The sequence below is a fragment of the Amblyomma americanum genome, chromosome 2 (assembly GCF_052857255.1).
Source record: "Amblyomma americanum isolate KBUSLIRL-KWMA chromosome 2, ASM5285725v1, whole genome shotgun sequence".
Lineage (NCBI taxonomy): Eukaryota > Metazoa > Arthropoda > Arachnida > Ixodida > Ixodidae > Amblyomma > Amblyomma americanum.
Window position 1 is genome coordinate 152,794,960 of NC_135498.1, and position 72,089 is coordinate 152,867,048.

At 46.1% G+C, this 72,089-nt stretch overlaps 1 protein-coding gene and 1 long non-coding RNA gene across 2 annotated transcripts; both read left to right on the forward strand.

Annotated features, from left to right (window-relative positions):
- The first annotated feature begins 23,752 nt into the window (after positions 1–23,752).
- Positions 23,753–37,903, forward strand: LOC144120160 (uncharacterized). Its single transcript, XM_077652588.1, has 4 exons — positions 23,753–23,803; positions 23,947–24,270; positions 32,537–32,728; positions 37,721–37,903. Exons 1-4 carry the CDS (start codon positions 23,753–23,755, stop codon positions 37,901–37,903), a joined length of 750 nt encoding a protein of 249 aa, XP_077508714.1.
- A 12,665-nt stretch (positions 37,904–50,568) lies between these two features.
- Positions 50,569–67,982, forward strand: LOC144119182 (uncharacterized). Its single transcript, XR_013312285.1, has 3 exons — positions 50,569–50,639; positions 54,636–55,024; positions 67,401–67,982. It is a non-coding gene; the product is annotated as an uncharacterized LOC144119182 (long non-coding RNA).
- The last annotated feature ends 4,107 nt before the right edge of the window (positions 67,983–72,089 follow it).

The following is a 72,089-nucleotide window of genomic DNA, read 5'->3' on the forward strand; positions in this document are numbered from 1 at the left end:
GTAGCGATCAGCTTCCTATGCTGATCACTTTAACATCTCAACCGGAAATAATATCAACAAATACGCGACGCTGGAAGCTGCATCTAGCAGACTGGCAACTTTTTAGAGCAAAATCTACTTTAACAAAATATAGATTTAGAAAATCTGAGCATCGATGAAATAAACGAAAAGTTCACCAGCTCTAACGTAACTGCTGTAGAATTGGCTATTCCGCAGTCTTCTGGAGTAGTGCGACAAAACCACAAAGTGTGGTGGACAAAAGACTGCAAGGAAGCAAAAAAACAACAAAATAGAGCTTGGGGTAAATTTCTCTGGTATCCGACACATGAAAATCTCGTAAATTTTAAAAAGGCAAGAACTAAATCTCGGTACATCTGCCGTACTGCTGAGAATGCTTCATGGCAGAGTTATGTTTCATCTATAAACAGACAAATCACACCTAAAAAATGTGAGAGCAGGTTCAAAAGTTAAACGGCACTTCTCGCCGTTCACAATTCCTCTTCTGACAACACCTAGCACAGAAACAAGCATAAGGGAACAGGCAGACATTTTGGGTGAACACTTCGCTGAAGTTTACAGTTCATCGCAATATACGCAGTCGTTTATAAAACACAAAAATATAACCGAAAAACAAAGACTTCCAATAAATAGGGGTGGAAAAGAACAATACACAATTTAATTACTCTCCAATAAATAGAGTACTGTCTGGCGGAAAAACCTGCTCCAGGACCCCACCAAATACACTACGAAATATTTGCCCATCTTTCCGAGCCTGCTGTAGAGGCACTTTTAGAATCCTTTTACACAGTTTGGATATCAGGGAAAATACCTCAAGCCTGGTAAAAAGCTATTATTATACCGTTTCTTAAACCTAATAAACCCCCAACCTCTCCTAGCAGTTATAGATCCATAGCCATTACCAGTTGTCTCGCCAAATCCTTTGAAAGTGTCCTGAATATAATATTGACTTTTGTCCTTCATTCCTGCGAGCTTCTAGATATCCATCAATCTGGTTTTAAGAAAGGATGCTCCACAACAGATCACCTAGTCCGTCTAGAGAATATTGTCAGAGATGCTTTTATCCACAAACAGTGCTGTCTTGCAGTCTTTTTCGATTTAGAAAAAGCTTATGATAGAACATGGAGGTTCGGAATTTTCCAGGACTTAGCTGAGCTGGGCATCCGTGGCAGAATGCTGAACTCCCTTAAAGAATTTTTGTCCAACCGTTCATTTAATGCCCGCCTAGGCTCAACCTTTTCCAGAAATTTTATTCAAGAAAATAGTGTACCTCAAGGGTGTATTTTAAGCACAACTCTCTTTATTGTTAAAATGAATTCTCTTAGCAAAATAATGCCGAGGTCTGTTATGTATTCACTTTATAAATGACCTCCAGATAGCTTGCACATCCTCTAACATATCAACATGCGAAAGACAAACACAATTAACAATAAACAAACTGGCATCATGGGCAGACAGAAATGGCTTCCGGTTTTCTCCACAGAAAACAGTAGCCATTACTTTCTGACTCAAACGAGGATTACAGGCAGATCTGACCCTACATCTGAAAGAAACCGAGTTGCCCCTGAAAAATGAACAGAAATTTTTAAGTAAAACTTTTGACTAACTCAATTTCCTGCCTCATAGTAATGCGTTAAAAAAAGAAAACTTCCCGATCAATGAACATACTCAAAGCCCATTCATATAAAAACTGAGGTTCTGACAGGGCAAGCCTTGTAAAAATTTACCGCTCTGTGGCACGATGCTGCTTAGACTCTGGCAGTATACTATATGGTTCAGCAAGGCCATCGTACTTGAAACGACTCGACCCAGTGCACAATTTAGGTTCACGCCTTTCAACTGGTACTTACAGGACGTCGCCTATAAACAGTCTATGTTGAAACTAACGAACCGTCGTTTACAGACAGAAGAGCCATGCTCACATGCTCGTACATTTTAAAAATCTGTTTATTGCACAAACATATTTCTTACCCCATCGCTGCAAAGTGCTCATCTAGAGTACTCTAACAATAAACCACAAGCTACCGGTCCACTGCTCTTGCGATTTAAAGACACGTGCCAGAACCTCGGCGTACTAGACATATTGCCAAGCATTGCTCGAAGGCGAGGTCCACTTCCGCCAAGGTACAATTTTCCTGAAATGTGTGATCTCACTCTTACACACTTCCGTAAAAAACAAATTCCGCAACAACATATAATACAAGAACTGGCACTTGAAGAAAAGTACAGTAATTTCGCAGCATTTTATACAGACGGTTCAAAAACAGACGCTTACGTTGGAAGCGCAGTGGTACAGGGGAATTGGAATAAAATAGTACGACTTCTACAGTGTGCGCCCATCTTCACTGCGGAATGTTACGCTCTCTGTGTAGCCATAGAAAAAATAGTAAATGAGAACCTCGGCAACAGTATTATCTACACAGACTCGCTAAGTGTGCTCACAGCTCTTCATTCTAGAAATGCAATAACTCCGCTGCTCGACGACCTCATACACAACATCACAACAGCCATAGTTGAAGGACAAAACATAAAACTGTGTTGGGTACCAAGTCATGTCGGCATAAAAGGCAACGAAAGAGCAGATTTGTGCGCTTCTGAAGCGTGTGGCAAGCAAATAAAATATGTAAATGTGCTCCATAAAGATTGCATGCAATTACCATTGTAAGGCAAGGAAATTTTGTCAGTCCACTTGGAGTCGCGAAGTAAATAACAAGCTACACCTAATAAAACCAGTTCTAGGTGAATGAAAGTCATATGTGCACCAGAAACGTTTCAAGGATGTCATTATCTACCATCTCCGTATAGGCCACAGACACATTACACACAACTTCCTGCTCACAAAAGAAGACAAAGCAGTTTGTACATGTGGAGATGAACTTATTTACAGTCAGTCACATTTTAATTTCAAGTTCGAAACTGGAAAAGCTATGGAAAAAGTGCTTCTCTCTGTTTTATAACTAATGCATCCCTTTTCGTCCTGTTAGCATCGAGACGGCCGGTGGGAACAGATTCATTACCGACGGCTTGTCGGTACACACACAGAACATGAACAACACGCCCCCCTACCAGGGCAGCTTATTTATGCCATTATGGTGGCGCTGAGGTACAGACGACCGCGGCCCCCTGCTGGTTATATTATACAACACATCCATCACTGCTCGTAGGTGAAAATGCAATTGTGGACTTGCCTGAGTTTTTGGATTTTTAATAGAAGGTGGTGTTTTTGCAAAGATGTAAAACATGACCCAGTGCTTTGCCTGATGCACCTTAGCCACTTTCTCATCCCTGAGAAAAGGGCTATGGTTTTTTTATTTTGATTCGTTGGGGGCCTTCAGTTCTTGCCCTGCCAAGAACGGCTGATAAGGTTACCCAGCCTCCTTTGAAACCTTAATTATTGGCCATTTGTGAATCTTGTTTTTGTCTCAATACTGGGCCGAAGGAAGTAACCTTTTAGGCTTTCTACACCGCCATATTTTTTATACTTTTGTAAAATTCTACAGAAAAGAATTTCTTATACCTTGGGCTTCGAGCATGATAGCCTTAGTTGCTTATGCGCCATTAAACTCAACGCAACACAACACAAATATTGTCAATGTGTAAATTCCTTGATAAATTGTTAGCAATTGTGACACCCAAATACTTATATTTGGTTTCTTCTTGCAAAGGCGACGAACCTAACATGTAAGTAAAGGATAGTGGAGCTCTTTAACCAGAGAAGCGAAGAAAGACCGTCTTTTCAGTGTTAAGCCGCTTTCCCCAGATTTTGCACCAATGCCAGCAAGAGAAGCATTTAAATCGATCTGATCATTTGTTGAAGTGATTTCTTGAAAAAGTACACAATCGTCCACAAACAGCCTGGTTTGCACAGTGGAATTAATTGCAGTAGTAATATCATTTATGTAAACTAAAAAAATTGGCGGTGGTTTAGCTCTGGTTAAACCTGGTGTGACGCGATAGCTACAGCTGCCCGGGTGGAACTTGCTCAGTTGAATTGCAAAGTCAGTCTTTCGCCGCTCCGTTTCGCTAGGCGTTCCTTCATCTTCATCTCACCTGACACGGCGCATGCGCACAGCTGTGGCAACTCGGTTTCGCCGGCGCGCCGCACCGCCGGCAGCAGCAGCTGCTCCGCACCACGTGATCAGCCACGGCGCCGCGCCACACCACGTGACCAATCACGTGACCGGCATGGCAGCGCAGCCACGCTGAAGGCTCGAAATGCTACAGTAATGTAGCTATCGCTACAAAAGCATTGTCTTAGGACACTTCCTTGAGGGACTCATGAGTTGACCGGAAGACAGCCAGATTGTTGCTCAGTAATTGCTGCGAACTGGCAGCGGTTTGTTAGTTCTTTATTCATGCCGTCAATATTTCTGGAAGCTCAAGAAGTCTAAGTTTTAATATTAGCTTGTCATGTGGAACTGTATCAAAAGCTTTGCTGAAATCGGGAAATACAGCGTCAAGTTGACCATTTTTATCAAGACATGAGGCGAATGAATGTATTACTGTGACTAGCTGTGTTACTGTTGAATAGCCTTTACTAAATCTGTGTTGAACATTAGGCAGTATTGAATATTTATCTAGAAATTGGTTAATCTGATTGGCAACGACATGTTCAATTAGTTTACAACATGAAGAAGTCAGTGATATTGGACGGTAGTTTTCTTACAAAGAACGGTCGCCCTTCTTGAACAAGGGCACAACTGGCTATCCTCCATTCATCCGGCAATTTTTCAGCCAGTAATGACGCACGAAATATAGTTACAAAGAACATAGCAACACATTCAGCATGTCGTTTCAAAAAAATTGTTTGCAAGGCTGTCGGGATCACATCAAGATTTAGTTTCTAGGTTTAATAGCATCGAAACTATGCCAGGGTACGAAATAAAATTCACTTCAGATGTGTGAAAAGTTTTTTGCTTGGATGAACAAATGCAAGATTTAGAAAATACACTACGGAAGTAATCATTGAAATTAACCGCAATATCCCGGTGGTCGATAATGATTGATGCGTCAATGAAAATTTGTGATACTGGTTTCTTTTTTTCGCTCAGATAGTTCCAGAACTTTTCGGTCTCTTCTACAATAAATTTTGGTAACATTGTATTGAAGTATCATTCCTTCAAAGTCCATACTTAACGCGCAAGGTTTTCTTTCATTTCTTTTTAGTATCTTGCGTGTCATGTGGATAATTTCGCGTCATCCACGGGGTTTCTTTGTGAACTAGTTGGTATTTATCTGGCCCAAAGTTATTTATTTTATCTTTTTATTCTCTATACTCCTAAAGGTCCTCTTTAAGGGGTATTACATGGGGGGGGGGGGGTGTTGAGTATAAAAATGTACAAGGAGCATCATCAACAAGCAAAGGAACAATGGACAGTCTAGGTCTAACATGGAAAAATTATTAGGCACCAGACAGTATGTAAAAAGCAGGCGATAAAAAACAATATAATACAAATTATATGTTTAAAAAAAAAGATAACGGAAATGAAAAATACTACACTGTACGTATTATTAGGCACGAAAAGCACAGCAGTAATCAGAAAAGTACAGCAACGCGAAAAAAAACATTCAGAAATTTCGAACACTTCAAACATACGAAATGCCAACGTCGCTGCGGATGAGAGCATGAAATGTGGAGGCGTTAGATTCAATAGCTATGTGCGCTGGTAATTTTTTTCATTCTAAGATAGTGCGTGGTATGAATGACTTCGCAAATGCAGATGAATGACACAGTATGCGTGTAACTTTGTGCGGATGGTCGACCCGCGGAAAGAAGGTTGATGGTGATTGAAAAAAATGGAAAAAAATCGTGGTGAAGCGAAAGATGATGATACAGTTCGTGGAAAAGTGCTAGTCGTGACAGTTTACGGCGGTAAGATAAGTCTTCTAATTCGGCGCGATTCTTTAAGGCAGTGACGCTGGTAGTATGTGACTAGTCTGAAAAAATAAAACGCGCAGCACGGTTCTGCAAGGACTCAATGTTAGCTATGAGATAGGCTTGATTAGGATCCCAGATGGCTGATGCTTATTCAATCTTCTGACGCATGAGTGTAATAGAACGCAAGTTTTTTTCAGGTGCAGGGGAGCCAGTCTGAGCTTATGCTTTAGTAGGCCGAGGGAGCGTTGACGGATGCTAAAGTTAGATTAATATGGTTAAGCCATGTTAAGTCTGGTTGCAGGTGAACTCCGAGGTACTTGTAAGTAGTTGTAAGTTCGACAGGTTTGTTATTTAGGAAATAAGCTGTTAAAATGCGAGAACTGCGAGTGAAAGATAAAAGCACAGCTTTAGGAGTATTAAGTGGCATAAGCCAAGGTGTGTACCATGCCGTTACTGCATCCAGGTCAGTTCGCAAACATAGTTGGTCAGTAATAGAAACAATATTACGCCACATTACGCAGTCATCGGCAAAGAGCCTAACACGAAAAGACACGTTAGCGTTAGGTAAATCATTAATATACATTTAAAAGAGGAGGGGACCAAGAACGCTGCCCTGTGGTACCCCAGAAATGACTTTAGAATAAGTGGAGTTGTAGTTTTAATGAAGGTAAATTGAAGTATAGGGTTGAGGAAGTCCGCAATCCAAGTAATAACAGCGGGATGAATATTCAAGTGATTTTGAGCATAAGCGTATGATGAAGAAAAGGATCAAATGATTTCGAAAAATCGAGAAAATGGCATCAATGAAACCGCCAGCATCGATGGATGAAAGCAAATCATGAACGAATCCGGCAAGCTGTGTGTCACAAGAGAAGCCCTTGTGAAAGCCGTGCTGGTATTTGAAAATAAGATTGTTGTTTTCCAGGTACATAGAAGTTTGACTATTAAGGACCTGTTCGAGAAGTTTTCACAAAGTATTCGTTAGTGAGATAGGGCGATAATTACGCAGAGAAGAGCGATTACCTGATTTTAAAATGGGTACCACTTTAGCAAAATGCCAGTCATCAGGTATGAGACCAGAGTGATTGAGTGAACAGGGAAGGCGGTTATTGTTGAACTAATGGAGTGTTATGTGTTTTTAAGTATCTTATTATTGAAGCCATGTTGGTCAGAACTGGAATAAATCTTAAGGTTTCTTAGTAGGCATAATATACAAGTTTGACGGACTAATATTTCGGACATTGATATGTTAGGAAGCTTATTTAAGCCGTTAAGCCGGGCGCTCACGATACGTCCTCGTTAGTGAATACGGAACAGAAAGCGTCGTTAAATAGTTAGGCACACTGGGTTTCAGGAACTAGGATCCCATCATTGACGGTAAGAATTATCTCGGGACAGTTCTTTGGTTTTATCACTTTCCAGAATGTGCGAGAGTTATTTGCTAGCATAGATGATAAGCCCTTGTTGAAAAAGTGGCGTATGGTTGACGACGGACAATTGGTAAAGCTTGTCGCATTCCTTGCACGTTGTCCACGCGCTTAAAAAATCCTTCTTAGCAGCTTGTCTGTAGAGGCGCTTCTTTTTATTATTCAGTCTACGAAGCTGGTTATTGAACCAAGGCGCAGATTTATTCTCTTTGATTGAAAATACTTGAATGAAGGTATTGATAAGATTAGTGAAGGTATCTGTGAAAAATGTCCGGTTATCTTCGACAGAACAAGATAAATAATCATCCAGGAACTCCAGAGAAAAAAAGCTGCGGTTTGTTACTAATAGTTACATAGAGGCCTTTGTTGTATCATCAGATTTTTTTTGTTCTTATCTCCTTTCCATTAGAAGAGCAAGAAAAATTGCTGGTTATAATAATATGATCAGAAAGTCTGTCCAGTTGATTTAGGTAGGAGCAGACGTCTGGATTGGTTTTCAACACAAGGTCCAAAGATTTAGCGGTAATAGCTGTGGATCGCGTATGCAGATGAACGAGCTGCGTTAATGAAAAATCAAGACAGGAGTGGAGAAAGGCTTGAGCTTCAGTGTCACTGAGAGGGATGGCTAATTAGAGCCAGTTAATGCTTGGAAAGTTAAAATCGCCGACTATGATCAACTTTCTGTTCTGAAAGGCGTGTACACCTGACATAGAATTCGAGAAAATTCTTCCGAGAAGCCAAATACTGGGTCAGGGGGGCGATAAAAAACACCAGTTATTATGTTAGTTGCTCCACACCGCACTGAGACTAAAACGCACTTGAGAAATGAATTAACAGAGACTGGTAGAATCATAATTCTTTTTTTTTTCTGATAGCGAGAAGAACGCCGCCTCCTCTTCGAGAGTTTCTATCACACCTAAAAAAACTAAAGAATGACCCCTGTGCTAAAATACAATCATCATGAACGGTATCATTAAGCCACGTTTCTTTAAGAGCTACCAGTAATGCTGAGCATGAATCAATGAGTGATGAATGCGCGACGCTTTTTCGGCAAGACACTTCGAATGTTGGTGTACAGAAAGCAAACATTATTCACACGGGCAGATGGACGTTGGCATGACGAATAATGCAGACAACTGCCGAGCGAATGGCCGCGTAAGCGATGTCATTGCTCACTGCGCCGTGTGACGCATACAGCCTTATTAGCAGTAGTATCCCACTCATACTTTTCATCATTGATGAAAAGCATGTTGAAAACCAGACGCACACGGTCGCCTTCTTTTTTATTCGTCTTGCCAAAATGCAGAAGCTTGCGTCGTTTGACACGGATGGCCTCGGAATAGTCCCGCGAAATGCTGTAACTTTTGTTTTTTTAGCTTGAAGCCCATACTCATCACTGCCTCTACATCCTTGTCGTTAAAAAATTGGCAATTATAGGACGGCATTTGTCAGACGAAAAGCGACCTAGCCTATAAACTCTGGCAATGGAAGAAGCAGTGGCACCAAGCTTCTCAGTACAAAAGTCGCTAACGAGACGTTCCTAGGTCTCCCAGTTTTTAGACTCGTCAGCATCCTCGATAGCAAAGAAGAGTACATTAGACCTTCGAGCGCGGTTTTCAAGGCCGTCAATTTTGTCCTGCCTTTTACAAATTCCTTGATCAACATTCAGGGTGGCTGGGAAATTTGACAACGCTCCGACCTTTGACTCAAGCTCCTGGACACGCTTGCTTAGGACTTCCAAGTCAGTTTTAAGCGCAATGTGAATACTTAGAACTTTGTTAACAGCTTCGAGGATATTAGTATGTCCATCGTCTAGACGCGCAACTACCTCAGCCAGATAGTCAAGCTCGTCTTCCTGAGCCTCGGTCATAGGTCCAGGATTAGCTTCAATATCGCCGCCAAGTAGCAAGAGACGCCGAAGGTACTCCAGTACAGCATGGCAGCGCTTTCAAGAATGCGGGGGCCACGACACCGCCACAAGACAAACGTCGTCATCACGATAACACTGGGCACCATTGTTAACCTGGAAGTACATGATGGTTGAGCGTTGTGTCATGAAGGCGGTGCCGTGACCACTTTTAATGCACAACTGACAGATGTCTTTAAAACGGCGCCAAAGTTTTATCACATCATTGTCGTTAAAGTCTGTGAGGCATGTTCCTATAAGTTTTCTTATAGCTGCATCGCATGCATGTGAGTAGTCCTTCAAGGAACGCTTCACAGGTTTCTCAGATGGAGTACAAGCGACTATATGTACATTGATACTTACAAGTCGGTGATCAGATGCACCTTCTACAACCGCAATAGTATATTCAGTTAGCATTCTGAGCATAAATACCATATAAAGCGCAGATTGACAATGTCCTTATACACGTGTTCGCTCCTGAGCTATTTGAACCAGGTCATGCGTTAGCATTATGTTAAGCATGTTATTTAAATGTTTGCTATTCCTTGAAAGTGCTTGCAAATGCTCCCATTTAATGTCAGGTAAGTTCAGGTCGCCTGCTAATAACAATTTATTTGACTGGAAATGAGACATGTTTCCCTGTAGCTTCATTAGATACACAGGTGGCGCATCGGGAGGTCTGTAATTTGCGCACATAAGAAATTTGTGGCCCTAACCCGTAATTTGTATGCATAAGCACTCGAGATTTCGATCGTTTTTAAGGATAACAGCTTCTATATTGTGTTTAGTAAGTACTGCAACGCCGCCTCCCTAAGAACTCCGATCCTTGCGGAAAACTTGATAACATTGTGGGAACACATCCTAAGAACTTATCTCGGACCACAGCCATGTCTCCGTTACCACTGCTATGTGTGGGTTGTGTTCTAATAAAGTAATTTCGATATTTCCTTTTTTGTTTAGCCCGCACTGAGCGTTTAGGTTAATAATACGCTAGTGCTTGTCGCATTTTTGGGGGAGAGCGTCAAGTGTCTGGCTGCGGGGCGGGTTTACTCGTTATCTTTATGCGCATGCTTTCTGCTTCATCGCAGAAAAAGTTTTTTATCAATCTTAAGTTTGTCATTAACCAGGTATATATTTTTACCGTCAAGTTTCTCCTTTAACGCGCTGTCCCACAGAAGCTCCTTTTTTTTTGAAGACCTGAAGACAGATGATGACTTGACGGTTAGTGCCCTCTCGACCAAGCCTGTGAAGGCGGCCGATAGTTTTGCAATCAACATTCAACTTATTTTACAATGATTAATTCATCAAGGAGGCGACGTTGACCAATCTAGGCGAAGAGAGAGAGAGAAAACTTCATTGTCAGGAAGATGGTGATATTCTTGGGTCACTTCAGCCGCTCCAGGTGGCCGACAGTTTAATTCTGTCGGCGACCTCTTGCGCTCTTGCCGTGGCCCGGGACTAAACGTCCGGGTCCGGGCTGGCGAGAACAGCTTCCCATTTTTCAAGAGTGGGAGATGTGACTACATCTTCCGCAGGCGGATCCTCCTTGCAGTCCCAGATTATGCGGTCTAAGGTGGCAGGCTGACATTACGCCACAAAGCTGACATTACGGATTTACCAAATCAGGAAAGATATTCGAATACGTCCACGGGTTTGGCTTCGACCGCATTTGCAGCCGCCTACACCTGGTAGCCTGTTCGCGGCTGAGCGAAACGTGCGGAGGAGGCAGGCTCGCTCTAAGCTCCCTATAATAATAATTGGTTGTGGCCTGATATGTAATTCGCGTCTCGCCCCTGGGGACATCAGGGTCCGAGACCCCCTCACCGGCTCGCCTGAAAAAACCTCGAGTACACTGGTGAGCGGCCTCGTTCTCTGGAACGCCCGCGTGGGCCGGGACCCACGCCAGATCCCCTTCCTTGCTATCTTTTGGCATCGTACCAATAATTTTGTATGCAGTGGCGGAGATACTTCCTCTCGCGAAGTTGCGAAAGGCCGTTTTGAAACCGCTGAGAATTGTCATGATGCCTTCCTGAACGATCCCTAGTGCTATGCAGCCTCTTTGGCTTCTTCCATTCGGTCCGTGACCACCGTAGCCGCTACCCAGCGGGAGATGCTCCCTGTACTCACAGCGAAAGCGTCTTAGCCTGTGTCTTTCCCTGAGCCGACTTAGGACGAAGGCCTGAACGAGCAGACAGGTGTCGGGCTCTTTCATGCCCTGTCGCCGAGTCGCGGCGCGCTTATTGAGCCTTATGGTTTGCTGGACCGAGGTCGTCAACCTGTCCAGCGTTACTTTGTTGCATCTGTTGAACTGTATAAGCATTGTAAGCACCCGTATCAGGTGTACTTCCGGAATTTCATTGCCTTGGAATTCCAGTTGCATCTTATTCGGCTTAGTTTCGCAGGCTCACCTGTTATTACGGATGACCAGCAGTTCCGACTTTTGTGGGGAGCATTCCAGTCCTGCCCAACGGGCGTGGGCGTCTACGACGTCCGCCGCCTCTTGTATGGCGGTCTCGATCTGCCCGTCCGAACCGTGATTCATCCAAATCGTGACGTAATCAGCATATAGGGTATGTCTAATACCCTCTATGCCGTCAAGTTTTCTAGGGGGCGTGATCACCGTAGTGTTGAATGAAAAGGGCGATAAAAATGACCCCTGCGGGCTACCCTTATTTCCCAATGGTATGGTTTCCGATTTGAGTTCCCCTATAGTTAGCTGCGCTGTCCTGTTAGAAAAAAAATCTCTTATGTACGCGTAAGTGTGTCGCCCTACGCTTAGATTTGAGAGGTTGGCGAGTATTGCCTCGTGCAAAACGTTATCAAACGCTTTCTTTAAATCCAACCCTAGGATGGCCCGCGTATCGTGGCCGTTCCCCGGGTCTACGATTTCCCTAGAGAGTTGCAGCAGTACGTTCTGCGTGGACAGGTGTGGCCTAAATCCGATCATCGTGCGCGGCATAAGACAATGGTTCTCTACGTAGTTCTCCGAAAGCAATGCAAGAAGCTGAAGAACGAGAACCTTCGACCTATCCCCCTCACGTCGTGCCTGGGTAAGCTCATGGAGCACGTGTTTCTCACGCGTTTGCAGAAACACGTAGACATGTAGGCGCAACTCTAGGTAGCGACCACCACATAATAAGCACCTCCGTATCAAGCAATAAGATCTCTCGAAACGTTGGCATTATCAGGCTCACGGATTGGGCCCTGCTCCGAAACTCGACCTAGAAACAAGCCGACCATTAGCATTCATAACAGAATGGAGTGAAAACAATCGTAAAGCCCACGAAAAGGCCACAGGAACCATACAACGCCCTCCTGTCACACCTGAAATTGAAAATCGCCTCGTACAACACTGGATTCACCCTGTATGCCGAAGACATCACGGTGTGGACAAGAACCGGCTCCCTAGAGGAACAAGAACAATCCCTCCAACAACCTGCCACCTGCATGAAAGATATCGCAGGCAATGCGGCTTACAGTGCTCTTCGGAGAAATCCGAAGTGATCCGCATCAAAGGGTACAACTACCGCATTCCAACAATCAATCCAAATTCTACTCCAAGGGCCGAAATCAGACAAGTCCCAATCATCAGAATACTCGGAGTCTGGCTTCAGTCCAAGCGCAGAGCTTTACACGTCTGAAGTCATCAACCACCCAAGTATCGACAATGATGCGCCGGAAGAGAATGTGGGAAGAGGACACTATGCTACTCGTACAGGCGCTGATCATCAGCAGAGTAGCATACGTCCTCCCCTATTTACCGATCCTTAAACAGAACGCAACAGAATCGACGCTATCATTCGTTGAGCAATCGAGAGTGCACTCGACCTCCCACTGTACACTATACAATCTCGACGCGCTGGGCCATCACAACACCTTTAAACAAATTCCAACTGGCCGTCCTCTTATCCCAAATAGTACGCCTGCTCACAAGAGAAACGGGCGGAAAAGTCCTACGAAGCGTCGGATACCCGGCCGACTTGCATATAGTCCAGTCTACAACGATCATTCCCTTGGCAAATAGGGCTCGCATGCACGTGGCTTCAATACCCAAGAACATGCCCACTCACTTCCATAAAGGCCGAAGAACAACCAGAGTGAATTACATAAGACGAACGACAGGGAGAAGCGCTAGGGCAGTCTACGTAAACGGCGCCCTATATCCCTCTCCACATGGGAACGTAGCGGTAGCTACCGTATTATCAACAAATATTAAGAACTTGTCAGCCTTTCGATACAGAACTGCGCCATACTGGAGGCAGAAGTGGCTGCGAGAGCCTTGCCCATACAGCACGGGAATGCTACCGGCCGATCCTGCCACATCATGACCGACTCACAGGCTGCTTGCCGGCTACTCCTTGCAGGCAGAATGCATGAATATTACTCTCGCAAGTCACGGGTCACCCCGAGTCAAGTGCGTCCGCCAAACATCAGATAACTTGGACCCACGCACATTCAGGTCTGGAGGGGAATGGGGTCAGATGGCCTAGCTCGAGGTTACACAAACCGAGCCGACCTGAACCCGATCACCCTCAACCATTCGCTAATCCAACCTATGTCCACAGTCTACAACACTAGACTCCACCACCAACGCCTCATGCTTCGATTCCTACCACCACTTCACAAACGACTGCGCAGAAAGCTAGGAACTGAAGGCAACGCCAGACCAACACCTTCCCCAGACTACACAAATACAACACTATAATCCCCGAACGATACTGCTCCACCTGCCTATAGTGCGCTGGTCAGCCCACAGCCTATCATGTGACATGGGGGTGCACTGGCACAAGTCACCTCACCTCAAACGCATAGAACAAAGAAACAGTGGGAGGCCTCTCTCTCCAGCTGCGCCCTGCAAGATCAGCGCCAGCTGATTCGGCAGGCCCGGGCGACAGCGAAGCCCGCACGGGCCTGGAACGAAGGACTCCAACCACCTCTGAAGACCCTTGATCCTTTATTAGTGTGCACAATAAATGGTTACTACTACTACTGCCACCGCCTACTCACAGAGCGATTGAGGTGTCCACTGAGCCAGTGAGGAAGTTACACTTGCTCTCGCGTTTGCACACCATAAGAATGGCTTAGGTGTCCCCATAATTTTATATCCATTATCAGTTTTCGTCCTGAGCACCTTACCTTTATACCATGCGATAGTATTTAAACATGCCAGTAAATACAATTTCTGATTTTGGGGCAGTGTCATAAATTTCGGAGTCGCAGCGGAGCACCCCAACAAGAGTACCAGCACCGCAGGCTTCTGGAACGAGACTGCCCGTACAGTGCTTCCGAATGCAGCACGCGCCGCTCATATACGTTTTTGTGGCGATAGTTACATTATGCATTAGCCATAGCATTTCGAGCCTTCAGCGGGGCGGCGCCGTGGCGGTGGAGGGGCCACCACCCTGTGGCTGCGCCGCCACGCTGTCACGTTACTGGTCACGTGGTGCGGAGCATCTGCCGGTGGCGCGGCGTCGTGGCTGATCACGTGGTACGTCATGTGGTTGGTCACGTGGCCAGACACGTGGTGCGGAGCAGCTGCTGCTGCCAGTGGCGGCGAAATCGAGCTGCCTCAGCTGCGCGCATGCGCCGTGTCAAGTTGGACGAAGAAGGAACGCCCAGCGAAACGGAGCGGCGAAAGACTGACTTCGCAATTCAACTGACAAAGTTCCACTCGGCCAGCATTAGCTCTCGCGACACTCCAGGTTTAACCAGAGCTAAACCACCGCCAATTTCTTCCATTCTTTCAGACGTCTCTGCCGGCACCAAGGCGCCGTCTGTGAGCGCTTGTTTTAGCATTCCGCTGTGCGGCTTAGGAGGGTTCTACAGCAGTGTATGTCGTACTCGTCCTTCTTTAATCCTCCATTCCCCTCCCCCCGCACACACACGCATAGACACACTGCGCTTGCGTTATTACTGTGTCATCAAAGTTATAATATTAATTACTTGTTACCTCCTGCTTTGACATTCTTTTGTTTCTTCACTGTTCTTTATTGCGGGATGATGATTGTGGCGTCCTCCTCCAGATCGCCAGACTGGCGGCACACGAAACAAAAATCGAATTCATATAAAGCTTCAGGGCTAAGAGTATTCACTAAAGCCAAACTGAACGCACATACTCAAGCCATTATCAGGAAGAAAAAAATTGTTCTCCAAAACATTAGCAAACATGCATATGGTATCACAAATACCAGCTACGACTGCAACTATAATCAACGTTCCTCAAGTCAAGATGAATGCCAACAGTAGCTGCTCGCTCCGACTGATGCCGACGCCGGCTCGACGCATCCAGCCTTTGTGCAGACAGAGCTGGAAAATAGCTCAAGGCGAAGCCGACACCATCATGAAAACTGCACAGAGCAAATATCTCTGCATCAACCAGCCTAGCCTAATTTTGTACATTTTTTTTTCGAACATAAATGGGGCGTTTATTTTGCCTCATAGATGCAACCGCTTGCAGCAGTGCTTAGCGCGATTCGTTCATACAAGAAATAAGCGCTGCATGGCTCTCCCTTTATGCAGAAATAATGAAGAATGCAGCGGTGCGAGCTCTCCCTCTGTGTTTGCCGCCGAATAAAGCTTTATCTGGCCCCGTCTGGTATATTGAGGCGTGAAGGCATTGGTAATTCTCCTCCCAGGTATTGGCGGGTGTACCGGTTCTACCACCACGGATATCTCCCCCTGTCCTACTGTACAGCCCTGGTGCTCGGTTCGCAAGCTCTCACCAACTTAAGACAGCCGCAGGCCAAGGGCAGCCAGGCTACCTACGACAACCTCAAACGACCCTTCACTGACAGACAGCATGTCGGATCTTTTACACACAGGCAAGCTATACCTGCATGGTCTCATGTGGAAGCCCTCCAAGCAAATTAATACAGGAATCAATGGTGAGCAGCACATGGTAAAGCTTCCAGTTTGTAGTGATAGTTGCACGAACAGAACGCCATCTCATCCAAAATTTATTCTTCTCATAGTAGAATACGACTGCTTCCGCACAGCAAAACAGCAGCAGGGGCCGTATTGCGCAACGATTCATTCCAGTTTGATTTCATTTAGCAACTTCAAATGTTCCGGAAGCAGCAGGCGGTGGGAAGTGAGCGCCTAGACAGGCACATCTCGACTGGTCCCGACGCCTCCGCCGGTCTGTCGGACTTCTCGTCCAATTTTTTTAAAACTCTCTGCACCCTCTCCTACTCTATCCGTGTCATGAATGTTTCAACGCGACACGGTTAAGGGCCCCATGTCGCAGAAATGCCGGTGCCGTCAGGCGTCGGCGTCGTTGGCCGGGAGCGAAAAATCCCAGAAGCATTAATAAACAAAACCGAGTGGGAAATACGTCGATTTGGGGAATCGAGCCAGGGCCTCCGGAGTGCGAGACGAGCACGCTAACCACTCCGCCACGCCAGCTCGATGGTTTGGAATGAACAAAGGCGCGTCTAGTTAATACGGTGTTTTCTCCTTCCCTTACGGCGCGGTACGAGTGTCCAGCGAAAAAATATGAGACATGTCAGCATCTAAATTGCCGGCCTTCCTGAAGAAATGCAGGACGCTAAACGCCCGAAACATTACCACCTCACTGGCCAATAACTGCGAGTGGCTCACGTGCTGAGACAGACATCCCCAACCGCAGAGCTGAAGAGAAGAATAAAACGCCCCTGACACGTTAGGTTGCCTGATATTGAAGCTGTTTGATGACATCTTCAACAAAATCTTCGGTGCTTTTAGCATAAGTAAATTAAGCGGACCTTAGTTTGAAGGTGTGTTCGTTAATGCCGTACATTAAATACACCTATATCTTTATATCTCTCTCGGCTGCTGACCCGAGAGACGCGGGTTCGATCCCGGCCGCGGCGGTCGAATTTCAATGGAGGCGAAATTCTAGAGGCCCGTGTGCTGTGCGATGTCCGTGCACGTTAAATAACCCCAGGTGGTCTAAATTTCCGGAGCCCTTCACTACGGCGTCCCCCATAGCCTGAGTCGCTTTGGGACGTTAAACCCTCATAAACTTAAACTTAAACTTTATATCTCTATATATGCCGCAGCTGCACGTACAGCCAAGCAGGTGTGAAGACGGAGCTTATGAAAGCACAAAGTGCCACCCGACAAGCGCTATTGAGAGAGAAACTGTTTACGCTCGCTGCACGCCAAATGACAATGCGAGCTGCAGTAAGTGCGGCGAACCGAACAGCAAAGCTTTTCATTCGATGGCCGCTCTATTTAAACATTGGCTGGTGCCGTTAATGAGCCGAATGCGCTTTTTTCCTCCCCAAATGAGAGGTTATATTAGCTGGCTGCCATATGCTCGGTGATATTTCTGAAATAACAAAAAACTTGGCATCTACTTTTTTTCTTCTTTTCTTCTTGTGTGTGCTGAGGTACAACGGTTATCTTGTGATATATGCATGTAATTTTAAAGCAGCGTCATGCAATGTATGATTTCCGGCTGTGCGTGCTTTTGTGTTAGCACTTTCATATGACACTATGGCAGTGTCAAATGTCACGCGTCTTTATGTCATGTACGATTCCAGGCAGGAAAAAATTTGTTTTGTATATGTAGCCCGGTATATTTTTGTAACAGTACAGCTGCGAACTGCTTTGGGTGAGAGGCCTAGTCAGGCATCAACAGCCTTTAGATCCTGTCCCTGCATCAGCCTCTGTGTGCTATCTACTGACGATACTAACTAAAGAAAAAATACACCGGTAATCAACTGCCGAGATAAGACACTGACCTTTGAATTGGGCCCCCTGCTTGTTCTGTGCTAAGCTAGAGAGTCGCCGTAGTCTTGCGCTCGTGGAATTTACTAGCACAGCGTTTCTTATTCTGCGTGTCATTCTGACCCTAATTCCTGCAGGGGTCAGCCAGTGCCACTGTACGAAGCGATCGGCGGTGAACGCAGAGACAGCCGCAACTTCTCTCTATTCTTGGCCACGGAGAACTCCCGCTTAAACATCGCCGGCTCTTTCCGCACGGCCAGCATTGCTGCCAACATGAGGGTAGGTCACCCCTAAACTCTCCTACTTCCTTACCGGCAGCGAGTCGCCTGCCTGCGCAGCCGATTGATTTCCTAACACCATTGTGTCACACCTCGCACTGCGTTCTTTCTTCGCTATGTCCCAGCGCCTCTAGAGCGGCGGAGCAGTTTATGTGCAATTTGATTCACAAAGGGAAAGGAGATAAGGTGAACATAAAGTCCTTCCCACTGATTACCTTAACATCTTTTATATACATGCTGGCAATGCAGGCGGTAAAATTATAAATGCAGTCATGGGTAGGAATAGAATACTCGAAGAAATTCGGAACGGGTTCAAAAAAGGTAGACGCTTAGATGATAGCCTGTTCGTGCTTTACTTAATGCATATAAATAGCTATGGTAGAAAACATACCTCCGTATTTGGCCTCCCTGGAGCTAACAGGTGCTTTAACAGGGAATTCCTGTGGAAATTATTAATAGATGAAGATAGCGGTCACGGGGTAATTGATTTTCTACAGGAAGTATACGGAGAAAATAAAGTTAGTATTACATGGCAATGAATAATAAGTACCAAAACTCTCGAGGTACACAAAGGATTAAGAGCAAGGCTGCTGTTCATGCTTTATATGACAAATTTGGAAACAAGGATTCAAGGAAGCAATCTAGGTTACAATCTGTCCTACAGATTACGTGGAAAGGTCGTTGAAGAACGGCTACCGGGTTTAATGTATGCAGACGATACTGTACTGTTAGCAGATAGCCAGAAAGATTTGCAAACTGTAGCCAATTGCTGTGGAGACGAGGGAGACTCTCTAGGTTTAACTCTTAGCGCAAGTAAGTCAGGTGTTTTGATTTTTAACGATACAACTGATCATGTGCTTGCAAGGCCATGAAATACTCCGAGCCGCCGAATACAAATTTCTCGGAGCATGGGTAAACGAAGGGAAGATGTACACGGAAAAGCACGAACAGACGATTACAGCAAAAGGGCGAAGATATGCCGGGATAATGCAACATAGGGCATTAAGGAGGTACATCAAATAAGAGGTACTGAGAGATATTTGGAAAGGAATAATGTAGCCGGGGATTACTTTCGGGAATGTGGTTCTGTGCTAAAGGGCAGAAGTTCAGTCGAGGTTAGAAGTCAGAGAGCTGTTGGAAGATTAGCACTAGGTGCCCACGACAACCCACAAACGAGGCAGTGCAGGGGGATATGGGCTGGGCATGGTTCGAAGCACGGGAAGCTCAGAGTAAAATATTATATGAAGAACGCCTGAGGACATTGGACGATAACAGGTGGGTAGCTAAGGTACTTAAATTCTTATACAGAAAGACCGTTAACTCATAATGGCGGAAAAGACCTAGGAAACTAACCAGTAAGCATGCCGAACAGGAGGACATAGAAAGAAAGAGCATTAAACAACGGGTTGTTTTAAAAACGCGGGAGGTAACAATTAGATTAATTCAATAGAAAAAAAGCCTAGTGTACAACTATATCGATACTAGAAAAGGCAGACCAGGAAGGAAGCGTTCTATGATAACTCGAAAGGCAGTACACTATTCTTTGAAGCTAGGTCAGGATGTCTTAGAACGCGTAGCTATAAAAAGAATTTTAATGAAGAAAATGACACATGTGGGACTGCGTATGGTAAATGTGTGGAAACAATAGTACAAAGCATACTTAAATGTGATGGTATCTATCCCGATGTCGATGCGGGCACAGCCACTCTTCCTGAGGCCCTAGAGTTTAGAAATAGAAATTCTCATGTAAATAAATCTGCGTTAGAAGTCAGCAAAAAGCGATTGGAAGATTTAGGCTCAGAAACACATAGGTGACATAAAGTTAGAGGTGTAGGAAAACGATTTAAAGAAAATGATGATTGTTAATAACATTTTACAACACATTTAAACAAAAATAAATAAAAAACGAGCATGGAGGCAACCGCCACCACCCCGTTACAAAGGGGACGCTCCTACCTTTCATCCCATCCATCCGGGATTAGCCTACACTGGGCGTGTCAGGAATTGCACCACTGTGTTAGTTAACAGGAAAAAAAGGCCCTCCTGGCCCTGTGTCATAAGGTTGGCATCCTTAGTTCGAAATCTGAGCCCAATGACGGTAGTGAGTATTCAATCAGAACTCACCAGCAGGAAATATATGCTATCCACCTGCAGCCGGCGATCATTTCTTACGCAAAGAGCGTGTCGAATTCTTGTCACTCGTGGGGCCTCTTGAATTTTCAAGTCTCTGGCTGTCCAATGTCAAGCTACGTCTTTTGCTTTGGCAGGAAATATCGCCACAGCAGCCTGATGTAACTACATGGAGCGGCCTGCGAGTTCAATACCAAGCTGTGTTTGCCATCGTGTATCCTTCGCTATGGTCGCCGCGGTGGCTGAGTGGTTATGGCGCTCGGCTGCTGACCCGAAAGAGGCGGGTTCGATCCCGGCCACAGCGGTCGAATATCGATAGAGGCAAAATTCTAGAGGCTCGTTCCTATGCGATGTCAGTGCACGTTAACGAACCCCAGGTGGTCGTAATTTCCGGAGCCCTTTACTACGGCGTCCCTCATAGCCTGAGTCGCTTTGGGACTTTAAGCCCCCATTAATCATAAATCATATCCTTCTCTATGAAATCTCTTAGGAATGAGTGCAATACAGCGTATGCCAGCGTGGTAACATAGACTTGCATTTCAGCAGAGTGCGTTGGTAGGCAAGTCGGTTCATATCGAGTAGAGTCATACAAGTTGTGCCTAAGCACACGTTCACAAGAGAAGCAGGGCAGAACGAGCGCGAGTTTTCAGACATGTTTATGATTTTATTGTGCTGTCATAGAAATGAAGCGATTTTATCTATGATGGTACTTTCGCTGAAATCTTCAATTCTCTCCGATGTACCGCTTTAGGCTTATCTTTTACCACCGTCAATGATGCCAATAACATCAGTGCCCTGCAGCCTGCCCCAGTGCCGACGGGTATCACCCGGTGATGCAATTATGGGTACAAGCTTTCCCGTGGCGCTTTTGTGGGGCGAAATCTTTGAAAATTGATCTTTGACCTCACCTTCTTGAAAAAAAACATGCCATGTGCAACGGCGGTATTTGGTCAAAGCTGGCGACATTACAATTCAACATTATTGTCATTAATAGCGAGGGGAGGGAGCGAAAAAAGACGAACACGAGTACGAAAGGAAGATAGGAGTGGCGCTGAAGCTTCAGCGCCAGTCCTGTTTGCCTTTCGTGTTTCGTCCTCATTCCCAACCCCAGACCAACTCTGGATCATCAATAACTGTCTGCAGTTGTTAGAACTTGGTCTTATCATCTGTCATGGCCATGTTTGTTGGTGTTTCGGCCCCCTCACAAGCAACTGTTGCGCTATAATTGTGTTCATTCTAAAGCTAATGAAAGAACGATTTTTATACAGACTATCGAGAATGTTCTAAAAAAGTTCTGTCCACTTTCCATGGAGGCCAGCTTCGATTTTCTGATTGCAATGCTGAAGGCGGCTGGTTTTCGTGATGTGGTTCTCCCGGCATTCCATGAAATGCAGGCGGAGAAGTTAGAGGGGCGTGCTAAAGTATACACATAACGAGCTAAGAAAACTAATAAGGCAGCAGTACTTCATTATGCCCAAAGGACTGCAGATAATCTGAAAAAAAAGCAGCGAACAAGCATGGCGGCCCGCCGCTATTCTCAGGGTCTTGTATGCTGAATCGCTTATATGCGTGTACTGGAAGTGATATCAGAAAAGAGCAACATAACTGCGGCGTAAAGCAAAAGACGTCCTACGTATACTGCCATGAGGCACAGTCTACGTGGGGAACTGGGCCGCTGTACCAAAGTTATTATCGGTGAGCAAACGACGGCAGTTCCGAACTAGAAGCAGTGTTATCTACTGGCGCGTCGCTTGGCACACTAATGCCAGCATCTGCTAAAACGATTTAAAATTTTGCGCAGGTGAAACGGTAAGAAAGCACTACAAATTCTACATCAGTTGGATTTTCTTTCCTGTGTGTTATAACGCTGCGCGAAAAAAACAGGACTGGAACGAACAAGAAGGCACCACGAGTGCTCATAGTGTCTTCTTGTTAGTCTCAACCTTCCGCGCTTTTTTAAAATGGATCGAATCCAACTCGCCCAGATTTCCTCCCTTCTTTCCTATTTGTTTTATGCAACCTTTTTCAGAGCCTATGCTGACATGATATGTATTTGTTCCTCGATAAACCTCAGTTTAAAGTTCCCGCTGGTCCTGTCTTGCCTGCCGTGTGTACGTCCCTCATTCTAAAGCCATCTGGCTGTACTCAGAGTTGCATGTATATCATAAATATTGGGAGCTTGTAGGCTAGGACACATGCTGACAAAGAGGTGTTGCTGCGCATGCGCTGCCATCATGCCTTCGCAAAGGCACAAGCCGCCGATCATGACGACGAAAGAGGGAAAGGTCGCTCTCCTGCACCCACCCAACACTGGTTTCGATATATGTTGTTGCTTGAATTTACTTGCTTGAGAAGCGCTTTGAAGTAGGATAGCTGGCGCGCAAAATCAGCTATTGTTCTCGAGGAATATTGAAGACGGCCAGCTTGCCGCAGCCGCCGGATCACACAAGCTTGCACCGGGCACACGCATGTGTTCATGGCACACGAGTGCCTTCAAGCACTTGAGAAGCACAATCTCTCAGCGCATCACACACAACGCGCTAATTAAGGTCAAGTGAACGGGAACTTCCATAACACAGTGTGAATTAATAGTTTAATGCGCACTCGGCAATATCAATGACAACGCTTTCTGTATCGCATATTCGAAAAGAAGAAATGATACGTCATGGATATTTCTGTTGGGCGACATTATAACGCAATAAAACTCGCTGGAAAGGCAGGCTGCCTTCCACGTTATTACCGCATGACCTGTGCTCCAACTAGCCCAGCTAACCAACTTACTATGCAACCATCGAGTGCGACATCAAACGAGCCAAAGGTACCACACAGGCAAGACCACGAATCGTCTGTTCGGGCATAAGCTAGCAGCTCGAGCCCACAAGCATCCGTTGCTAACTTATGATTGAAATTCACTGATAAATTAAGGAGCTAACAATCAAGTATTGAGAAAACTACATGCTGAAAGAAAAATAGCTTCTCGACAGCACAAGGAAGCACTCTTTGTTTGGCAGTGTACTGTGAATTTCAAAGAAATGTGGAATAAGGTAGTGCGTAAAAATCAAGGATGGAGCTGAAAGAGCAGCCACGAAGCTTGTGAACGCCGAACGCCCAATATCATCTGGTAGAGGTACGAAAAGTACACAGAAGCACAGCGAATCTACTTTAGGATGGCCGCCCCTGCAATGAACCACTTTTCTTGATCTGGCACCTGTTAGCGAAACAAATTTTCGAGCGAGTTGCTTCGGTTTCAACACAGATACAGCGCAGAGCCAGGATTTACCAACCAAGGCACAGCACTCCGCTAACTCAAAAACTGCGTTGTGGCTGCTTTTCTTCATTAGGCTACTGCGCTCTATCTACGACAATCCGCTAAATACTGTAGCATGAACGTCCTACCAGCCCCATGTGGCCCACGGACTGCCAGCGGTCCAACAGGAGCGTGTTTAAAGGACCTGTCAGTACTGTGGCCGGAAATTCGAGGCTGCCGAGGAACTAGAATCCAGGACAGCAGTCTCCAGGCAGTCAGCAATTGGGACGAGGCTGAAAATCGAACAGTCATATTCGCAGGTCCGCTTAAGGCCGCTGCTCTCTTCACAGGGCGTCTACCTGGACTGGAGTCATCCGGGTGACGCATGCGGAAACCCCAGCGACGGCGACAATCTGGTGGATTTCATCCGCAAGCTGAAGGACGTGAACATTTCCGTGGTGCTCGCCGTGCCCCCCGTACTAGGACTGCTGCGCTTCTACGAACTACCGCGGACCCTGCCACTGCTCGACTATTTGGTGGTGAAGACGCACACGCTTCGACTCAGCGGGGTTGTGCACTGCAGCGGTGCGCGCGAACACGCGGCGCGCGTGTTCGGAGACATCCGGCGCTCCGTGCCGCTACACCACTGGGACAAGCTGGCTTACTCGATCTCTGTGAGGCCATCAGTAGTTCTCTTGCAGGGCAGGCTTAACTCTGGGCCAGCAGTGTGTCGATGTCATCACGGCGTGTTGATATCGGCGAGCAGTCGCATTTTCACGCGGGTGATTACATGCAACCTTAGTTTCGATTTTGGATGAACGCAATGGAATAGAAGCTTTGTCGCCAAACAAAAAAATTGAAAGAGCCTAGTTGAACATGATAGAAAAAAATTAAAAAGGTCAGCTGAATTAGAATTGAATGCTTGGCTATAATGTGGTCACTGAACCTGCGTCCCTCACAAAGAACTGCACGCGATGGAACAGCGCCTGCATGAGCCCTTTATTACATTAATTCGTGGCTTCATGGAAGTATACAGCTGAATAGAGGTTAACAGTAAGATTGGCCATTGTGAATGAGAGAAAAGGGAGCACGTTGCATCACACAACAATTGCGACATTATCGAGTAGGTACCTATATGATGTATTCAAAAAAGTTTTTTTTTTTTAATTTCAAAGCAACTGTGCCTTCACCTCAGGCCCATGGCGCCACTCTATGTCTCAGGAGAAGGAAGAAAAAAGTCGGCACGGACACTTAAGACTGTTTGCATGTGAGAAGGCGACAGCCCGCCTGCTCACATTGTGAATGCAGTCAGTCGCTGCGCGGAGTGATGTAACCCGATGCCACGCACCTGGCAATTCTACCTCTCCGCCCGCGCTCCGCTCCGCCTTAAGAGTATGACATCATAGCTGATGGGTTAATGCCCATATATGCAGAACCAGGCATTCTCTATTTTACATTCTTAGGTCCCTGGGAGTCCTCATACCACTCCTGGCGCAGTGGTGCTCCGGTTAAGCGGTGTGCCACTGCCCGAGCAACCTCGAACACTCACACGAACACACACACACGCACACACGCACGCACACTGGTTTTCGCTTAATGGCGCAAGTAAGCCTTTGGCCTTAAGACAAGCTGTACAAACGGCCGGCTTAACGCTCACGCATGGTTCACAGAAAATGAGTAATCTCATCACTTTATTGGGACAGTCGCGTTCATTGGCAGCACCTACGAAAACATGGGGCGCACTGCGTTTCTCCCAAACCTTTTCGTTTTTGTTCGTTATGAATCAGCCACAGCCTCGTTTTAGAATGATATGCGTGTTAAAAAGCTCTGCATAAGCTAACTTAACGAGGCATTTCTGCTTAAGCGCTAAAATAATAATATGTAGGAGGGCACATAGCGGCGGAAGGGTGCAAATTGGTGCACGTGGCGCAGAAAGAACAGGCTGCTTCTCAACCTTCCATTCCAGACCTTAATTAAGATCTAAGTTTTGCCACGGTGGAGCACAAGAGCCAGTTATTGGCGTAGCTGATACTTCATACCTAAAGAAACTAGCGCGTTGAATAAAGACACAGGAGCAGAGCAGCCCCTGAGTCGTAATTTTCGGAGTGCGTCCGCCCACACCCGGGAGAGACCGTAAGATTATCAACTTTACAACAGAGCGCGTAAAGTTTCGTACAAGCCGAGAAGACTACATCTACGCCTGCGCCTGGTGCTACTGTCGTGACGCGGTGGCTGACTTCGTGGATGTATGGCAATACGACGACCTTTTGTTGCTCGTTCGTGCATGCTGCACGAGTATCGTGTTGCCTCTGCTTTTTTATTATGGAGCTAGTCACGAGTACTAATAGATGCTGTTGGTAACCTCGTGTGAAAAGGCGCTTAATCTAGTCGCTGAAATATTCTAGAACTGATGCTCATAGGATTTTTTAAATGCGTTATGGAAGCACAGTTTTCCTAAGCCACGGTTTAAAAGTATTGCACGGCCAGACGCGAAAGACAGAACCGGTTTTTGCCCCTTGGTCGTAAAAATTGAGGTGCTAGTCATGAAACCTTATTGATTGATCGTCCAGTGTCTCATGCGTCTAAATGAGAGCCACACATCGTTTAAACATGGATAGAGCTTGGGATGCTCGTCTGTTGAGTGTTCTTTTGCTGAATCTTAGAACGACGAAGTAGTCAACCACGTACCGAAATGCTTTCACCCCTGACATCTCAGGAATCCTGTTATTCTACAATCCGTCATGTTATGCGAGGGGAAGTTCACTCAGAATTGGCGCTACGCAAGAGCCTATGCAGATACCTTTCTTTAATATATCTAGTTCGCCTCAAGTAACAAATGATTATTTTAGCTTTTTGTTTATTGGTTTATTGGGGTTTAACGTTCCAATGCAACCCAGGCTATGAGGGACGCCGTAGTGAAGGGTTCCTATAATTTCGACCACCTGGGGTTCTTTAGCGTGCACCGGCATCGCACAGTACATGGGCCCCTATAATTTCGCTCCCATCGAAGTTCGACCACCGCGACCGGGATCGAACCCGGGAACTCCGGATCAGTAGCCGAGCGCCATAACTACTGAGCCACCACGGCGGATGGATGATTTTAGTTATAATTCGAAAAGTCTCAAAACGTCATTCAAAGAGTGCCCGTGGCTGCGTCCATCACCAAGGAACACATGAAAGACGATATTCCTGCAGCACAAACGAACGAGTGACAAAACTCCGTCGTATTGCTCTACATCCACGAAGTCAGCCGCCACCTCAAGACAGTCGCACTAGGCGCATGCGTGGATGTAGTCCTCTCGGCTTACAGATTTTCCTCGCTCTGTTATATAGTTGATAACCCTCCGGCCCCTCGTGGGAGCGAGTAGCCGCACTCCATTCGTTACGTCCCTGTGGCACTGGAGTAACCTATTCTGTGCCAGTATCATGCGGAAAAGGATACGGCCCGACGGGTGTGAGTGTCAACATCAAACTTAAAGAACATGAAAATATTATTAGCAGCGTAATCTTCTCAAAGCTTGTGGCCATGCATTGTCAGATATGCAAAATTAACAACAGCACCCAAGAAAAAAGCTGCACTCCCGACTTTCAGTCTTCATAGGCGCAAGACGAGATAGGTTGTCCCAGGATATCATAAAAAGACTCGAGATTCTTCATGCAATGACCAATGTATAATAAAAAGACGAAGATTGGGTCACTGACCAAGTAATAAGACAGTCTCAGAATAAGGGGCGGCTTATATAGCCTTCAGGATTTCTTGCAATATATTTCTTGTAGATATTATGAAGGTTGCCTTGATTCTCGTTCAACGTGTCCGTATTCGTCTGCATATTAAGGACTCTAGATATAGTTAATAATAATAATAATTGGTTTTGGGGGGGAAAGAAAATGGCGCAGTATCTGTCTCATATATCGTTGGACACCTGAACCGCGCCGTAAGGGAAGGGTAAAGGAGGGAGTGAAAGAAGAAAGGAAGAAAGAGGTGCCGTAGTGGAGGGCTCCGGAATAATTTCGACCACCTCGGGATCTTTAACGTGCACTGACATCGCACAGCACACGGGCGCCTTAGCGTTTTTCCTCCATAAAAACGCAGCCGCCGCGGTCGGGTTCGAACCCGGGAACTCCGGATCAGTAGTCGAGCGCCCTAACCACTGAGCCACCGCGGCGCGTCTAGATATAGTTTGATTACAGAGTTTCTTTTTATTGCCAAGGTATTGTGTCAGCAAAGTGACAAGAAAACTCGAGCCCAGGCCAGAAGCAAGACAGCCAACAGCAAAAAAAGATTAAGCGTGCTGCTATTCGTAATGTGCCTCAAGTCAGTCAAACCTTTCCCCGTATCTTCACAAAGCAGGCAATGTGCATGGCACGCCGTTAAACAAGCAAGCTCCCAGCCGAAATTCTTAATATAAAGTACTCTCTACAATGTGCCAAAGCTCCCCGGTGTGGTTTATCGAATGCCTTGCAATGACAGCCCCTTGGTCTATATCAGGTAAACCCCAAGCTTCTACCGACGCACCAAAGTTCATCAGGCGATGCCAGGGACACTCGTGCAATAAAAAATGCAATTGCGGTACATGTGCAAACCACCGGCCAGGAGACAGGGTGTGATGAGGCGAAAGCCTTGGCAACAGAAACACTATAATAAGACTACATCGACTATACTTAACCATCATGACGATGCCGGATACGTAGAACAAGAATCAATGCACACTTCATCATATCTATGGGAAAAGATTACGAGGAATCCTGAAGGCTATACCAAGTGGCTCAGGAAAGAGTAAGTAATTTTCAGAAATAGGCTTTTTTAGGGTAAAAGTACGGCTTGTGTGGCACAGTATTACCAGTGTTGGCGGACAAAACCAATGAATTGTCTTATTTAGCAAGCTTGTCAACTCATTTTTTTATAATTCACTTTTAATTATTACAGAGACGTCTAGTTACAATTAGATTTGTGGCCGGTCGTTAGTAATAGCCATATCGATTTTTAGAATTTCGAAAACGCGAATATCCTTGGCGCCGTGGCTCGACAAAATATGGCTTTATCGTGCCAAAATACATGCGCTTTCGAAATGAATGAAGGCAAAGCTACCTTTCCAGTTCACGTAACTAGTCAAAAAAGCCCAATTTTCTCGAGCCACAGCGCCAAGGGCAATCACGTTTTCTAAATTCTAAAAACTAAAATGGGTATCACTAACGACCCGCTACAAATGCGTATTTGCAACTAGTCACTTAACTCTAATATATAAAACGGTTAATTATTTAAAATGCGTTAACCAGCTTACTACTTAAGAATATTCGCCGGTTTTGTGGTGTCGCCAGCACTGGCAATAATATGCTGAAAAAGCAATACTTACCTGAAAAAACCTATTTTTCGGAATTGCGTAAAGTCTTTCCTGAAACACCCGGTATAAGCTACTCATCTTCCGAGACACTCTTTTTTGAAAACAAGGGTCCCGTACGAGAGACGAAACGTCATTTTTGTTTGCGTTGGAACTGGTCAGTGACTTAATCTTCGCCTTGTTATAATACTTCCTCCTGACCAAACGCTATTTACTGAAACTCTAGACTACCTCCCTCTGTTTGTCTTGAAATGAGTTCGAATTCCTGGGTGGCAGCGCAAATGCTTAATCCCTTCCACGTGACCATCCATGATTGTTTCGCTGGTCTTCGGTCTCTCAATGGCCTTCAACCCCCTTTTGTGAACTTGCTTTTATAGTTTTTATTCTCTTGCATGCCTCTATGGTTTTATCGCTTTTACCCGCCCTGTCACGTATTATATTGTTTCTAGCCGTCTTTACCTGTTTTAAGTTTTTTACATGTCACAGCCGTTTACAACGTTGAATCATTTCGCATTTTGCTTGAGTTTTGCGCCCTCCTTTATATTATTCTGCACGCGATCGCTCAGGATCTCAGATTTTTCGACCTCTTCCTATGCCCTATCTATACGCCATCTTACGATTTAAATTTAAGTTGTTAGCCAGTGCTCAGGTGCGTCTCTTCCTGTGTTCTAGTTTCACGCACTGTTTTCTCACAATGGAGCACTTTCCTGCAGAATAATCGCGAGGCTAATCCCACCAGTAGCTTATATCAACCTCAAATCAACCCAGCGCCAGAGCAAGGAAACACCAACCACTCCTCTGGCCGGCCTTCCCAAAGCTATCGGCTGCACAAAGTCGGGTTCCTACCATGTCTGATTTCATCCCCTGGGTATGCTTTCTGAGTCGACGCTCTGCGCCTGTTAGACTGCGGTTCCACCGGTCTAGGTTACAAACTGCCCAACTACCAAGGCGATCCCCATTAAAAGTGCTTCTGGCATCACCAATTTCTTCCTGCATGTCGACATGTGGTGCTCGGTACGAAATCCTTCCCTACTGTAGTCATTTCTCTCTATGTCGGTGACACCCTTAGTTCCTACTCCACCACATTTAGCAGATGCCACGCAAATAAATCGCCGAAGAAATGCGGCCGAAATATTTCGCCACCCGCAAACTTAAGAAGAATCAAGAGAGCAATAGACGAACAATTTGGCACATGACACAGGAAATCATCCTTGCACCAAACGGCACATAGCAGAAGAAGACTAAGGCACTATCATTACCGTGACACGGTCCATAGGCCTACAGCACGTCCGCCAGTGCTACTCTCCAGCCTCAAAGAAAGGCTTCATGCGGTACGCTTGAGCATATGCCAAGATAGTAAAAAGAGCAATGGTAAAAATCACCGTGAATGACGCCCTAAACAGGTCATGGCATCACTGTATGGAAGAAAGCTTGAAGCTTCAGTAACGCAGGTTCGCATTGCGGATTTCTCAGACGCTGTCCTCTCTAGTGTTGGTTACAAACCCTTGAAAGATCTCGCCGTGCAGCCATGACGCCACAGAAGGAAGGAAAACAAGACAAATCTGTTCTCATCCGTTATGGGCACGGCGTGTGTCAACCTCTGAAAAATGTCTTGGAGCAGGCCAGCTTAAGGCCGGTTTTTTCTGCGCCTGAAATAATGAAGTACTTCCCAAAAGCCCATTGTGATGTGGGTCATCGTACGTAGAAAATACGGGCCTTTGTCTAAATGATTGTTGAAGGCAGCACAACAAAGATTTAAAACATGGCGCGAAGAACCACCTACTTGACGATGTGTTCACCTAGAAGCGCGCTGAAAAATTCGACAGAACCGCGATTTTCATAAGATATGAGCCCAAGCTTGTGCGCTAATATTACGAAGCGTGTCTAATACATCACAAAGCGGCAGACTGCATCAGCAATCCTTCTGTAGCCCTGAAAAGAAGAAAGGCTTCTAGATGGCTGAGAATGCGAAAAACTTTGCTGCTGGACTTTAACGGTTTTGATGCTTTAATGCGGTGGGCGGAGTCTTGTATACGTTGAGTGCTGTAACAACTACTTTCGCTTGATAGCGCTGGTTTCTGTGTCTATCTATCTACCTCGTTATCTACTCTGTTCGAGGGCTCATTTTCTTGTTGGCATTGATCTCGTTAATATGATCGTGTTTCGTGGCTTCACGCAGCCACCTGTTTTTTTTTTTTAAATGCTATTGCCTGTAAAAACTTGTAGGTTATGGAGTTTAAAGTCCCAAGCCACCACCACACATACGCTATGAGAGACCCCGTAGTCGAGGACTGCACGTTAACCCCCCCCCCTCCCCCGTGGGTTCTTTAACATGCACTGACATCGCGTAACCTACCTGCTTCCTTTGCATTTCACCTCCATCTAAACGCGGCCCCTGCGGCCCGGATTTCACCCCGCGTCGTTGGCCAAACCAGACGAACACGCTATCCACTGATCCACCGCGGCGGATTGTGCAGTGTGGAGAGATCTAGACATATTCAGCAAGATTTTCGACAAACGAAAAATAAGAAATATTAATAACACTTGTGCCATTCTGCGCAAGTATCGAAACTCTGCTAGAGCAAGCTTGATGGTTGTCTATTTTTTTTTTCTTAAAACGGTGATGTCCAGGTGCGCACCGACTTTAAGACATGCTGCACAAAACTTCCCGGTTACCTGCTTATAAACCCTAAAAAGATGTGCTCAAAGCTGCCGACATGCGCTTCGAAGCGTTCCGCTTCGTATTGCTACCACGTGTACAACCCGATGACATTCTTTGCTGGCAAAACACACAGAAACCACCCCCGTTTTGTAAGCTTATAGGGCCACAAATGCATTTCTGCATTCGTAACTTAACACTCCTTTTCACAATAAGTGTACTAACAGAAGTTCCTCGTTTAAAACATATTGGTACCTGTTAAAACATCTTATTGTCACGCAGCGGCGTTACCGAGCACAAAAAATGAAAATGTACAAAAAATTAGTTCAATTCACTTAGATATCTCTTTAATGCGAGAAGCGAAAGCCGCTTCCTCGTTTCCTCGTTTTGAGCCATTTTTGCCCAAATTATAGATCACGTGACATCATAGGGTCACGTGACCTAGGTGGCGTGTAAAGGACGGACGGTCACCGCGAGTCTGAGCCATTTAAGGCTATCGCCTTAAAAGAACCGCCCGACATGTGATGCATGAGCCGTGCCGCGTCGAACCGATGGGCGGACCTCATAATCCGGATGCGAAGATGGAAAGTGGGAGGTGGAGGCCTAGAATATATTTATGCATGAAGTGCTCATGCGAAGGATGGACAAGACTACAGTGACTTGCTCGCTTCCCCAGCTTCTTTATGGCCCGTTTTTTTGAGATCGAAACTCTTTTCGTCAAACTCCTCTCACCACCGATCCATCCCAAGTTGCCATATCTAAGTGCTGAGTGTCCTTGTCGAACTTGGAAAAGCAGCGGCTAGAATTTGTCAACGGAAGCGTCATTTCTCATAATCACTGGGGAAACCTTCCGCGAGTTTATGCCCGTCTTTTTGTTGCTCCCATTAACAAAACATGCCAGATGTACAGAAGACGCCACCGGCTGCGCAACGGAATATGCAGGTCGCTGCGGACACATTCACGGCAAGGTACGCGAGCCTCGGCACCGTCAGCTCTGGCCCCTCATCCTGGGACACCACCACCAGGCAGCCAGCGAAGACCCACTACGCAGCTGTCTGCCAAACGAATGTCACTCGATCCTCACAGCATCCCGAGTGTGCCATAGCGCATGCGATCGACAGCCAAGGCTTCAAGGTGCGCCTCTTAAATAAACACCCACAGTTCGCCGCTGTAGCGATGCACTCGCCTTAGTGGGTGAAATTTGCCTTTTTTGCGCATTAGTTTACAGAGGCGTTTAAGGTAAGAGTTCTTACAAACAGGAATGCTATTTAAACTCGAACCATGTCTTATTCCGTAAATTTCCTAGCTGCCGCTTCATAAAACTGACTTGTCACTCCACCGGGACTTTCTATATGCTGGCCATTTAAATATTTCTACGCCTGATATTACCGGGCAGTTTTTAATAAGTCCTCTGGATGATGCGAAAATCAAACGGCAGTAGCCGTAGTCACGGTCACCGCAGCAAATGGTCATGTATTGTTTTTTTAATAAATTGCACATTCTTTACGCTACGCTGATTAAGTAACCAAACTGAACTAAATCTAGCGTTTATATGATATAGGGGAATACCATCGGATGGATGGATGGATGGATGGATGGATGGATGGATGGATGGATGGATGGATGGATGGATGGATGGATGGATGGATGGATGGATGGATGGATGGATGGATGGGTGGGTGGATGAATGAATGAATGAATGAATGAATGAATGAATGAATGGGATGGGATGGGAGATGGGGGATGGGGGATGGGGGATGGGATGGGATGGGATGGGATTGGATTGGATGGATTGGATTGGATTGAATGGGATGGATGGATGGATGGATGCATGGGATGTGATTGGATTGGATGGGATGGGATGGGATAGGATTGGAGTGGATTGAATGTGATGTGATGGATGGATGGATAGATTGGAAGGGATGGAATTCGATTGGATTGGATGGGATGGGATTGGATTGGATGGAATGGGATTGGATGGGATGGGACTGGATGGGATTGGATTGGATTGGATTGGATGGGATGGGATGGATGGATGGCCCTTCACTGCTTCCCATTGGATTCGTAGGTGTTATGTGGAGTTTCAGGCATCGAGGTGTCGCATGTATATGAGGAACGCTGTAATGAAGCCCTCCAGACTAATTCAAAACACCTCTGACTCTTAAAGGGACAGTGAGGAAAACTCTATTATTATTTTTTTTGTGAGCAAAGTCTGATAGGTCGGCATTTCATGGCAATGTTGCCGCTGGTCCGGGAGCGAAAGATGCATTTATTTCAAAAAAATTTGGATTCGAAGTAGAAAAAGTTCGTCCCGCCCTCCGATCCAAACTCGGCGCACTCTTATGACTTCACAGGACGGAGTGACGGGAAAAGTGACGTAAATGTCGACTCCGTGATTTCTGGAGGTCTAGCAGCAACCGAAATGAAAGCTACAGCCGCCGCGCGTTGAAGGCATCTATCGGGGGTCGCTACCGTCGCTTCGTTTACGTTTGCACCGGCGTCTTGCCAGCGTTACGATGGATCCCGTTCACGAACCCGGCAACGAAGCTCTCGAAAAAACTCCGGCCTGCATTTCAGCGACCTCAGCCCCATAGAGCGTTCGATGCTTTTGAGGGAGCACGGTTAGGTTAGGCGCCGGCGGGTCGTTTCCGCCTTCCTCAGTGAACAGCCGTCCGTTGCTAATTAAATATCTTAACCCCAGTGCGGGGAGTCGCGAGGGGCGAGGATAAGGTCGGCACGGCGCGCCCATCAGAGGCTGGCCGATGCTTTGGGGCCAATGGATTGTGATTCCTTGAAAGCCGCTGCTGCACGGTGCAGCAGGCGGCGTCGAGGAGGTTTCTCACGGTTGCAAGGGCCAGGTTATTTATTTTTGTTTGCCACAAGAAACGAATGGGTGCTCAAGGGCGTTTGCGTTTAAAGTTGGTGGCTTGAAAGTAAAACCGATGCACGACGCTTCAACAGATTCCGCGCGTATCCGGGGGTGCGGAGTCCGCTGGATTGGGTTCTCTCGCCCACTTGCATGTACTACTTCAGTTGTGTACTGTGAATGGATTAAATTAGCCGAGAGCTCAAAGACAACAGCTCCGCCCAACTGCCGAAGCTATTAAATGGAGCCGCAAAACAACGAGTTGCAGGAGAGCGGAGTCACGGTCTCTGCAGTTTCCAAATGTCTTCTAAGGTGAAAGCTTTACTGGCCGCAAACTCGCGATTTCGCCATGGCGGTGCTCCGAGGAGGCACTTGAGGTCACAACGCGCGCCTCGCCGCAGAGCCGTACCGGTCTGGCCGGGACGGCGGCGGCTGGCGCACTCGGAGCGAAATAGAGACGTCCTCCAAGCCTCCGTCAGTGCGGTCAGAGTGCGCCGAAGCCGCCGAACACGTCGGCGGTCAAGCGCAGTTGGAGTATAGAGCGTCTCCCTTTGGCTGACGTGACGTCGTTGGGCAGCGCGCGCGTCAGGCCGGAGTATAAACGCGCGTTAACAGAGCCTGCGCTTAACCGCTAAGCAACGTATTCTGTGGCGGCATATATGGGAACCATTGAAAATCCCCCGGAGGCACACTGAATAAAAAAAAACCTGTGCCAAGGCTGGGAATCCAACCAGGGCCTTTGACGTTTGAGGCGGAGACGCTACCACTCCACCACGACGGCTAAAGCTTTAAGCGTGAATAAAGGCGCAACTAGTCAATGCACTCTTCCGATGCGTAATTCTCCGCGCTATCTCTACCTATATCCTGGCCTAACAGAGCTAGGCCATCAGCAATTTTTTCTTAACTGTTTTGTATCTTGTATGCCGTCCCTAATAAACGATTTCCGTTAACTAGTTCGAAGTTGACTCGCACAGCCGGGAACGTTTCGCCGGGTAAGCGTACGAAGCCACAAGTTCTCTTTATACTGGTAACTGCCTTGTACGATCTCCGACCATCGTGCCATCAAAGTTTTTCATCGATCGTGCCGATCATCTGATCAGCCTTAACGGGCTCCTTGCAGTTCCTCTGCTGTTCGTGGCTTGTAAATCGAGGCGCGTCAAAAACAAAAACCACGGGGCACGCAAAGCTCATAGACGCGAAGCGCCATTACAAATCGAGACTCCCCTGGCCGCCTGTAGCACCACCAAGCATCGGTTTTATTTGCTTCCAACATTCAGGTTGTCTTTTGCTGTGTTCCTTGTGTGACAAGAGGGCACTATCGGTTTCAAAACGAAACTTACTTCAACATTGAACCGCACAACCTTCCATTGTCAGCCTCAGAGATTCGTGGCCTCATGGAGTAAGGAAGATTCCTCCAAGGTGGCGTCTCTTGTTCAATGACGTCATCACGCCTGTACTTGCGAGACTGGCGTGTGGCGGCGATACTTGTATTTTGGTTCTTCCTATTTTCTACCTTACAAGAGCTTCGTTTTCAGTAAGAGCGGCGTTTTTGTGATCAGGAGCTGGTATTCTATCGATACAATCCAACTTCAATTTCTCCTCATTGTCCCTTTAATTGTGTTGCCATCACTTAGCACGTGAGAGTCTTTACATTCCGCCTGGTTCCAAATTCCAGCCGCCGAGTTCGGGATTTCATTTCGTACCTCGGGCTCATCAGCCGAATCCCAAACTCACTGAGCCATCGTGGCGGGTTCCATTGGATCGTGAAGCATCCCTGGCGTTTATACACTCATATGCAACATTGCGCCTGTGTGACGTCGAGAGCAGCACCTGCTTCATTGGCACTCAATGCTCTAGAGCATAAAACGTGTGAGCCACCCTTTCCCTCACCAACGGCTATCTTCCTCAATGAAATACAGCACTAAGCAAGCGCTACGCTGTCTCACTTGTACTGGCCGCCCCCTCTCGCGTTCTTGCTTTCCCTGCGCTCCAATTCTACCGTCCACAGCACCGTGCAGTGGCGACGCCTAGACCTAGGCTCATGTGCACCTCTGATGTTAGGCGTGCGAAACGGCGTGACTGCTGCTACTCATGTCTCCTTCGCAAAAAGCCTCGCGCAAAGAGCATTCTCTAATAATTTCTCTTTACTGCCTCAAAATAACCCACCCGCATGCAATTGAAGGTGCTCTAAATAGGACTTACAAGGGTGATGGTTCGGGTTAGTGTCTTGAAACATCACCGCCGATAGTTTTAACACCTCATAAGACACGCGAAATTTACAGCTTTTAAAATACATATGTTTCAGGACATTTTCATCGCATTGAAGGGAGTGCACGCAGTAGTCGTGTAAAATATGATCTCGCTGTCCTGCAGGTGCTGGTAACGGCAGCAGCAGCAGCGGCAAAAACTGAGCCGTGGCATGACTACGGCAAGCAATGGCACACTGCCGCCCGCACGACATTTCAACTTACGCAGTTTCTGTACACACTTCAGAGATCGTAGCCTCTACAAACCTTGCGAAGAGGCTAAGACTAGCAGAAAGCTTTTACTCAACTTCTTATTACCATAACTCAGTGCAACCTAATTCCTAGAGTACATATTGCCGCGAATCTTTGCAGTGTTTGTTCCTTCTTCAAATCTGCCGCCACGCCACTTTATCGCTTTGTTTGCGACGCAAGACGCGACTAGATTTATCTCGATTGATCGCAGCCAGGCATAGCGGATTCTCCGTTGTTGGGGAACGTTCTAGTAACTTTGCACGCTTTATCTCTAAAGTGCGCTATCAGCTTTAAATTGAGCACGGCCGACAGCGGCCGGCATTCTGTTCGACGACCGCCGAGCACGCTTGTCTCTTCGCCGCCGCCGAGTGATTCAGTCCATTGTGGGCGCAAGTCAGCCCAATAAACAGTTTTCTTTTAGAACTTTTGTCCGTCTTCATCGCTCCTTCGACTGCCGTCACCACTTCGTGACAATATTATGGCTATAAAGTATGCATTTGCATTTTTGTTGAACTAGCCAGTCCACCCAGCATAGGTTAATCAGAGCTTAAAGAATGATCTTTTAATTCATTACCGCCACCTCTTTTAGTTTTTTTTTGTCGTTATGATTTTTTGAACGTAACCTGGTATACCTTGGTGGCGATGAATGAAAGCGATTATTGATTTCCAGACAAACTCGAAAGTGAGTGAACTGCGGAAGCAGAGCGCGTTTAGGTACGATATTTCATCATCATAAGGAACACCTGTTGACTTTCCGCCCAGGTTGCAACGTTCTCCGGGCCAGAAGAACTCCGCACGCGGATTCGCAACTCCTACAATGACGGTATGGGCGACGTGCCAATCGTGGTGTATGACATCGACCTGGACGACTTTGAAGGGAGCTGTCCCGGCGGTGATATGTCGCCGCTTATCCACACTCTAGCAGTTAGCACGCACAATTCATGAGCACACATTAGCACTCCTGCTTCACAGCGACATTTTTGTTAATAGGGCGCGATGGTTGCCACGTCAGCCGACGACTTTCATTACCGATTTTTTTAACTGACACTACGCAATAAATCAAGTGACCTTCGCTAAGCTGTCTGACCTTCTTCAACCCTACACTGATTTGTTGTGATTGAGTTGCAGGTGATACGAAGCTTAAAATTCCAGCATGCTAAGTTTTTATTGGTCCTCACCTCAATGCGTTTTATGTCAATATGGTCATTCACTGCTTGTTAATTTTCCCTTAACTTTTGTTGATATCATTTGGTGAGACATTCGAGTGGCTGCTAAATTTTTCACGGCCTCCTCTAGCAAAACCGGTTTTCGCCAATAAAAATGAATATGTATGCTACACTCAAGACCAGGAAACGCTTGCCATAGGTCCCGGCGTTATATTTCCTGGCTGCTGCAGGTGTGATACGTCACCTTCCAGGAAATGTCTCCGGGCTCATGTGGGATTGTATTTTTAAGCTCGTATCCTATCTATAAAAAAGAAGGAAACCGAAATATTTGTAAACTGAAATGAACTACAAAGTTTACTGGCCCCAACACTGTTTTCATATTCTCTGTGTTCTGGTAAAATTGTCCATTTTAAATTGTGGAGTTTTGAATCGAGACTAAGCGGAAATAGCAAACGCAGACATATGGATAGAGTATTCCCCGCGGAAACACTCAACGCTTTTTACTGAGCTTAGTGGTTCCGCGTTCCTGATAAACTCACAAACGAAACTCTAGATCGAAATTGTCCCGCATTCAAGCCACCCGCTAAATTTCCTAACGTCAACGTCATTTTAATGACACAGTCGTACTCTCGTTCTCCAGCCAACCAGAACAAGAATACCAAGCCAGGGTCGCATAACAAGAAACCTGCCAACTATCACGATGGCCTCGACGGCGGCTGGTGTATCGGCTGGATAGCATTTCGTAGCATGTGTCAGTGCTCTCATATTTGGTGTTTATCCGTGTTCAGGCCTGCTTACACCAGTACTGGGTGTTTTCTCATCTATGCATCAGTGTTTCTTGCACATGTGCACGTAACCATGTTGGCGCTTTGCTTTCAACGACTAAAATCTGCACAGCAGGCGGACGGAGAGATTTAGCAGGTACGCGCCCTTCCGCGGTATTTTATTCCAAGCTCAGCTTGCCTTGCTGTGAGTGTGGCCTTTGCAATCAACTCAGTTATTTATGTTGCGTCTTTGGATGTGCTCTCGTTCCTGTCTTCACCGAAAGAGATCGCACAGCGAGCGAGAGAAGTGATTTGTTCTTCGATATGTTACCGCATCGTGCCCAGGAAGTTCAGCGCTCGTGCGCGTCATCGCTTGTTGAACTCAAAAAACAGGAGTGAAAAACCGGCCCTGGTGCGGAGCCTGAGTCTACAGTCCAGATACAAGAACTTCCAGTGGCGAGAAAACAATAATCGTTACATAAAAGAAAATGTCGGGGAAAAAACTGCAGCCTGCCGGAGTCCATCCTCTTGCATCTGACTTCGTGTCGCGCATTTTTCATGAGTAATGTACTGAAGCACATTCCGCAAATCCCGAAGTTGCAGATGGTGTTATCTATGCGTCCTGTCCGGATGCATTTTGTGGTGTGTGTGTGTTTCTAAAACCCGAGATTATTTGTAATCGTACAACGATGTACAAGAAGCGTACGCAGTACTTGTTCATTCGTCGCGGGCGGGAATATTTTGTTCCCCTGGAGTTGCAAACGGTTATAAATTCTGCCGCTGCTTTGACTCCGGCTGGTGCATATTCGTTTGTGTTTATTTCTTAGTGAAATAGTGAATCTGAGTGGCCTTACCTAAGGTTTCTCTTAATTTTGTTGTTTACATGCTTCGCGCTGTACATATCATTGACTAAACAATAACAAAAACGTTCTTCCTCGATATGAACTGGTGCTGTCGATGAACCCGGATTGGTGGTGAAATGCGGCTGTTTCGGAGTCGGTGTAGCAACGGTAATACTTTATCGTTACCGGAAACACTGAGCCCATTTTTTCAAGCTATTTGGTTCTTTTAAAAACAATAAAATATGTTTACTCTTTGTATGATTAGGCCACGTGGGACGCAGAACGATCGTTTCAGTTCTTTGAGAGGCTGCATCTCAGGGCGGGCTTGCTGATCTGCATACTAGCCACTGGCACCACGCTTTAAAAATAAATTGTACAAGCGCTCTGGTAATAAGACGCGATCAGTTTTCTGAAGATACTTGTCCATTGGCGCCCAAATAGTGCTGTATGATAAAGCAAACTATTTGTGGCCAGGTGAAGTTGACGAACCCGGAAGTGGTGGCGCGCGTGTACTTCAATTTTGCGTGCCTTTAACGCAGTTTTCTGGGTTTTGACTGCTCTGTTTCCAGTACTATATATTTGCTATCACACGACGCTAGCCTATCTCGTAGCTTCACTGAGTGTTACACGTTAGTCTCGCCTTAACGTCTCGAAGCGAACATGAGAGCATATTAGGGCCGCCGTAGTGAATGGCTTGGATTAATTTATACCACCCAGATTTCCTTAACGTGCCCTGACATCGTAGATCCCGCAAGCTTTTTGCATTTGGCCCTATCGAAATACGGCCACCGCGGCCGAGTCGGGAATCGCGCACCATGGGATCAGCAGACTAACGCCAAAGACACTGAACCACCGCAGTGGGTGCTGTTCCTGACTCCGAGTTCCCGCCCTTGAATGTGACTGTCCAATGTTTGAATGCATACCTGTTGGCGAGTTTGAATCCGAAGGACAGAACTGGAGTAGGTAGAGCAGTCTCTATTCCCAACACTGACACTTATTTCGCAAAAACCGTGTTTTGCACTACCACGTCACTTCCGGGTAAACAACTCGGTTTTGCCTTGTAAAAACGGAAACACTTTATATGATATTTTCGCGTATTTATAAGACCTTTACATCCTCTCGAAAAGCTGACTTCTGCGCACCAAACGACCCTGATGCGAAGTGTTCCCGCGGCCGTAATATCCTTCTATAGGGCCCATGCACTATGGTGTTTAATAGACATTACAACGTATCGTAGGTGGGGAAAGCAAATTCCTTGCACCCTAACAGCGTCGGAGAAAAAAATTGTACTATTCGCATTAATTAACTGCTAATTACTTTTTCGTACCTTGAAACACGTTATTTGCCATGTGTGCGCAACTGACACTGATGTCCATGTCGAACACTAATGGACCACCTCCGTTTCAGCACTACAGGTGAACACCTCCACAAGAGCCCGCCGTACGAAAATGTGCGTCATTTATGCGCTCGCGCACTGAATGAAGTTTAGAATAATTTCTTCAGTAGAGGTAGAAAATGAAACATGGCATCCTCCCCCTCACCTTCCCCTTTGGTTTTCACGACTGAAAAGCCTGAAAACGCGTTCCGCAAGTTAGGCCGTGAAGTAACCACCAAAAGAGAGCCAGGACGTATTCATTACAGCGGCGCTGTCTTCAAAGCTGTCAGGAACCACAACAACCGCTTGCGCTCCAAATAAATGAGCTCCTGTGCTTCTCCATGTCTGCTTGCAGCCTGCGTGATACATTTCCACGGCCAATCTTTCTTCCGCATCTCCGTAATATTATACGGAAGAAGTATAAAGCTCAGTAGCTGAATAGATGAGATCGATATCTTGAGACTGAAAGTGTCAAATCATTTAAACTAATATTATTAGGGTATACAATCATTAAAAATTAATATTTATAATAACGATACCTTCATTCACAGACATAGAAGTACAGCTAAAAAAACAGGTTCTCCTAAGCAATCAAACTGGCTTGTCGCACGAAACCTGAGACAACAAGACTCAGCCACACAAACTGACTGATTTAGAGACAGAAAGAAATGGCCCTGAATCCAAGCTAACTGCCAAAAATAAAATACAAAGCATAAAGAACGTAGGAGCCGAAGATAAGTTTTATAATAACACAAAACAAAATATGCAGCCCATAATTATTCCAAGCATAATTCTGTTCGGTTTCGCAAATAACTCGCATAGACTCAGGAATGAATTTACGAGAAAAAGAATTAAGCATGTATGGTACATAATAGGCTATACTATAGGAATTGAAAATACGGGTGCATGACATAAAGGTTTGCTAACACAGTTAAGTATATTACTGCAGAAATGTTTGCCTACCAATGTCTCAACCAAAAGTAATCGAAACTTGGACACACTTATCATCTGAAAAAGGTACACGTCTTATGGGGTCGGAAGTCATAAGGAACACTCTCCAACCTGCATTTTAACAACCTATACTCACATTGATGCGGATAGGACAACAATGCATAAATGTTGGAATTCCATACCTGAGTGAACTGAAGGCTAACGAATGGCTGAGCAGTTTCCTGGTAGACAAAGAAAAAACATATTGATATGATACGATGAAGAGACGACATTGCGAAGTTTGGCACATATGTAGGAAAAGTAACTAGAAAAAAAATGTGTATCAAACTATATGCCCGAATACATTACTGAATCTGAAAATTTGATTGGATGGCAAGAATGATGCATCGAGGTGGGCGCAAATAAAGCAAGAAAATGACAAACCCCTGAGTGACCTGTGGAAGCAAACTAACCATGATTTGTAATGATTAATATCAATCAAATTTATGTCAACCCAGTCCAGTAATTTTTCGGCGCTTTTCTGAAACACCGAGAATGCCTCTGAAAAATGTGTGCGTAGGTACAAGTGCTGTATCATCTGCAAATAAATAGCCTGCAAGTGGTTAGCACACTAGACATATCCTTAACATAAACGTTAAGAAATAAGGGAGCTTGTGGTACACCACAACGTTTCATGAGAAAAACATCGCAGCTGCAAATGTTTCAGCTGGAAAAAAGATGTGACCGAACTGTAAGGATATTTTGCTACAGCCGAAAAAATAGCCATGAAAACCTATATTGTATTATCTATCTACCAAAAACGGCTGGCATTCCATGTCGAAAACTTTCGCAATATCAAAAATATATGCACATGATACAAGATTTCCTTGAGGTGAAGAAAAAAAATGGCCACTCATTTCTTCTAATAAAGCTTGAATGTCATTAAACCGTAACGCCGTTCGGAACAAAGCTTTTTATTACAAAGAATGTATGTTTTTCTAAAACATTTGTTAAACTAAACAGGGTGGAAAAGAGGCAATTATATTGCACATACTCAGCATCACTACCTTTGAGAAGTGGCTGAAATACGGCTGTTTTCAGTCATGTATGCTTTTTCTGAATATTATTCCTTTTAGGATTTCGAAGGTGCACTTGAGAATGTCAAAACTCCTCTGAAAATAAAACGTGTGAATTTTATTGACTCCTGGTCAGTGATACCTGCCGAAGCTTCCAAATAAAGAGCGACGTTTTTCCTCTGTTACGGTGGAAAAGAAACCGGATTTAATTACCGGATTTTTTGTGCTAACAGTGTGTCATGATTGCTTTATTCTACATCAGAATGATGATCCAAGAGCCGACATCATCGCTTCTATTGCGGTTAATGATTCAGTAAGATTCAGACGCACTACCAAGGGACTATCGTGCTTGAATGCACAAACACGCATGTGAGCACTTATCGAAACTAATTGCCGCGTGTAACCATTGCAGGCGCAACTCCAAAGCTGTAATAAAAAGCGTGAGCAGTGTGATGAGAGGTGATCAAGGTGAGCCACCTGCGCATTTGCAGTGAAATTCTGAAAGGGTAAAAATTTCAGCTCTGATGAAATGTTGCATGTGAGCTTATCTGTGGCTCAATAATATGTGATCAGACCTGCAACTATAAGCGACATCTTCTATTTGCAGCCACGGCAGAGAGAGGGCAGGGCAGACGAGATTTACAGACAGGACAAAATAGCAAAAACCAGGAGGACGCCCCGTGCGGTAGGCAATGTTTAGACAACAACTTTTCGTCTGAGCAAGCACTCTCGTTCATTGGCAAGGTTCTTGATGTGCCCCTCTCTCCAAAGAAGAAAAACTAAGTTTGGAGAAGGAGCGGAGGGGTTTGTGCGGTAAGGGTCACAAGGAAGTGAACATCGGTTCGATCTAGCTTTCTTTTAAACAAGAAAGCTTTAAGGGATGCCTGGATAAATGTCCAAAGTAGAAACGCTCGCAAGCTCACGCAAACAACCAGCACCTTAACCAAACGCACAGAGGTGACTCAGGAGACAATGATGACTGATTATGTCCTATGTAAGCGGAATGCCAGGATAATTAAAAAGGGAAACAAACGTTCGTGTAAAACGTATGTGAAAAACAAAAGCACCTGAAGGGAATAGAGATACAAAGAAAGAATGAGTGGTGCTACGAAGCACGAAGATGGCAAATATAGAGAATGGTCTTGACAACGTGCCGTCGCGTTGCAATGAATGGCTAGTAAAACTTGGCACTAACAAGTGTTCACCTCTGCAAATCTCTCAGCGCAACCCCCCCACCCCCCCATTCCTGAAACAGCTGGGCCACTACACCTGCTGAACTCTGCCTAAAGGTATAGCTTGTGGCCCATATTAGCCGTGAGCTAGACGGATCCCATAATGGCCATAACTCACCCCTCAGCCGGTCTTATTTAAAGGACATTTGGTGGCAATTGGGCTAATACTCAATGGTGATCAATTTTATGATTTCATGGAATTTAAGGACCCAAAGTGACTAAGGGTATGAGGGACGCCGTAGTGAAGGGCTCCGGAAATTTCGACTACCTGGGGTTCTTTAACATGCACTGACATCGCACAGCACACGGGCCTCCAGCATTTCGCCTCTATCGAAATGCGAAAGCCGCGGCCATAATCAAACCAGCGTCTTTGGGGTCAGCAGCCGAGCACTTTAACCAGTGAACCACCGCGGCGGTTCGGCTAATACTAAATCGGCATATAATGACGGTACATGTCGTACATGTAGACTCTCGAAACATCAGGGGTCGAAATTGTGTCCAAATTGGTGCTCTTTAGAGCAGACAGAGCGAACCGCTCTTTTCCTGACAGGTTTGCAAAAATGATCATTCGAGCAGCTTTTATTTGCAGCTTGTTTATGGAGAATGATTGGCATGACCAGTGAGTTGGTTAGAATAAGAAAAAGGATACAGCCTTGTTCCGACCTGCAGAGTGACATTCCACACAGCAGGACACGCCTTTCCGTGAACAAGAACAACTTAGTAGCCCCTTCAGCAAGATGCTCTAGTCGTCTACAGTGAAACGAAATTTAAAGGTGGGTCGCATGCTTTGGACTCGATTTAGTAGTTTAGATTTGTCGAAACAGGGGCATGAAATTTCACTGCTATAATTTATATCAGCTTCAGGCGACAACTCGCGTTATTTAAAGATAGCAAAAAATTATATTTTGTCAGGATATTTCAGTCTGAAAAAAAAGTTCACTCTTAGCAATCGCTGCGTGTAACTCAAAAATTTTCTACCACTCCTTAATGTAAGACAGAATGTGAAAATAGCAGGTTATTAACAATCGCTTTGTGCAATTCATAAATTTGGTTTTCATTCATTAATGCCAGAAATAATCTGCAAGTGGCAGGTTGAAGCAAGAAAGGGTGTGCCAAGTCATATTTACTAGTGCGCTAGCACTAGAACCCTCAATCTCAGATTTGGCCCCTATGTTGTTCTGTCCGAAGCCTCTCTCCGTGACGTTGAGGCTGCCCGGGAAGAGCAACTTGGGTCTCACAAGCGCCACCGGTGCCAGCATCTACAAGCGCAAGGCAGTGGCGCTTCGCTTAACCCCTGCACCGCTACGCCAAGAGTGGCATGAGGACTCCCAGGTATCTACGAGTGTAAAATAGGGAATAACCAATTCCTCGTGTATACCCTTAAGACAGTGTATACAGCGTATGTATATTCTTAAGACAATGCTTAATTTGGATTTTGCCGTCCTTCGTCTGAAGCCTGCTTTACCTTTGAAACCGACCCTAAAACCAAAACTGAAGTGCTAGCGCACCTAATTCGCATTTAGCCTAATCACGCTGAATCGTCCACTGTTTTTTTTCTTATTTGTAGTTACAGAGAGACGAATCCTTTAATGAAAAAGCAGAACTCAGCCGGCGTTGAAAAACTGCTGGCATGATACTTTGCATGGGGAAAGAAATTTGGGAGATAAATGCGGAAAGAGAGCGGTGCGGTAGAAGTAAAATAAATGAAAAAATGGGGAGAACATAAAATCCGGTCATTAAATGCGTACTAAGGCGCATCGGCGATAAATTATGTAAAATGTGAAACGATGGAGTGCACAGGCCTACAAATAGGCTGACAAAGTGACTGCGTGAAGAATGTATGAGGATGACATGAAAGCTGAAATTAGAGCCTGTCAAGATACACAATGTCCTTTAAATATGCAGACAAAAGTTTATTGTATGTCTCTGTTGCCCACGGCAGGCTAAGGGACCTAAGGCACTGTCCATTGTTAGAGGCACTGCGGAGAGCTTTTCCATGCACTGTTCGTAGTACGCATGCTCGTCAGCGTATACAGGGCACTCAAGCAGGATATGTTCCACAGTTTCTATGGAACACCAGTTGTCACAAAGCGGACTGTGCACTTGAACGAAACGGTATTGTAAGCCGTTTCTAAATGCAGCGTTCAGGCGAAGTCGGTGATAAAGTGTTTCCAGATGACGAGGAATTCTGGGCAGGAGTCTTGATGTGAGGTGTGGGCCGACTTAGTAAAGAAATAGGTACTGATTTGTTGGCAAGTTCCAGAGCCGATACGTTTCTTCGGAAGCAAATGTTTTAGCCATTTGGGATGCATCAGATTTCGTGAGGAGCGTCCAAATTTTTAGTTATTTTTCCACCGCATTGCCATTCTCTTGTGCACTGCTTCTGTATCTGTGCTAAAAATACCTGCTATCACCTGTGCGCTGCGTAACCATTCAATAAACTTGAAACCAGCTAGTGAAAACAACCACATAAATCAAAGACTCCGTTCAGCGTGGGTTATTCTTGATGTTGTAACGAACATTCCACAGGAGGCAATCGGGAACAGAACAACTATTCGGGTCAGCTGAGCGGGCGGGAACAAAAAAGGCAGACTACATCTGCCTCTTCGACGTCTAAGGCTTCTGTTATTTTTAAACACCATGCTCGTGTTAGGTCATATGGCATGGAAAGCAACAGTTGAAGGACGTTTAAAATTCCGAACAATTAACCGAGAACATCAATCTAAAATCAATGCGAGGAAACATTTTTGTGCGACGCTTTTGTGCACAGGCCACTGACATTTCTTTCAAGACACATCTTCATAGAGAAATTTGGGTTATTCTTTTATTGTTAAATCTGGGGAAACCGGATTTTATACGAAAAAGAAGGGCCCTGTTGGGCTCCGCAAACTAGAGAAAGAGTTACAATCCATATAAGAATTCCCCCTGCCGTCGGTGCCGCATTTCCTTTTGGCTATAGCTTTTCAGAAGAATTTTAAAAGTTAGCCCTTACTACTTATGTTTGTCAAGGACGCGTCTGTCTGCAATGAAGGTTAGTTTGACCAACAGTAACCGCTCTATATCAAACAACAAAAGCGGCACAAAGCACGTCAGTTAATATCTATACTTTAGATTCGTTATATTTAGTATGCCAGTATAGCGGCCATCGAAGTGGGACCCGCCCAGAACCACCATTTGCATAAAATTTTAGGGCTACCCGTTTGATTCAGAGGGTTCGAAGTGGTGTCAAAAGGCTTAACATGTTCCCGAGAATCAAATTACTAATTGAGATGACGCCCAAAACATGTGTGGGGTTCGCAACGACGGTCTTTCCGCCCCAAACCGTGCATCCTGTGGACCTCCACACTGCCATTACGGCCGAACCGTTTGTCGCAAGAGGTTTCGGATGATGTCGAACAATTCGTCGTGTTGTGATGTACACGTTTCCATTATTTATTAACTCATATAACGAATAAATATACCGGATACAGTGAAGGTGGCGGCAAATCGCCATAGTAGTGCAAAATCCTTGAGGTAGGTGGTGCTCCTTGTGTCTTAGAAGGGATGTTTGCGGAAAGGAAACTTCCACGGATGTTTGCATTTGGTCTTCTCCATGTTTGCTGAGCACACCGATGTATACACTTGAAACTCCCGTAGCTGACGCTTTGTCTCAATCAACAGTCCAGCGCGTGCAGCACTGCCTCTGGTGTAAGAAAATAATTCATAAACATCATGTGCGATTTCGCATTGACCCAGATGGTGACAAAAGCAACACGGCTAACCAATATATTAGATTTAGTATTAACAAATTGTCCAGCTTAGGTTCTGTCCACTTGAGTACTGCCAGGAATCAGAAATCATGCATCAGTTCTGTGTCAAATGCAGATGTCTTACGAAGAAATGAAATCTAATTCAGTAAGAAAGATTTATAATCACTCAAGAACTAATACTGAAGAAATAGATTTAGCGTTTAGAAGCTTACTATACCTTTACGAGCCCTTGTCAGAGACTTTCAGTGTTAATGAACTGTGGCTTAAGCTCAACAACAAAATTTTAGAATGACAAGAAAGATTTCTTCCGTCATAGGTGCAGTCTCCGAGGCACTGGAAGAATAAGCCATGGTTGAATACTGATTTACGACGTCTTCATAACAAACGCCAAAGAGCGTTTACAAGTTATAAAATGAAGCAAAATTATTTGACGAAAACAAACTTGGAGGCAGCTAACAACGCTCTACAGGTGGCTATTGGGCAAGCTGAAAATGGCTTTTTTGACTCCTTACCGTCAAAATTCAAGATGAATCCAAAGGAATTTTGGCGATACGTTAAATGGAATGGTAAAGATAATGTGGGCATTCCATCTCTAGCGCACAATGGCCGCCTGATACATGGAAGTCTTGAAAAGGGAAACTCGTTTGACGATTTTTTCAGTTCGGCATTTCTGCCCAGCATAACCCGTGACATTCCTTATCAACCAGTTCACCTTAATCCTATGGCGCCCACATAAATAGATGAAAGGGGAATAAATGCACATCTTCAGCGACCAGATGTGTCCAAAGCTGGATGCCCTGATGGTTTGTCCAATGGTCTTTTAAAGATGCTTGCCGGTTCTATATCTCTTGTTCTAGGTCTCTTTTTCAAGAAATGTTTGCTGTCCAGTTGTCTTCCTATAGATTGGAAGGTTGCCTGCGTGGTCCCTATTCATAAGACCGCTCCCCGAGAATTAGTCTCTAATTTCCATCCTATATCCTTAATAAGCAAAGCCTGTAAAATTCTAGAGCACATTAATTATACAAACATAATGAACCACCTCAACCACGTATTAAATCCAAACCAGCATGGCTTCCGGCAAGACACATCCTGTATTACACAACTAACCGAGTTTGTTCACGTGGTATGCTAAGCTTTGGACCGTTGTATCATTGACTGCATGTTCATGTATTTCAAAAAGGCTTTTGACGCAGTAGATCATGGTTTATTAGTCCAGAAGTTGCGTTGTTTAAATGTGAATGAGATGGCTGTTGAATGGATCAGGGAATATTTAAGTTTGGCGTATTAGTATGTCACAATAAACGGAGCCAATTCAAATGTAACTTCCGTCACGTCAGGAGTCCCACAAGGATCAGTTTTGGGACCGTTGCTTTTTCCTGTCTACATTAATGATATATCAGGAACTGTTACTTCCTGCATGCGACGTTTAGATGGAGACTGTGAACCGTATAGAGAAGTTAAAAATGGCCATGATTCACTTCTTTTGCAGGAAGATCCCAAATACAGCGCACCGAGGGTGCGAACAGTGGCACATAAAATTAAACTTACAAAAAACAGTACACATGTATTTCACAAGAAACAATTCACCTATTTATGTCTATAACATAAACGGCTACTTATTGGAAACTTCCCGACTATAAATATTTAGGCGTGTACATTACTTGAAGCTATGTTGCATCGGCATGTTGATTATGTGACTGGGAAAGCTCGCAAAATGTTGCGTTGATTGCGCCGTAACACGAGAATGTTTCCGCAAGATTCTAGGGATTTATTGTTTAAAACACACATCAGGTATGTACTTGAATATCCTTGTACTCTATGGGACCCGCCGACAAAGACTGACGGTAAGAAATAAGAAAAGAGTTTAGAACCTAGCGGCACGCAATGTTTCTGGGAATTATAGTAAACGCATTAGTGTGTCTATAGCGTAAAACAAGAATTAGAATGGGAACCTCTTGAATTGAGAAGGAGAAAGCTAAGGCTTAACGTTTTTCATAATATATATTACAATAGAATCGCTATTCCTAGAGAGGAGTACATTTTTATCCCCACTACAGATCGGAGAGGGCAGATCATAAACATAGTAGTGCGCGAATTCAGATCAAGAACCGATCTGTTCAAAATGTCATTCTTTCGCCACACTGTTCGAGAATTGAATGCTTTATCTTCATTTCTTGTTAATATTACTCACAATTAAGTGTTTGCATCGTCACTGAGACTGCCCTTGCAGTTTTTCCTTGTTTTGTAAAACCTACCCCTCACTATAATTCCACCTGCGGCGCTGTCGGTAAAGAAATAAAAAACTAGGTCGAACATTGAGGCAATGTAGGCGGAGGATTTTTTTCCTTGTGCTTTTTAGCCTAAAGAACGAAATCAGAAGTCATACTGCGTTCAATGCTGACCTGCGAATCGCTCACGTGAAACAAGGAGGAGCAGAGAAGAAAGAAGAAGAGCATTTTATCAAAGTGTGTGATGCATTGCTTTGGTCCCTTGTTCTCAGGAAAAACCGCATTCTCTACGTGATCAGCAGCTCTTCGCTTTAAGCAGGTTCGTGTTTTGTGGCACTTTTGAAAGCGAACTATACGTGTGCTGTTTTTCAGTGTCTGTGCTACTTAGCGCGATCACGATCGGGTGTTGCTTACTGAACGTTGAGTTGTTTCGAGCCTTGCCTCATTGTCAACTTTACGTTCGTTTAGAGCGTTATCTTAATTCTCTGTTTCGTGATTTAGCACTGGTCCATGTCGAAGCACGAAAACGTGCTTTCCATGACTCTGCAGTGATGGATAAGTTAATCTGCAAAGACGTGGCAGCCGTCCAAAATCTCTGCTCTGTCATGCCGCTGTATGGAAATGCACCGGTGGCGAGGTAAACATCGCCACGAAAATCCAGAGAAGCTTGCCTTAAATTGCATAATCGATGTTCGGCTAGCTGAAGGACGGGCCTTTGGTGCAAGAGAAAAAAATCTCTTCTCTCAGCATTTTCTTATTGCCTTCGGTCACTTAGTTTCCCAAACGGCCTTCACAAAGTAGGCACTTTTTAATCCAATGAAAAGTAGCTTAAAACGACACTCCCGTTCCGGTCCTTTCCCCGTTGTTTTATAGTTTGAAGGTGGTGGGTTACCATCCTAAGTTTCTGGTGGTCGCTCCATTATTTTCGAATAATCTTCCCCTGCCTGCACGTTATTTTTCGCATAAATACGCCTACGTAAACACATGTTAAAAATCGTTACAGTATTATTAAGGCCAGTTTTTCTAATTCCCAGAAAAAAGGCCTTAATTCCAGAGTTATTTTTCTGCCGTTTTTATACGGCTCAGAGTATTGCGCGAAAGCTTCACGCTTACTTGATTTATGAGCTCTTTGAGTCTTCCCACGGTGCTGCACTAAATAAGGCCTCGATTGTGGTGTTGTTTAAATGTGCTTTGTTTCTGAGGTTTTATATATTGTAATATTATCTTGGTTATTTGCGCACGTCAGAGATGTCAGCACAATGTGCGTTTACGGTGATCAGAGCCTTAATGGAGCAAGACATTCTTTGGTATCTAAAAACTCACCACGCACAAGCTGTTAAATCAACTCGTACGCGTTATCGCTAGGCAGTGTACTTTCGAATAATGCCAGAGGTAGCAAGAAGAACCAATTTTTTCGTCTGAAAAACAATGCCTAATCGAGAAAGCTGGTCTAATAGTGTGCAGGAACCAAGGGTGGGGCTCTGACGTATGCAGAGGGTGGTCGATTGCATAAGTAGTCCGTACTTTGCTTCTGTAAGGCCGTCGGAAACTTCTGCGCAGAGGCAATATTCCACTCTAAGCCAAGCGGTATTGTACTTCTTACCTTTATGAAAAACACGCCCTTCATTGCACTCTTAACTGACCTTCGGAGTGTAATGCAGTAGCATTACAATTCACGTTTGTCGCAGCTCCTGTGTGTGCTTGAGTCAGTTTTTTTGCAACTATCGCTCCATCAACCGCTCTATCCAGACTCCAGGCTGCTGTAGTAGGTATACGCTAAGCGAGGGGGTGCAGAGATTTGATAATATAACATTATGTCTAAATTTGCTATTTCGAATCTATTCGTGGGTAGCTCTCTAAAAAATAGGTTGCTTAAAACCCGATGGGCAGGTTGTGATGACATCTCAAGATCACGTGACCATGGTCAGGTGAGGGCGAGGGAGGGGAGGAATGGTGAGGTGAGGATTAGGGAGCGGACGCATGTTTAGGTGAGGACTAGGGAGGGGATGCATGATGTGGTGAGGACGAAAGAGGGGAGACATGGTGAGGTGAGGGCGAGGGAGGGGAGGAATATTGAGGTGAGGACTAGGGAGCGGACGCATGTTGAGGTGAGGACTAGGGAGGGGATGCATGATGTGGTGAGGACGAAAGAGGGGAGACATGGTGAGGTGAGGGCGAGGGAGGGGAGGAATGGTGAGGTGAGGACTAGGGAGGGGACGCATGTTGAGGTGAGGACTAGGGAGGGGATGCATGATGTGGTGAGGACGAAAGAGGGGAGGCATGGTGAGGTGAGAGCGAGAGAGGGGAGGCATGGTGAGGTGAGGGCGAGGGAGGGGAGGCATGGTGAGGTGAGGACAAGGAAAAGAGGCATGGTGAGGTGAGGACAAGGAAAAGAGGCATGTTGAGGTGAGGGCGAGAGAGGGGAGGAATGGTGAGGTGAGGGCTAGAAAGGGCAAGATGCACGGTCTGAGGGCGAGAGTCGAGGCCCAAACCGTTCCCCCACTAACGTTGTCGTCTCTCCAGCCCGTTAGGGATTGCCGTTTTAGAGCGCTAGTTCTTAGGACGAAGGTTCCCGTCAAAGGCGTAGCTCAAGCCAAACAGCGCAAACAGCAGAACTTGCTTTTTGACCGGACGCGAAGACTTGCGCGTGTTGCCAGCATGCGGTCTCGAGTAGCCACCTCCAAGGGCTTCAATTCCAGACGCAATGACGCCGTCCACCGGAATAGTGTGATCGCGTGACCAGAAAGGCGATGCAATTTTGCCCATTGAAACTGCATCACTTTCCATTGAAATTGACTTGCTATTCACATGTTCGAAACAGCGTTCTGAATATATCAATTGAAACCGAAGCTGTCAGACACGATCTGAGTCCAAAATAGTATGCCATTAGGAATTCACCTAAAATTTTGGATTCAAAACTAGTCAAGGCGATAGCAATGTTTCATTAGTATGCAGCTATGATGAAGCCTCAAGTTTATGATAGCTGTGATGCGATTCCAGGAATGTGGAAGAGCATAAGGATGACGAGCATGACGTTTGCAAGCGCTGTTGTGTTCTTGAGATGTGCCACAATTTCTGAACTTCAAATGAAGCAAAGGACAGTCGGCAGGCTCGCTTTGAGTGCACATAATAACAAAACTTGTGAAGTGCACAGTGATATGGAGCGGTGAACGTTGGAAACGCTCGAGGCAAAATTAAGGTTCAGTATGAGGAACGGTTGCGGCGAATTGAGTATGACGATGGGTGAAAAACGATTTCAGGTACTTACGCTGCTACAGTAGCTACGCTATGTGGAGGTAAATTTGGAAAATACACAGTGATTAAAGAAAAGGCTGGCAAAACTGACGTTGGAGCTTTATCGGATGGCAACACTAAAATTAAAATAGAAACCTTTTTCGACAATTCCAAAAGAATTAAGAGTCTCAGTTTTGCAGGCCAGGGCTCGATGCTTGCGGACGATGAGCTATCAGCAAAAATTGAACACCACGAATGACATTGCTGTAGGAGCACGAAACGTGTAGAAACAATACAAGATGCTTTATTTTATTATAATGCCTACAGCACTCAGTGTATGAGGCCTCTATGGCGATCCTAGGAGCAATTGGGCTTTTGAACAAGCAGGGGTGCTCAACTTTCAAAATGTAGAGGCAGTTCAGAGGCGACTAGAGTATAAGCGGGGAAGGAAAAGAGAGTAGTTTGATAGGAGAAGAAGAAAACTCGCATTTAATACTAGGAAATTTTGCATGATGGAAATTAAAGACTAGGTGACAATTACCTTTACCCGGATGGAAAGCGAATGATACTAGCTACCCATCTATCTACTGCACGTCGCCACACCTTTTTTCGCTTAGAGGTGGTGACCCAAGCTTCTCCTAGGAGCATTCGATATAATTTCATGTATGAGTTTAAACCTGGACAACATGAAGCTTCTTATGCAAATAGCGCCTCCGTTAACTGTCGCTGCAATGCGGTAACAATAAGGCGAGACGAAGATCGCGATCGAAAACGGCCAGCCCGAACAGAAACGGAGCGGAGTAAACGGTAAGATTGTGCATTACGCTGCTGCCGAGGAAGAAGCAAAGCTAGTGCGAATTCAAAGCCACAGAGTTCGTGAACGTTAACAATGCCGTCATTTTTTGCTTAATATAAATAAAATGTGAAAAAATAAGCATGTTTCTTAAATAATTGTAATTTCACAACACAGAGTGCTCTAACTTTCGTGTTAGACACTCGTGACAGTGCACCGATTATTTTTTTTTTGCTTTGTCGTGCAGAGTCAACCACGAGCAAATTTCGCTTTTATTGTGATATACAGGTGCTAGCTGCCGGAGCTTCGTTCCTCACTATGACCACAGCTGCCACACCGAAGACATCATTTGGTTAAAGCCTGAAGATTCCTGGCGGCTGCTCAGGGGCCCCCTGTTCTGGCCACGCAGTCCACAGACTGCTAGCCACAAGGAGTGATTGCAGGGGACACCAAGCCAAAACAGATGGCCAGCTCTCGGGCCCCACGCAAGACCGCTACTGCAACAACAAAAATACCCGTCAACGCGGCGACACACACGAAAGAGCCTCCCGCCCCTGGGGGGCAACCAAGGGGAGGAAAGACGACAAGCGCTGCAAAGCAAGTCGTGAGGCCTGCGGCGCAGAACAAGGCACAACCGATCGCTGCTAAACCAACGAGGGCTAAAACAGCGACGACCGGTAGGCCACATTAAGTACCAAAGCGCTACTGCCGGCGCATAATTTATTTCATGGCACAAAGAAAATTTCAGTCCGTCGGTGCGATTGAAATCTTACTCATATTTCAGCCAAGCAGCTAGCGCTTTCGCGAAAATCTCCAGTCGTAACGATCGAAATCAATATTGCCACACAGTATGTACGTATGTATGCATGTATAAATGTATGTATGTATATATGTAAGTAGGTACGTACGGACGGGTGGACGGATGGATGGATGGATGGATGGATGGATGGATGGATGGATGGATGGATGGATGGATGGATGGATGGATGGATGGATGGATGGATGGATGGATGGATGGATGGATGGATGGATGGATGGATGGATGGATGGATGGGATGGGATGGGATGGGATGGGATGGGATGGGATGGGATGGGATGGGATGGGATGGGATGGGATGGGATGGGATGGGATGGGATGGGATGGGATGGGATGGGATGGGATGGGATGGGATGGGATGGGATGGGATGGGATGGGATGGGATGGGATGGGATGGGATGGGATGGGATGGGATGGGATGGGATGGGATGGGATGGGATGGGATGGGATGGGATGGGATGGGATGGGATGGGATGGGATGGATGGATGGATGGATGGATGGTCCTTTAAATCGGGTGGTGGTTCAAGCCACCTAGCCATGACTTGTGAAATTTTACTCGTGTTTTGATTTCAACCTCCAATCAGATAACCTTCGCTTGGTTACTTCTACCCACTTAAAATCTACTTTTCCTTCATTGTCCTTAAACCCCAATGCTTTAAATAAATCAACCCCGCTGCTTTCCACTGCAGGGTGAAGCTCTTTACAGAAAAGTATCAAGTGTTCAGCCGTTTCCTCCTCCTCTGCACAAGCACCGCACAACGTGTCTACTTCGTGGTACCTGACTCTATATGTCTTAGTCTACAAACTGTCGTCCTGGCCTCAAAAAACTGAGCTTCCCCTACAATCATCATAGATATTTTCATTCGCAATTTCCTGCTTAAAGATCCTGCATGTTCCCAGTGCCGATTTCGTCAGCATTCCTGTTTTCCACAGAGCTCTCTCAGTTTCTTGAACCTTTAACCAATAATTGCTTATTTGCCCTCCGACGTATGTCCAGATATTTGCTTGTCAATTTTCTAGTTCGCTTACTTCATTTCGTGTCAACATTTCTTATATACAGGTATCTGAAACTTTCCTAGCCAAATGCTTTTCCCCATTTTTCTCAATCGCTCCTCAAATGCTATCTTACTGCTAGCTTATGTGCTCTCGAACGATGCCCACCCCATATCACCCTGTACCCCCTGACTTGGTGTATTGCCATGTTCTCCCAAAGCTAGCCTCCCTACGCCGCGTTGTTTGATTTCTAACCTTGCTTGAACATCTTGTCTCATGCACAGGACCGCATTGCCGAAAGTCAGCCTAGGAACCATCACCCCTTTCCAGATCCCTCATACCACTTCATACCTATTGTAATTCCACAGTGCCCTATTTTTCATGACAGCCGCGTTCCTAGTAGCTTTATTCATTACATATTTTTTATGTTCTGTCAGATACTCAGCACCGTTATTTATCCACACACCAAGATACTTGTACTCATCCACTACTTCTAGCGTGAACTCCTGTATTCTATGTTCGCCGCCCTTATCATTAAATATCATGACTGAAGATTTTTCCTTACTCAACTTGAAACTTAATCTATCTTCCTCTGTACCACAGATGTCTGTCAACTTCTGCAAATATTCCTTGTTGTCAGTCATTAGCACTGTAGGATCCACGTACATTAGTCCCGGTAATGACTGTTCAATCTATTCTGCTTGCTTGAAAAAATAAACGTTGAACCAAAGTCCGCTCCTCTCTAGTTTGGCCTCTAACCCTTGCAGGTACAACATCAACACAACAAAGGAGACAGAGTACATCCTTGCCTAAGCCCCAGCTGTATCTCTCTAAGCCCTGATACATTTTTTTTTCCAATTTTGTAAGCACTGTGTTACCTATATATATATATATATATATATATATATATATATATATATATATATATATATATATATATATATATATATATATATATATATATCCTTTAAGGGGACAACTACCCCATCTTCCACATCCAATGTGCCCCGTATGCCCCACAAATTCTCTTGAATAACGTTGTCGCAGGCTGCCCTGATATCCAGAAATGCTATCCATAGGGGGTCTATGTTCCTTTTCAGCAATTTCATTACACTGCGTCCATGAAAACAGATTGTCTTACAACCTCCTTTGTTTCCGAACCCATTTTGTAGCTCCCCTAGCACCCCCTCGTTTTCCACCCAAGCCTCTTGTATGTCCTTTATAATCTTCATCGCCACCCTGTAAACCACAGATGTCACTGTTAGGGGACGGTAGTTTCTTATGTAAGCTTTCTCCCTCTCCCTTATATATAATGTTCATTCTACTTAATCGCCACTCATTGGGGGCTTTGCCATCCACTATCATTTTGTTCACTTCCTCTATTAATGTTTCTTGGATTTGCTCCCAGCTTCTTTATTAATATAATCGGAATATGGTCTGGTCCTGTCGACATACCACTAGGAACCTTATTCTCTTCCCTTTCCCGCTCTCGTTGCCCAAATGAAGCAACTGCAGTTACCGGTCTATCCTCCTTCGATAAATTATGTGCAATATTTCTTTCTTTCAATTTTTTGTCAGCCTTGCTCCTATGTGTTTTATTGCTTCATCCCTGTCTAGTCGAATACCCTGATCTGTAACAATAAACCTTTTCTCTAGCCTAGTCTTATTACTCATTTTATTTATATGTTTCCGGAATTAATGAGCTGCATTTCTATCATTTCATTTACTTTTGACATTCATTGGGTACATTTCCTTCTAATTTTCTCATTAATCAAATAGGATTCTTTTCTTCTACACTTTATGAAGATATCCCATTTTCTGTCTACTTACACTTCTGGTTCCCCCCTCTTCTTGGAATATCTTTGTTCCCTGTACGCCTCCTGACGTTTCCCTATCGCCTTCTTGACCTCCTCATCCCACCAACTATTGGGTTTGCGTTTTTCCCTTTTGGCTTGACTCGCACCTTAGCTAGCTCTAGCTCAAGTGATTGAGTTATTTTGGTATAAGTCCATTCTGTTTCATTATACTCAAAAATTGCTTTCTCAGTTTGTTTGGCTGACACTCTACTGGTGCCACCTGGTGGCCCCACCTTGTCTCCCAGCGCGTGGCCAAACGTCTTCTTTGCCTAAAATTAGCGCGGCTGTTCGGCGAGCCTAGCTCCTGTAAACGGCTGTGCTTCCCGCTTCCTGCTACGTTTGTCAGTGACATTTGCTGGAGGTCCTCGGTGGAGGTGCTCGGACCTCCCATGTACGCTGACCATGGCGGTATTCTTGACGCTTTTGTCCGACGCGCGGACGCCACACCCGTCCACAAAGCCAGCCATCGCCTGCGAGGCCTACAACCCGAGTTTGAGCCACTGGCAAGGCCTTTGCGAGCTATGACGTCCACCACTGGTAGCCAGACAGGTCAGTATCCCGGCAGTGCCCCGCCGTTCGTCCTTTTCGCAGCTCGGTCACCACCATCCTTCCACGGCGACCGGTTCGAGGATGTAGAAGATTGGTTGGCCAGTTTTGACCGTGTAGCCGCATTCTACCAATGGGACGACGAGCGGAAGCTGATAAATATATATTTCGCACTGCAAGACTCGTCGAAAACGTGGCTCGAGAACTACGAGGCGTCCTCCTCTACTGGGCAGCTTTTCGCCGTGAGTTGATTGCCACATTCCGCTCGAGCGAGCGAAAGAAAAATGCTGAAATTGCCCTTCGCTCCAGGTCGCAGCAGTCCAACGAGAGCGTGGTCATGTTTAGAGAGGACACGACCCGCCTCTTCAATCGGGCCGACCCGGCCATACCCGAAGCTACAAAAGTACGGCACCTTATGCGTGGGGTGAAGGAGCAGCTGTTTGCTGGCTTCATGCGCGTCCCTCCGAGAACCGTCGCCACCTTCGCCAAGGAAGCTACGAGCATGGAACGTTCATTGCAGGAACGGAGTGCCCAATACGGCTGTCAGGCAAATGTAGCTGCCGCTCACTACTGCCCGTCCTTGCAAGCCCGCGGGGATGATGCGCTGCGAGAGCTTGTGCGGAGTATTGTCCGCGAACTGCGACACCTCCACTTGGATGGTCCATCGGTAAGAATGTTTCTTCTGCAGGATTTGTCCTCCGTGACGAAATCCGGCGAGCGGTGCAGCCGCCCCTAGCACCACAATCGGATCCACACGTCATGTCTTACAGCGATGCCCTGCGTCGACCTGCCCCCGCGTCGCAAGCGTTTCGCCCCGTTGCCGGACCACGACCACCCCACCGTTAGCTGCGCCCCGTCGTGCAGCAGCAGTACCTGTGCCCTTCAATAAGCAAAGCGCACGTATGGCGAACATCCAACAATCGCCCGCTCTGGTACCACTGCGGGGAGCCCGACCATATTCTGCGGAATTGCCCGTACCGGCGGAAGGGTTTGAGAGGATTCCCCTGGACGCGCATCGACCGCGCTATCCCCCGGACGCGCATCGATCGCACTATTGTGAAAGAGTGCAAGACATAGAAGAGGACCTGGCCGCTCACGTGCTGCCCCCGACCTCGCAGCAGCGCCAATCGCGATCGCCATGTCCGAGGCGCTTTGATTCGCAAAGTCGGCCATCATCCTCTGGTCAGTTCAGAGGCACGTCCCCTCACCGGGAAAACTGAACACGGCGTACTCCGGGGGTATGGCCGCCGCCACTGCACAGAATCAACAGCCTCCACCCGACGGTTTGACGCGACGGCCCGAGCGGCGACGACCCGATCCTACGAACTCGCCGACGTGCAGCGAACGACTGGTTGCCGCTAACGTTTTAGTAACCGTCGACAATTCTGAAGTGACCGCACTCCTCGATACCGGCCCTGATTTTTCTGTGATGAGCAGGCAGCTCGCCACGACTCTCCGTAATGTTGTGACAGCTTGGTGTAGACCCGTGATCCGCCCCGCCGGTGGCCATGTAGTGACGCCGATCGCCGTCTGCACCTGCCGCATCCAGATGCGCGGTTTTACTTTCACTGGCTCCTTTGCCGTATTCCGTGACTGTTCAAAAGATCTGATTCTGGGCATGGATTTCCTTCAATAGTATCGTGTGGTCATCGACCTTCGGGAGCTCACGGTACCTTTTTCCGCCCAGCGAGCCGTTGACACCAACACCGAGCCCAGCAAAGTAATGTTGCACGTGTGGGACGACCACATAACAATCCCTCCGCGAGCCAGCAATGTCGTCACAGTTGAATGTAATGACAGCACCGGCACTCTTGGCATCGCTGAAGCGAACATGTCTCTGCTCCTCGCTCGGCAAGTTTGTGCAGCTCGAGGCCTAGTAGAACTTTCCAACGGTCGCACCGACATCTTAGTCACCAACTTTACCGGTGAACAGCAACATTTAACGAAGACAGCGGTCGTCGCTTATTTTGACGAGCATGGAGAGTGTAACAGGCAGTGCTTTTTGTCCACCACCTCGGATCTCGACGAGGCGACGGCTACAGCCAATCCGACCGATGTAAACCCGCCCCTTTTGGCCAGTCAGAAACGCTGCGTGAAAAACCTCATCCCTTCTTTCCACGACTGTTTTTCATCAGCTTCCAAGGTGCAACAGACGCCGTTTACCAAGCACCGAATTATCGTTGCTGACGACCAAAAACCACTATGTAAGCGCCCTTATCGGGTGCCTTCAAAAGAACGTGACGCCATCCGCCGCCAAGTTACACAAAAGCTCCAAGACCTTGTCTCCCAGCGCGTGGTCAAACGTTTTCATTGTCTAAAAAGAGTGCGGCTGTTCGGCGAGGCTAGCTCCAGTAAACGGTTGTTCTTCCCGCTTCCTGCTAAGTTTGTCGGTGAGAATATAAACGTGTATCTATCGCAGTCTAACATTGTTAGCTTGAATCTTTGTTCCCAGCTTCCAGCTTATATGAACTGAGGCTTGGGTGCCACGAAACTTAGGTTTTTTTACAGTACAAGGAAGTCTCCGATAACGTGAACGCACGAGGGTCTGTAATGCCTCCTGGGGACGTTGTAACGGCGGGTCGCCGAATTTATTTCGGCAGCCTGGATCTCTTTAGCGTGCGCCGACATTGCACTGCGCATTGCAGTTATCGCTTTTGTCCTGCGGTGAAGTCCCGTCGCCGCGGCCTTCATTCCATCCCACGACCTTAGGCTCAACAGTCGGACGCTAAAACCACAAAGCCATCGCAATCGCTATCTGCCTTATTATTTAGCTCTTAGAATAAGATGGATAGGATTACTATCTCGAAATAAATGCAGTTCTCAGTTATTTCTATCACGACCCACTTTCGTATGCTACTCTATCAGTAAACATGCTGTGCCTAACACTTCCTGTAATACGGCTCCGTTAGAAATATTAACCAGGTTTGAAAAAAAAAAGTCAGGTGAAAATAATCGTATGACGAAAGCGTGTTCGGTGCGTAGACAGCAACAAACAGAAGCTGTGCTCGGTCTAGTACAGCTCGAAACGACAATTATACTTTAGAAATAAGCATTAATACTGGTTGTTCAGTCCAATGTTCGGGGAATCATCCAAGGTGCAGCAGATTTGGGTTTCAAACCAGGGACCAGGGCAAATTTTCATTGATATACGAAGTTTCTGTAGATGATATAGCTTTTCTTTGTAGCCTCATGGCTACGTTCGGGTGTATACAATTACTTTCGTTAACCATTCACAGTCATTTCAGTTGCATTTATGCTGGCGTTCAAAGCAAGCGGACAAAGCCCTGTACCGTACATGTGAGAGTAACTTTTGTACTTACGTCGCTTTGGCGCCCTATAGTGGTCGCGAGACATGTCCGCGCTCGTTTTCACTCTCGTACAGTCGTCCACACGCCTGTCCAGAGCGCTCGAGCGGCACGCTCCGTACTACTTTTATGACAATCACCACTGCCTGCGGGCCAAACATAGAATTTAAAGTCATAAGGAGCTAAACACCGCCCATATGAAAGTAAATACATGGCAAGGTATCGTTTCGAGACCTAGGCAACTCGTAAATAAGGCACGTGCACCCTTCGGTGCGCCGCTCCGGCGTTCTACATATGTATGTGGAGGACAGCTCCTGATATAGCTTTTCTCAGTAGCTAGTAAAGTCGAAAAGTATCAGAGTGCCACACTGCGCTCAGCATAGGCGTAATGGCACCGCATCGGAGCGTTCAACGCACTCATACTTAGCGCACCTTGAAATGCTCCGATCAAAACGTTTAGTTCCTCACTTAGTGTAAGTTATGCGGCAGCGCTTGCTTACCACCTTCCATGGGGGAGGAGGAGGTGGAAAAACCTTTATTGAGCTCTAAGATTGGTGAGATTCGCGGAATCAGATGGTGTCTTCCATCTTCATAGCAGTGCCTGTCTGCCCTTAGCCCAGGGCTCCGCTGGATGCTGCTGCCAGCTGAGCCCGTCGGATTAGCCCAAGTTGGACGTCCTGACGGTCGCTGGAGAGCATTATGTGGTATGGCGTTATGTGGTATAGCGTGGGTGTTTCTTGGCACCATGGGCATTTGTCTGTGTATTGTGTGGGTTGTATCTTACTGAGTGTGTTCAAGTTCGGGTATGCGCCCGTTTGTTGCAGCCTCCAAGCTACGGAGTCTTCTCCGGTGAGAGATTTGTGCGGTGTGGGATACCGCTTCCTGCTGCCCCTGCAGTGGTTGAGTATAGCCGAGTAATCTCTAGGGACTGGCTCGGCGTCCTCGAGACCGATATTGTAGGGGGCTCGGTATGTAGTGTATCCTCGAGCTACCTTGTCGACCTCTCGGTTGCCTTCCACGTCCGCGTGTCCTGTCGTCCACACTATCACGTGTTTAACTGGGTTTTCTTCTTGTGTGCTTCTTGTGTGGTGACCTCAAGAGCGGAGTATGCGGAGCGCTCTGTGTCCTGTTCTGCCTAACGTGTAGTTTCGGCATGCCTCTTGAGAGTCGGTGAGAATGGTTAGGGACTGCTTAGTCCGGTAGCCCTCGGCTGCCGCAAGAGCGACGGCCGCTTCTTCAGCCTCGGTTACCGTGCAGTCTCGTAGCGATGCGCTAACAATTTCTCGTGTGTTCGAGTTTATCACCACCGCTACCACATTGGAGTTGGCTTGCCCCTGTTTTCCTATGGTATGTGGCTGCGTCCACGTGCACCGTTGTGTCCTGAGGGGCTTGTGATTTTTGTCTGTAGTAAGCTCTCCCCTTTCTGCGTTCTTCATGTAGATGGGGGTTCATGTTTTTACGAATCGGGGCCACCCTGATGTCGCGTCGTATTTCGTCCGGGATATTCGTGGTTCTTTGTATTTCTTTAATTTGTTCGCTGCATCCTAGCCTGTGCTGTAGCTCCCTGCCAGTCGGGGTCTGTTGTAGTCTTTGCAGTTGGGTGATGTTTTGCGCTTCTCTGAGCTCTTCAAAAGTATTATGAAGTCCTAGTGCTAAGAGCTTCTCTATAGATGTGCATTGGGGTAGATGGAGTGCGGTCTTGTATGCTCTTCGGATTATCGCGTCGATTTGCTGTACCTCATTCTTGATTGGGTTGTAGTACGGGAGGCTGTATGCTGCCTGGCTGATCACTAGCTCCTGACCAGTTTTAGAGTGTCTTCTTCCCGCATGCCCGATCGTTTGTGGGAGATGCGCGTATTCATGCGAGCGACTTGCAGTGTTGATGCCTTGAGGAGGGCTATGGTATGTGAGCAGCGCTGGTTCGGCTGTATCCACATGCCCAGTATTCTTATGAGCGTCGTCTCCGGAATCGGCTTCCCTTCTAGGTAGACGTCGAGTTTGAGCTCGTCGCTAGTTGGGACTTTGCGGTTCTGTTTTCCTCTCCATACTCTGAGCAGCTCAGATTACTCGGTAGAGCAGGCTAGCCCTGTTGCCCTCACGTAGTTTTCTACGCAGGTCCCATGGAGCGTTCTCCATGGAGCGCTCTCATGCAAGAAGTAGTTTTCTGAATGCGGCACCAGGAACTCGGATGCTGTCATATGCCAGTGCATCTGAAAAAAAATTTATAAACTGTCACTCATACGTGCTCGTACCATATCGATCTCAAGACCTGTATAAAGCCGCTGTTCCCTATTCGCCGCTCACCGGCGCCGGACAGGTATAGTGTGGTATCCAGGCTTTGAAGGGCAGCTGCATCCCTCCTTGACAATTCCAAGATACTAAAGGATTTAAATCTATATAAGCTGTACGTAAAACACGCCAATGTGTTTTGCGCTACCATTTAAAATGGTGACGTTATCGACGATTAAATCTCAGGCTTCTCATAGGAATATCGGCGGAGTGCGGTGAAGTTTGGTTATGACGCCACGGACCCGGGCAGATTTCAAATTTCTGCTACCTTCGCACACATCTAGCCATGCGTCGGCGATGTCTCTAAACAACGCTCCGCAGGAGTTCTCTTCGATAGCGTTGGCTTTTTTTTTTCGTCATAGAAGCATTACTGAGCTGTACTTGTACGGGCACCATAGATGACGTCATCATGCACCGCTCACCCAGCGCTTAGCGCTGCAGAGAAGATTGAACGCCGCCCCGGTTTTATTTGGCAATTACGTCACCATTTTAAATCCTAGACCATAAAGACTACACATGCTTTACCTACAAGTTCCACGCGTTCGACACCTCTTCAGTTGCCCTTTCATGGCACAAAGCTGCACATGGTTTACAACAGACTTATTGGTTACAACAGGATTAATATCAGCTACGTACCGTTCTTCAACGCACACTATTATTTCATTTCATTTATTTGTCGGGGCTGTTTTGCATTAGAGAGGGGAGCGATTAAATAGATAACACATTAAACGAAAGCAAGCAATGCAACAAAAAATAAAAATACAAGTTGTTAGGCTCTAATTGGACCATGTTAGCTAGTCCATTTTTAAAACGATGATGGTCTTCAATGGCACCGATGAATCCGGGAAAGCGGTTCCAATCCTGTGATGTCGTCGGATAAAACTGTGGGAACAAGAATTAGTGCGTCAAGAAATGATACTAACTTTGTGAGAGTGTCAACGCGTGCAGAACGATAGGATGGATTGGAGATTAGTTCATTGTGCAGGTGGGTGTTTGGAAGTATATTTTTTGAAAAAGGCAAAGGCGAGAATTATAGCGGCGAGGAGCAGTTGACGGTAGACTTAAGGTTTGTTTCATGGTAGAGATACTGGCAGTCCGATTGTAGTTATGAAAAATTTACCTTGTAGAATTATTCTGAACAAGTTCGAGCGAGTTAGCTTAGCAGAGCTTGGGTCCCATACTGAGGAGGCATACTCAAGTTTAGGGCGGACTGATGTTTTGTGAAGGAGCAATTTTAGTGATACGGGGGCAGAATAAAATTAAATCGCAGACGTCCGAGCATTCGTTGGCTTCACATATTATATGGCTACTATGAAGGGACCATGTTAGTTCTGACGTAATATGTACGCCAAGATAGCGGTAAGATGTTACTGGATAAAGGATAGTGTTACTAGGAAGGTAAACAGCTGGACGTGACTGGCTATGAGATACGCGCAAGACATTACATTCATTGATATTAAGTGGCATGAGCCAGTGACTGCACGAATGGAAAATAGCGTTAAGATCAGTTCGTACCGTGTTAACATCCTGGTCAGTAGTAATCTCTCGGAGCACAGCGCACTCATCGGTAAATATATGCATGTTAGAAGTAACGTACTGGGGTAATTCATTAATATAGATTAAGAAAAGAAGGGAACCCAAAACCGAGCCTTGAGGCACTACAGAGTTGACCGCGCTACAAGATGATGTATGATCATTACAATATACGAACTGAGAACGATGACAAAGAAATGTTGTTGCCACGTTATAATTTTGAGGTGCATGTTAAATTGCGCTAATTTCACGAGTAGTAGTTTTCGGAAAAGTTTGCTGAATGCCTTGGCAATATCTAAGAAAATGCAATGGGCAAGGGAGCGTCGGTCAAGGATTAGGTGGAGCTTACGCGTAAAGGTAATTAGTTGTGTTTCACAAGACAATGTTTCCCGGAAGCCGTCGTGTTGTGCGTGAAAAAAAAAACGAATTTGAATCAAGAAAGTGGAAAACTTGGGAGTAAAGAATGTGCGCAAAGATTTTCCATGCGATACTGTTTAGTGATATTGGACGGTAATTATATGGGGAAGCGGTACAACCGGATTTATGAAGTGGAACCACCCTCCCAACTCTCCAGTCGTCCGGACTTTCACTTGTATCAATGCACTGCTGAAAATTTAATAACAAACACAGTGAAGAGTAAACCTTTGTACCCTTCATAAACTTGACATTAATAAGGTCGACACCTGCACCTGCACCCGCCTTTAAAGACTCAATTATGTTCTCAATGCCATAACTATTAATAACAACTGAATTCAGAGGCAAATATTTGTAGAAGGGCGGATTCGGTAAAATTGACCCATATTAAGACACAAAATTCTTGCAGAAGATATTATTTAAAATGGTTAGACATTCGCGCTTAACAATTGAAGCTCCGATAGAATCTATTAGTGTTACTGAGGTCATTGAAGAAGGATTAACAGCGCGCCAGAATTTTGTAGAGTTATCACTGCGCATGCGTGGTAGTGTCGTCTGCATAAAGTAAGTTTTTGCTTGTTTCAATGCCAAAACGTAAGTTTTTTGGCTTTTTTGTACACTGCCCAACGGTCGTCAGAAGGAGCTAGTTTAGCCGCTCGATAAAATCGTCTCTTTCGGTTAGATAATCGACGCAATTAGGCGTTACACCAGGGTGTGCTAGCATCGAAGTGATTACACGTATCGATACGTGCTTTGTGATCAATTCGTTGACTTTGGATTTATTATAGTACAGTTAGTATTCACGCTACGGTCTGAAAAATGCATCTTGAGTAAGTCTAGGAAAGTAGCTAATTCATTGTTAATTTGTTCGAAGTTAGCTCTGCAGTAATCGCGAATGTCTTTAGTGGTACTACTTGTTTTAACTTTTTTTGTACATTAATTTCAAATCCTAACACTACATAGCATAGCAGACATACGAGCGCGGTTGCATTTCACCTCAATCGCGGCCGGCCAACAAAAAAATCTGAGAACACCCACATTACTGCTCATTGCGTTGAGCACGTGTTCCACTTCACAGATACTCCCGCCCCTCCCTTTTTTTCCTGAATATTTCGAACCTAATAGCGCAGAGTCTGCTTATTTTCTGTGCTTGTGATGTGCGGCATTCGTTGTTGTCTGTGTGTCGAAGCACATATAATTTAGAAATAAACTCGGCAGAGCAGGTTTTTTTCCGTACGTACGTTAAAAATGTGTGCAGTAGTGTTCAGCACCGCTAACACTGTGCTATCATGTGTGCAGATCTTCCTAAAAGCATGAAGCAACAGCCGGCGCCCCAGTCGACGCCAGCCGGAAAGAAAAAGTGCAGTCCGCCAAAAGCTTCCTTTAGAGACCGAACAGATCAAGGCAAACCAAAAACTGGAACCAGTGTGCGCAAGACGGAGCCTCCCACGCCTACGGTCGCTGAGGTGCAAAAGGATACCGCAACGAAGAAAACTCCCAGCAAGCCTAGCAAGGAAACAGCTGCAAGAAAAGTTGTACCCCAGCGACCTACAGTTCAGGGCAAAGATGCGAATTCAAGTATCTACTACGGCCAAGAATCGGTCACCAAAGAGGACTCCGAAAGCCCTGATGACGAAGAGGCTTTGCCGGAAAAAGGCGCTGCTAGAGCAGTAGTTGCTCCTTCGGCAGCGCTCGACAGGCGAAGAGGAAATTACGAATATACAAATGCATCTCAGCCGGTGGTGTCGAACACAGCCAAGTTCCAGTGTCGTCAAGTGGGAGCTCGTTACGGACCAGCAGCTTCAACATCGGGAGCGCGCCCTCAGACAGCATGGAGCACGGCTCCTGAAATGGCTGCGAGCTTACTGGTCAGCGAGACTCCGCTGGGTAACGTGGCATACTACTGGAGCGGAGTGGCGTCGCGCCAGTCAACCACTATCGATAGCCCCGACGATGAAGACAGTGACGAGAGTGAGGAGGAAAGCGGAGGCCTGCTCTGGATGTGGAAGACCGAGAACCTTCCGCAGCCACCGGCCGATGACGAATGGAGCGAGAGGCGCATGATGCAGTCGCTCGCGGCCACGGCTGCCCTCATCGGGGCGCTCACGATAATGATCACTGCCATAGCTGTGTTGGCCAGGATTTTTGACGAGGGCACTTGGGACGACGCATTTACCGACGACACAGGGTGAGTGCGCGGCTCACCCATTCATGGAGTGCGTCCGTATGGCGCCACAAAGTGTGTTTTTAGTTAAGCAATCAAGCTCACCTACTGAGTAAAGCGCCTTGGGGGTGTCGCCCGCAGAACCAAACTGAGCCTCTGAGGCCACTTGAAGCCAGCAATTGAAGACAATTTCCAGCTTCGTGCTTGCGCTTTAGGCCTACCAATTTCATGCCAGAGCGGCGCTAAGAAGACAGCTCAGGGAAGTTGTTGGTAACGAGTAGCTATCGCTGTGAGTTCCTCGCCACAGGTGAGGCCGATATTTCTGAGATATACAGGGTCGGTCCTGAAAGTAATGAGACAAGTCGCTGCGTGGCACGCGCATGCGCTATATTGGGAAACCGGTTAAGCGGGAAGGAGGGGAAACCTTCACCTTCTCGATGCGACGGGCTCATTTGGATTCGAGCAAGCGAACCGAGTGGACGTGTTTGCGCATGTACCTCTGTTTCGTCGCTGCGTCAAGGAAACCACGGAGCGAATGTTGGAACAGTTCCACGTGGTGAAGCTTTGCGTCAAACTGAGTAAGTCACCTACTGAGACATTTGACATGATCACGACAGCATGCGGGAATGATGCAATGTCCAGATCACAAGTGGTCCAATGACATTAAGCATTTACAAACGGCCGTGAGTACGTTCAGGACGACACAACCAACATACTGCCCGTAACCGTCGTCTGCGGGCGCCCGGACCGTTGCTGGTCGTGAACGTCTTCACTGCAGTTTGTAAATGCTTTGTGCCATTAGAGCACTTCCGATCTGGACATTGCATCATTAGCGCATGCTATCGTGATCATGTAGATTGTCTTGGTAGGTGATTTACACAGTTTAACGCTAAGTTTCACATCGTAGCGCTGTTCCAACATTCGCTCCATGGTTTTCTTGAGCTGCGACAAAACAGGGGTGCACGCGCAAACGCGTCCACTCGCTTCGCCTGCTCGAAGCCAACGGAGCTCGTTGCATTGTGAAGGTAAAGGTTTCCCTTCCTTCCCCCAAAACCGGTTTCCCAATCTAGCGCATGCGCGCGCCACGCCGCGACTTGTCTCATTGCTTTCAGCATAGACACTGTATTATAACAGCATTCTGTGAAAGTTTGGTTTCGTTTGGTTTATAGGGGTTTAACGTCCCAAAGCGACTCGGGCTTTGAGTGAAGCTGTAGTGAAGGCCTCCGGAAAATTCGACCACCTGGGGTTCTTGAAACTGCACTGACATCGCACAGTACACGGGCCTCTAGAATCTCACCTTGATCGAAATTCGACCGCTACGGCCGGGATCGAACCTGCCTATTAGTTGTGGGAAGTTCTTGCTACGGACTTACTCGGGCTTGCTCGGTGTCTGGCTCCTCTCATGTCATTTTCGAAAACTTTCGTCCTAGTGTATACTAGGGAGGAAGTTTTCGAAAACGAATTAAAGAGTATATACTCCTCATTTCAAGCTCAGGCTTTATACTTTCACGTTTATATACTACTCATAGCTTTCTTCCATGTGCAAGGCAGCGGACTGGTACCCTTCTCATGTTATTCCTCCCGCCTTTCTTTCTCCCTCCCAACCTCTCTCTCCACGATCGCTTGCTGCTGAAGGAAAATTTTGCCACGAGGGAGTCTGCGACAAGGCACAAATCATCTTGGTAGTTTACACCCTCGAGACTTGACTCTGTTACGTCGACGAAATCTGTTTGTGCAGCTATTATTTGCGTTAGGGCTCCCTTCTTGCGTCGATAGCTCTTACAATTCCATTGCGACATCCAGTGAGATTCGGGCCGGTTGTCAGTGTTTTTCCTAGTGCTGCTGGCCATGCTGTTGCCGTTGGTGTGAGATGTGTGGGTTTTGTTAGCCACCTGGCTATAGGCGTTTTTCTTATTGTTGCTGGTCATGGTGGTGCTGGTGGTGTGAGGTGTGTCGGTTTTCTTGGGAGATGGCAGTGTGGCAGTGCTAGTGGCGTGCATATCTCGACAGCGGTGCAGGGCGTGGGTATGAATAGATTCTGCGGGCGCAATGATTGTCGCGTTCTCTATGTGTGTCCGCCAGCAACGGTGGCATGTGAGGTCGGGAATGTGCCGGGTTGGTGACATCTCTGAGACTGTCGACAACTAGCATGCGGGTGTGTTGTTGGATTTGTTCTTGGTGACTCTGCAGCAGAAATTGAACTTGTTAGGTGGCCTCCATCATCAACATCATCAGCTTGACTGCACCACCCGCAGGGCAAAGGCCTCTCTCATTTCTCTCCAATTAACCCTCTTCTTTGACAGCTGCGCCCAACCTATGCCTGCAAGCTTCTTAATTTCGTCCGCCCACCTAACCTTCTGCCGCCCCCTGCTACGCTTAATTTCTCTTGGAATCCACTCCGTTACCCTTAAGGACCAGCGGTTATCTTGCCTTCGCATTACATGCTCTGCCCACGCCCAATTCTTCCTCTTGATTTCGACTAGGATGTCATTAACCCGCGTTTGTTCCCTCACCCACTATGCCCGATTCCGGTCTCTTAAAGTTACGCCTATCATTTTCTTTTCCTTGGCTCGGTGGGTTATTCTTTACCCAAGCTGAACGCTTTTCGTAAGCCTCCATGTTGGTGCCCCGTATGTGAGTACCGGTAAGATACAGCTGTTGTAAACTTTTCTCTTTAGAGAAATTGGAAAATGCCATTCATGATCTGAGAGGAACTTCCTGTTCTTAATCCATATGCGGTGCGACTTCCCCCTGTTCTTTCTGCAGTTCATCAAAAGTTGTGGTTTACTGCAGCACTGCTTTCATTTTTGTTGTAGCATGTGGTTGGTTTATGTGGGTAGCTGGTTTAATGTAACCTCTACCTTGCGCTTCATCTTTTCTCAAAGTACGTGGAGTGCCTCGGCTATTGTTCGCGGCGCTTGGCTTTCTTTTTATGGGGTCCTGGCGGTGATGTCAGCGTGGAGGTTATGAGGATGGATTGTGGAGAAATCGTCTTTGGGGAAGGTTGTTGGCGTTGTGCCTGCTCCTGAATATTTGTGGAGAGGTTACAGCGGCCTAAATAGACGGGAAGAAAAGTAACATGTCCCTGCATCATCATTTTATTGCAAATTGGGCTATCATTATGCCTCAAAATTATGGACTTTCACTGTGAAAAAATGCACGCTGATTGTTATCAACGCCTAATTTTTAAGCTATGCATTTCCAAACTTAAAGATGGCTTTGAAGCCGTACTCACTAAACTGATGCCAGGCGTCATATATCACAGATGAATCCGATCAACCAAGAAGATAGGTAATTGACTCTGAAAAATTATCTTACAATTATTACAGTTAACTAGCCTGCTGGTAATTAAGATTGCTGCTAGCCAGTAACAACAGCTCTCTCCACTTTTAAATATCTTAAAGTTTAATTATGCTCGGCCCTGCGGGGTAAAAGGTTCTGAACATGCCAGAACGCCCGTTCAAAAACCCCGCGCTTCTGCTACGCCACCCATCGACACAGGTCACTAAGTAGTGCACGTGCAACGTCAGGTGGTAGTGCGCGTCAGTATGGGCGCTACACAGCTACGCTGTTTAGAGGTGGAGACACTACGGATATTGGGGCTGCTTATTAACAAAGCCGTGAGCGCAGCCATGATCACTAAGCTCCTTACGGTGTGCGATCAAATAATTCGTATGATATCCCTGAAAACAGCCTAAAAGAGCGGTGTGCAAAAACAGGACACCCTTAGACTAATGCAGGCATTTATTTCCTGCAAAATTGTGTACGTGTCCCCTTATCTTAAGATAACGAAGACCGATCTAAACGACCTGGGCATTATCGTT

Bases quoted from the DNA above. Each gene is read 5' to 3' on its own strand.
- LOC144120160 (XM_077652588.1), top strand. From the start codon at position 23,753: ATGTGGCCCACGGACTGCCAGCGGTCCAACAGGAGCGTGTTTAAAGGA. The intron at 24,271-32,536 runs GTGAGGCCATCA...CGGAATATGCAG, and splicing joins AGCTGGCTTACTCGATCTCT to GTCGCTGCGGACACATTCAC. The intron at 32,729-37,720 runs GTGCGCCTCTTA...CTTTCCGCCCAG, and splicing joins TCGACAGCCAAGGCTTCAAG to GTTGCAACGTTCTCCGGGCC.